Source organism: Bidens hawaiensis, unplaced genomic scaffold (genome assembly GCF_021521415.1).
Source record: "Bidens hawaiensis isolate Kalapana, Puna unplaced genomic scaffold, B.hawaiensis_p1.1 tig00028610_1, whole genome shotgun sequence".
In the NCBI taxonomy this organism is placed as follows: domain Eukaryota; kingdom Viridiplantae; phylum Streptophyta; class Magnoliopsida; order Asterales; family Asteraceae; genus Bidens; species Bidens hawaiensis.
Window position 1 is genome coordinate 57,149 of NW_027494690.1, and position 71,838 is coordinate 128,986.

The 71,838-nt window shown below is 33.8% G+C and overlaps 6 protein-coding genes and 4 pseudogenes across 9 annotated transcripts; 9 read left to right on the forward strand and 1 right to left on the reverse strand.

The window, feature by feature from the left end:
• The first annotated feature begins 3,908 nt into the window (after positions 1-3,908).
• LOC143577457 (ubiquitin-conjugating enzyme E2 20-like) lies at positions 3,909-6,019 on the forward strand. Its single transcript, XM_077061285.1, has 6 exons — positions 3,909-4,078; positions 5,209-5,236; positions 5,328-5,555; positions 5,644-5,707; positions 5,796-5,855; positions 5,962-6,019. The coding sequence occupies exons 1-6, from the start codon at positions 3,966-3,968 to the stop codon at positions 6,003-6,005; spliced, it is 537 nt and encodes a 178-aa protein (XP_076917400.1). The 5' UTR covers positions 3,909-3,965; the 3' UTR covers positions 6,006-6,019.
• A 13,365-nt stretch (positions 6,020-19,384) lies between these two features.
• LOC143577458 (lipid phosphate phosphatase 2-like) lies at positions 19,385-22,414 on the forward strand. 2 transcript variants are annotated; one of them, XM_077061286.1, is made up of 8 exons: positions 19,385-19,490; positions 20,887-21,117; positions 21,200-21,287; positions 21,358-21,467; positions 21,568-21,658; positions 21,745-21,933; positions 22,017-22,076; positions 22,153-22,414. In XM_077061286.1, exons 1-8 carry the CDS (start codon positions 19,458-19,460, stop codon positions 22,350-22,352), a joined length of 1,002 nt encoding a protein of 333 aa, XP_076917401.1. In that variant the 5' UTR covers positions 19,385-19,457; the 3' UTR covers positions 22,353-22,414. The 2 variants fall into 2 exon arrangements, with proteins under 2 accessions (XP_076917401.1, XP_076917403.1); XM_077061288.1 differs by having other exon boundaries at positions 21,757-21,933.
• A 2,719-nt stretch (positions 22,415-25,133) lies between these two features.
• Positions 25,134-26,048, forward strand: LOC143577450 (2-oxoglutarate and iron-dependent oxygenase domain-containing protein CP2-like). Its single transcript, XM_077061282.1, has 4 exons — positions 25,134-25,323; positions 25,395-25,519; positions 25,611-25,729; positions 25,817-26,048. The coding sequence occupies exons 1-4, from the start codon at positions 25,134-25,136 to the stop codon at positions 25,941-25,943; spliced, it is 561 nt and encodes a 186-aa protein (XP_076917397.1). The 3' UTR covers positions 25,944-26,048.
• A 4,369-nt stretch (positions 26,049-30,417) lies between these two features.
• LOC143577459 (protein kri1-like) lies at positions 30,418-33,083 on the forward strand (annotated as a pseudogene). Its single transcript, XR_013143112.1, has 2 exons — positions 30,418-32,320; positions 32,968-33,083. The product of XR_013143112.1 is annotated as a protein kri1-like (transcript).
• A 2,560-nt stretch (positions 33,084-35,643) lies between these two features.
• On the forward strand, positions 35,644-45,697 carry LOC143577451 (valine--tRNA ligase, chloroplastic/mitochondrial 2-like; the record flags this gene model as incomplete). Its single annotated transcript, XM_077061283.1, has 27 exons — positions 35,644-35,743; positions 35,838-35,922; positions 36,807-36,939; positions 37,515-37,598; positions 37,667-37,761; positions 37,853-37,944; positions 38,101-38,154; positions 38,236-38,288; positions 38,374-38,441; positions 38,534-38,609; positions 38,692-38,775; positions 38,864-39,012; positions 39,098-39,215; positions 39,865-39,981; positions 40,076-40,296; positions 40,386-40,475; positions 40,830-40,941; positions 41,048-41,158; positions 41,941-42,078; positions 42,161-42,211; positions 42,305-42,417; positions 42,528-42,675; positions 43,236-43,340; positions 43,434-43,535; positions 44,116-44,188; positions 44,287-44,453; positions 45,327-45,697. Coding segments are annotated over 27 exons (2,874 nt in total), but the record flags the coding sequence as incomplete, so codon positions are not given.
• Positions 45,698-47,441: 1,744 nt separating this feature from the next.
• Positions 47,442-50,245, forward strand: LOC143577452 (fructose-bisphosphate aldolase 3, chloroplastic pseudogene; annotated as a pseudogene).
• LOC143577443 (fructose-bisphosphate aldolase 3, chloroplastic-like) lies at positions 50,214-53,796 on the forward strand. The gene is made up of 5 exons (XM_077061276.1): positions 50,214-50,405; positions 50,508-50,598; positions 50,662-50,931; positions 52,063-52,344; positions 53,661-53,796. The coding sequence occupies exons 1-4, from the start codon at positions 50,278-50,280 to the stop codon at positions 52,339-52,341; spliced, it is 768 nt and encodes a 255-aa protein (XP_076917391.1). The 5' UTR covers positions 50,214-50,277; the 3' UTR covers positions 52,342-52,344; positions 53,661-53,796.
• Positions 53,495-54,082, forward strand: LOC143577445 (uncharacterized). Its single transcript, XM_077061277.1, has one exon. The coding sequence runs from the start codon at positions 53,621-53,623 to the stop codon at positions 54,080-54,082; it is 462 nt and encodes a 153-aa protein (XP_076917392.1). The 5' UTR covers positions 53,495-53,620.
• A 145-nt stretch (positions 54,083-54,227) lies between these two features.
• Positions 54,228-59,627, reverse strand: LOC143577453 (protein DETOXIFICATION 12-like; annotated as a pseudogene). The gene is made up of 7 exons (XR_013143110.1): positions 59,331-59,627; positions 56,784-57,325; positions 55,995-56,073; positions 55,852-55,908; positions 55,531-55,769; positions 54,360-54,565; positions 54,228-54,290 (listed from the first exon to the last, which is right to left on the reverse strand). The product of XR_013143110.1 is annotated as a protein DETOXIFICATION 12-like (transcript).
• Positions 59,628-68,251: 8,624 nt separating this feature from the next.
• On the forward strand, positions 68,252-68,881 carry LOC143577460 (21 kDa protein pseudogene; annotated as a pseudogene).
• The last annotated feature ends 2,957 nt before the right edge of the window (positions 68,882-71,838 follow it).

The window sequence follows — 71,838 nt, forward strand, 5'->3', positions numbered from 1 at the left end:
CCATGTATCCAATCTCAAGAAGTGTTTAGCTGACGAGAACCTTCACATTCCACTTGATGAAGTTCAAGTTGATGAAACTATGCATTTCGTTGAGAAGCCTGTTGAGATTATGGATCGCGAGGTAAAGCAAACCAAGCGCAGTCGTATCCCTATCGTGAAAGTTCGTTGGGAGTCCAAGCGCGGAGCCGAGTTTACATGGGAAAGGGAAGATCAAATGAAGATCAAGTACCCGCACCTGTTCTCTGCGCAACCTACTTCGAAATAAATTTCGGGACGAAATTTCTTAAAGTAGGGGAGACTGTGACATCTGCCCCGATCCGACCCGACCCAGGTACCCGTTTCCCTTACCCGATCTCTTTCTTTTATGATTTGATATTTATTTATACTTATATTTTACTTTTAATAATAATAATATATATTTTCCTTCCCGCCTCTTTCTCTCTCTTTCTTTCCGCCGTCCCGTCCCTCTTCTTCTCTCTTTCCGCCTTCTTTTCCCTCTTGTCGCCGTCCCGCCCTTAAGCCTTGTTTCCCTCTTTCTCTTCTAACTCTTTGCTTGTCCTTTGGTTCTTCCCGCCTAAGGTTGTCTGCGCAGCTCCACGCGCCAGACCCCTTACAAGGAATCCTGCGTGAAGACCACCTGTTTCAGCGATACGCGAGACGAACTCTTCTCGCAGCGCGCTAAGGATTTGTAGTTCTTCTCGCAGCGCGCTAAGTATCGTAGTTCATCCCTCGACGCGCGAAGAATTATAGTTCTTCCCGCGGCGCGCTAGGAATTTTAGTTCCTCCCGCGGCGCGCTAAGAAATGTGATTCTTCCCGCGGCGCGCTTAGAAATGAAGTTCTTTCCGCGACGCGTTAAGGTTGGTTCTGTCTGCCTTCGCGCCTTAGCTTTCTCGCGCTGAACCCTTTGAGTTTTCTTCTGTTTAATCTAGCCGTTGCTTTTGTGTTGTCTTATCTTTTGTGCTGTTGACCTAATCTGCTTTATGTCTGAAAAGTTACTTTCGGCGCAGCATGCGCACCAACCCCATTGGTTGGCGGATAAAGTGACTGACATTATCTTTGGAGATCTGCTTTTTCCATGCTTGACCAGTACCTTTATCTGATCCGCCCATGCTTTTTCCTGTTAACCTGTCAGCTTTTCCTTATTTCCTGCAGCTGCCATATCTTTTGCTTTTGGAATCTTTTACTTTTTGGAGATCTTTTCCCCTTTTCTAGGGATTGTGTTCCCTAGGGTTTCCCTATAAATAATAATGTTATTTTCTTAACACTACACACACAAATACTTATTATCTTTCTCTTCCTTTGCTCTCTGCCGTTGTCCTCTGCCGTCTCTTCTCTTTGCCTCCGTCTTCCTCCCTGTTCTGCCCTGCTTTTCCGGTAATATATATATATATATATAATAATTTACTTATTAGTTATGCTAACTTATAATCAAGACTTAAACCAATTCATTAAAACAATAATCTTATTTATAGGTTAACTTGTGCTTGTTTAAAGTTGGTTCTTGCTTTATCTTACACCGCATCGTTTATCAAGTGAGTAATCTCGTACCTAATCCCTTTTTATTTTTAATGTTTTGGGATGTTCATGTGTTCATACAAACTTAGAGTCTTAAACTTGTTTATGAATTTTAGTCGCGCAGTATCCCATGTGTTGAGGACGTAGACTTGGCTGTTTATTTGTATGTGTGGATCATTAACCGTCTTGTCGGTCTATTCCGCAGTTTTCATGGTACCATTAGATGAACACGGGAGAACTATCGTTTATGATTTTCTCTTTTGTTTACACATGCACAGTTTGTCTTGTTTGTGAGCTCAATTGTGAGCACTGGCAGTCTTATGAATCTTAGAGTTGGTCCCGATCAGATTACACCCTTGTTGAAAACCAGACATACACATGTTGCGCGCAGATTTATTGTTATCTATGTATTGTATCAAACTTGATTTCTCACCAACACGCAAGTGTTTGACGTTTATTTTAACACATGTTCAGGTTTGCAGTAGCTGTTTTGGAGCTTGTGGACACGTAGGAAGTTTTCTTTATTTTGGACCTAGATTAAAATGTATCAAGACAAGTTATTGCTGTTCGAATATTATGATTTATAATATATTGATTTATGATGATTTATGTTATCTTATGTTTACTTTGCGCGTGCGCGAATGAATGTATTTATTAAATATTGACACCCAATAGTGTCACGAGTAATGAAACAATATGTGGCGCCCCGATGTATAATCCGCCTTTGGTCGGGGTGTTACAGTGTCTTTATGTAACTTCTCTAATCATAAACCTAAAAACTTAGAAAATAAAAATGAAGGAATGTTATATTCAAACACCGCCCCCTTTGGTGTACGAACAACTCTATAGCCCACATTTATTGACATTTACAGAGGGGATATGATGACAGTTTTTTTCAGTCTATATGAGCCGTATAGATCCTATACGAGCCGTATATGTTTATTGGCTCGTATAGCAGCTCACTTACCACATTTGACCTATACGTGTCATATAGGGGCTATACGACTCGTATAGACAACATGCCAGCCGCACTTTGACCGGAAATTTATAATTTTTTTCGTCACGTATCTATAAGGCATTGAACGACTATAATTTCAAAACTACTATATTTCAAAAGCTGAGTTAACACGAGTTAAAACATCTACATCAACAAACGAAATTATTTTTATAACAACTATATTTCAAAAGCTTAGATAACCCATATAGGTGCCTCCCAAAACTGATCACATGGCATCCAAAAAGTCGTTTCCCCGAAACACTCATATCGTTCGCAGGTTCTTTGATTAGTATGGAGCAAAATATCTACTTTTAAATTACGTGTTTCTATTTTATAACCAACCCGACTGTTATTTTTAATATTTTGTAATTTTAAAGTAAATCAAAAAAAATCTATACGAGTCAAATAGACTCTATACGAGCCATATAGCCCTATACGACTCATATAGGGGCTATACGGTACAAGGGAACAAGATCTAACACTCGCTGACAAAAAAGGACATAACTTTGTACCTATACGACTCCTATAGCCCATATACGAGTCGTATAGGCTCTCCTGGTGTTTGAATTACCTACCTTAGAGGTGCACAAACCGGTTTAAAACTCAAAATCGGTTTGAATTGAAACCGGTTCGGTTTCGTCAACAAAAGTTAAAATCGGTTGATAATCGGTTTCGGTTCGGGTTAAAACCAGTTTCTTACAATGTTACGATATGTTCCAGTTTTGACTGGTATTTGCCCGGTTTTGGCGGTTTCGGTTCGGTTAACCGGTTTGAAACCTATTTTGGTGGAGAAAATTACAAACCGGTTCTGAACCTACGGTTTTAATCGGTTTCAAACTAGTTCGGTTTCGGTTCGATTTTCAGGTCGGCTCGGTTTTTAGATCGATTCGATTAACCGGCTTATTTGCCCACCTCTAACCTACCTGGTGTGTGTTTAGAGCATTCTCATCCCGTTCCCTATCCCTAATCCATATATATCATATAATTACACTAAAAAATACTACATTTCTCTCTCCTGTTCAATTAAATAATATTTTTTATACATTTTTTATTACAGTTTTCTCTCTCCACCTTATAATTTACAAAAAAAATCACTACATTTTCCCCAAATTTACAAAAAATCACTAACTTTTCTCTCTACACCCTATAATTTACACTCACAACCACTCATAAACTCTACCCTATAATTTACAAATCCTCCTCACATAATTTTAAGGGATGACGGGGAATGCTCTAACCCAAGTCAAAATGTAAGTTAAAGAAAAGTAGCCGTTAGAGGCGACTTCAAATCTCAACGTCCAAATCCTCAACAATTTACTATTTAAACTCAAACTCAAAACCCTAACAACAACTCAATATTATTATTAGAAGAAGAAGATACAATAATCAAATCAATCAAATAGTCTTCTTCTTCTGATTTTAATTCTAATTCAATCGATTACGGTTTTCGATATGGCCACGATGAACAATCACAGTACCAACACCCGACAAACCGCACCCGCTAACGCATCAAAACAATCCGTTCCAATTGCTATACCCGTCGATACTCAATCGGTCCTTAAAAGGTTTGTTTTTTCTTCCTACTTTCTGTTTTAATTCGATCTTAGTTTAGGGGTTTCTGTTCAATTGCTTCAAATTGTATAAACTTTTGATTGTTTTGTTGAATTGGGTGTCCGAATTTGGGGTTTTTCTTTCTAAATTCTGTTTTAATTAGATATGAATTGACTGATTTTGGGATCTCAATTAGGTTTCTAAAATTTAGGGTTTCTTGATTTTAGGGGTTTCTGTTCAATTGCTTCAAATTGTATAAACTTTTGATTGTTTTGTTGAATTGGGTGTCCGAATTTGGGGTTTTTCTTTCTAAATTCTGTTTTAATTAGATATGAATTGACTGATTTTGGGATCTCAATTAGGTTTCTAAAATTTAGGGTTTCTTGATTTTAGGGGTTTCTGTTCAATTGCTTCAAATTGTATACTTTTGATTGTTTTTGTGAATTGGGTGTCTGAATTTGTGGTTTTTCTTGCTAATTTATGATTTAATTCGATCAATTTCATTGATTGGGGGGGGGGGGAGATATAAATTTAGGGTTTTGTGTTTAATCGCTTCAAATTGTTATACTTTTGATTGTTTTTGTTGAATTGGATGTCTGAATTTGTGGGTTTTTTTTTCTTTCTAAGTTCTGTTTTAATTCAATTAATTTGATTCGCCGAAAGATGATTGATTTTGGGGGTTTTGAATTTAGGGTTTTCTGTTTAATTGCTTCAAGTTGTGCACGAAACCGAACCAAAATCAAATAAACCAAACCGAATTAGAAAATGACGTTCGGTTTTGAACTTTTGTAAAAACCGAAATATTGGTTTTGGTTTGGTTTTGTGTTTTTTGAAAAAAACAAAAAATCGAACCGAAATAAAAAAAAACGTAATTACTGAACCGAATTAAACCTTAACCATTAAAACCGAACCTGCTGATGACTAAATGTTATTGAGTTTATGATTTTTTATCTTTAATGCAAAACCAAATCAAACCCGAAGACTGAAACCGATTGGTTTTTTGAAAGATCAAAAAACAAAAAAAATTGGTTTTTGGTTCGGTTTTAGCCAAAACCGCACCACACACACCCTTAGTAAGTTAAGGGTTTCAAATTGGTTCTTGATATTAATATTAATTATTTGTTGTTATGTTTCATTCCAACAGATTGCAGTCTGAACTGATGGATCTAATGGTAAGTTAGTCGAAACACATATCTTCAAATTCACATTATTCAATCATCTGTGTTTATATATATCATGATATTATCATTATTATTATTACAGATGAGTGGTGAATCTGGGATATCTGCGTTTCCGGTAGACGACAACATCTTTTCATGGAGAGGAACGATTTGCGGGAGCAAAGACACGGTCTTCGAAGGAACCGAATACAAACTCTCACTCATATTCCCAAACGAATACCCGATCAAGCCTCCAAAGATCAAGTTTGAGACGGGTTGCTTCCATCCTAATGTCGATGTTTTCGGAAACATATGTTTGGATATTCTGCAGGTGCGCATCGGTTTTAACATGCTTGTGGTAGTTTGTGTTTTTTTTTTTTTTTTGAGATATATATAAAACCGATGAAGATGAATTTCAGGACAAATGGTCATCTGCTTATGATGTGAGAAGTGTTTTGATTTCCATTCAAAGTCTTCTTGGAGGTATGATTAATTTATTAATTTATTTATTTTTGAAAGTTAAAATTAAGTATTTGATTTGTTATTTATTAATTAATTTTTGTAATTGCAGAACCGAACACAAGTTCGCCACTGAACACGCAAGCAGCAGCGCTTTGGAGTAATCAAGAAGGTCGGTGTATTAATCTTATATAACATCATTGATTGAAAGTTTTATTATTATCACCATGTGTTATTATTGAATACAGAAATTATTATTATTATTATGATGTTTGCAGAGTATAGGAAGATGGTGGTGAAGCTGTATAAACCAGTTGAATAAAACATGAATGTGTGTGGCATTGACAAATTCTATTGCTTTTTTTGTTATTCTTTTGTGTAAAAGTCTGCATAATCCTTTATGTTTTCTGTATTGGATTTGGGAGAGGGGTGATGTGGATGGTTTTACTGTTAAATGATTAAAGTAATTTGTTAATCATTGTTTCTCAATATCTGGTTTAAAGCTGTTTAGAGATTCTTGATGTTGAAAGGTCTTGATTATAATAATAATGGTGAATCCAACTTTATATCATGTAAAAGTTCATTAAAATGGTGAATCCAACTTTATATTATTAATGTGTTGTATTGTTCGGTTTTTGGTGTATCAAAACTAGTTTGGAAGAAAAGCTGGTCTGTGCTCGAATAAAGTCAGTGAGTTTTCGATCCAAGGATTTCAATATTCAAGGTAATATAATTGTAAATACAGTTGAAAACACACAAATTTGGTGTTTTTTAATTTTTGTAATTTTTTTTAGATTTCAATCTTCTTGTTTTTGTTTAACGAGTTTTTTTTGTCAATAACAGAGTAGAATTTGCTTCACAGTCTTCCGTTACAAAACAAAAAACTGTTTGCTCTATGCGCATTTTTTAGCTAGTCGCTTTTGCCGTACAATGGTTGGTTGGTTTCTTGATTTGTTTAGCGTACATTGCAGTAAGTTTTTTAATTCTTACTGCAGCAATTTATGAGGAACTGGAAATTTTGTTGGTTAAATTAAATCTCATTTCGGTCCATGATGTTTTTTTTAAGGAAAAGTTCTATAAAAGGTGCATAACATGTGAAATGGGATATTACAACGAGTGAATCGATAAAATTTAAAAGCATAGGCTAAATTTAATCCACAGGCTAAGCCAGAGTGAATCGATAAAATTTAAAAGCATAGGCTAAATTTAATCCACAGGCTAAGCCAGTGACACGTGTCGCTCTCTGCCTTAGCCCTTAGCTTGACGTAGCGTGCACTAGTTGGGCTAAAAAGTGAATGTTTAGAAAGATGTGGATTAAATTTGAATGTATGTTTTTATAAAAAGGTTGTTCAAGTTTTATTTTGATATGTTTCCCATAAACAAATTCACTTTGACCAGTACTTTCAACTCATTAGGCTGAGGGGTGTGGAGCGCGAGAGGGGGCGCGTGAGCCCATCCGCTCGCGCCCCGGGGCGCGAGCACCACACCACCGAGGCGCGAGAGGGGCGCGAGAGGGGCGCGAGCACGCAGACCAAGGCAGGCGCAAGGCCAGTCACGGCTGAAAATGGGCGTAAAGTGGCTTGGGAATGCGTGCAGAGCCGTTGGGGCTTTAATAAATAGAGCCGTTGGCTCTTTAAGTTTATTAAAAAAAAAAAATTTTTCTCTATATAAACCAATATCAACCCAATATCACATACCACACCCAAAATCACATAAAATACTTACCACAACCTCAAAAAAACCCAAAATCACCCCATCTTCCAAACCTTTTTTTAAAAACATGGCTGGAAATTGGTACCCAAACCTAGATTCAGATTACAGTTACGACGATTTATGGTTGGCACCGGACCAACCGATGTTTTATTCGGGGTCGCAACAATCATCCGGCTTTCAACCATCCAACATACAACCGTCTCCTAACTTTGTTGTTCCGGAGACACAAGAACCAGAAGGTGAAGCTGCGGGACAAGGAAGACGCGTCCACCGGAAAAAACAAGTTGCAACGGACGGGTCGGGTTCGGCTTCGACTGGAAGGACGAAACGGAAAACCACTCCGTGGTCATCGGATGAGAAGGAAGCCCTGTGTCGGGCTTGGATAGTCATTTTTGAGGATCGGCGTTGCGGTAATTGTTTTAACGTTTTTAAAAATGATTTTTAATAAAAAAGTTAAATAAAAAAGTTAAATGACTTACAAATTTATTTATGCATTTTGCAGCGGACTACCAAAAGAGCAAGGTCTTTTGGACAAAGGTTAGGGAGACGTTCTATTCGCTCGTTGGGAGTACAGAGCGGAACGCCGATATGATTTCGGGTCGGTGGACCGAAATCAGAAAATTTGTCGGCTTGTTTACTAATCTGTTCAACAGGAACGCCGGTCGTATGAGACCAAGTGGCAGTGACGATTTGGCGGTTTATAATTTCACTCTCGAAGAGTGGAAGCAGGAGTGCCTGCGGAGGTATGGGACGGTGAAGACGTGGGACGATGTAAAGGTGTGGGAGAGGTTGAGAAGGTGTTCTAAGTGGGTTGAGCTGGTGGCGCCGGACCTTGATGCGGAAGTAGGGCCGAAACGGACTAAAACTAGTTCGTCTGGAGCGTACAGCACTTCCGCCGGGTCGGATTGCGGGTTGGATTCGACCTAAACGTTGCGGGGGAGGAAACGTCTTCACCGCCGAGGAGGCGGCCATTGGGAAGGGACGCCAGGGGGAAAAAACCGGCTGAGGGGGAAGCCGTAAATATCACCGATCTTGTTGAATCCCTCAATAAATTCAACAAAACCATGGAGGTGGTCTCTAATGACAAAAAGGAAAAAAAAAGAATGAGAGATTTGGACTTCCTTACAAGAGACTTCAGTAACCTAAATCCGGTCGACCAAATGCTGATGGAAAAACAAAAGGAACGTATCCGGAAGAGGTTGATCGAAGAAGACCAAGCCGAAGAATAAGAATAATGTTTTTTTTAGTACTTTAATTTTTTTTTAGATATTAATGTGTTTTTTTAATTAATGTGTGTTTTTTTAAATAATTTATAAGGTTTTTTTAATAATACGTTTTTTTAATACATTTATAAAAAAATAAAAAAAAACCCGCTCGCGCCCCCTCTCGCGCCCCTCCACACCAGGGCCCGGGGCGCGAGCACCACAACCAACACCCATCTTATCAAGTTTCTCTCTCTGCCACACGTCACAATATTATTGGCTGGAGCCCCCACTCGCGCCCCCTCTCGCGCCCCCCACACCCCTCAGCCTTACTGATTATGTGAGTAGGAGTTAGTAAACGAAACAATCATTCAGTGAACATGAATAAAAAATTTGTGTTCGTTTAATTAAATGAACATTTGTTTATGACTTTATATTCATTTATTTATGTTTGTTTGTGTTCATTTACATTTGTTCATATATGTTCATTTATGTTCGTGAATTGTTTGTTTATATTTTAAACAAACGAGCATAAATGAACACGAACATGTTTATTTTTTAAATAATGTTCATTTTTTAAGTAAACGAACATGAACACAAATATTTGTTCGATTAAGCTTTCATATTCGTTTAAAGTTAAATGAACGAACATAAAACCCTTGTTCGTGTTCGTTGAGTTTGTTTATTGGCCTAGGAGTTAGTGCGGTTGATGACTTGATGACAACATATGAATCAATCAACAATGCAATCATTCAACAATTTTCCATTAGTATGGGTCAAGGGCCCATTATAGATTTGATGGGATGGGTTTTATTCTTACGTTAATGGATCAAGTTTAAGTGGGGTCTTTCCCCAATTCCCCTAGGGTCGGGTCGGGTCGGGTCCCCTCTCTATCTCTCTCTCTCTCCCTGTATATTATGATAAGGCCTTTGTTTTGACTTGGATTTAAACTAAAAACCTCTTAAATAAAACATAGCTTTTATCTTTAATGTCATAACAACAAATCAAAAAGTTTCTATTATTCCACATGATAATAACTTTGTGTTTTTTTTATAAGTCCAAAGCGTGCGTTAGAAATCATGCCTAAAAATTATGAATGAAAATAATAAATTGAGTCTATACTTAATCTGGATTTTCGTTTAATTTTTTTTGACGAACGATTATTTGTTGAAACCACATCATTTTGTGGATATGATAAATAAGAATGGATAGCTAGTTATAATATCTTGTAAACTAGTCAACTCCACCATTAAATATACAGATGTAACCTGGCTAGGTACTTGAAAATTGTATAAAAAACCTAAGAAAACAATGGAGTAAAAAGCAGGCATTTTTTTTCATGCTTGGGACCCACTAAAAATGTCGGTAAGCAGGTAAATGGAACTAACAAAATATAACATTTTAATGGCAGTGAATTGCCCCTTCTTGTTTTGTTAGGTTTATACCAAATTACAGACGGTGTTTTCAGCTAAGTAAATTACTGGCGGTGTCCTTTATGCTACTATTTTCTGACACATTACATCTGTTAGTGATAACCCAGTCAATTTAACGTGAAGTCTGACCATGTGTGTGTCTCTCATGTGAGGATAACATGAAGCATACATCTTTTATTTAAAGGAGACAACATGCGATTAGAAACATACATCTTTTATTGCATTCCATCTATAAATGGAAACTTCATTACATAAAACACAGTCATGACTTTCAATAACCATCCTACCTAAACCTACTTATAAACTTATAATACGTAAAGGTGCTAAATGGATCGTGTTCTTAGGTTAGCGTGTTAAACTTAAAAGAGGCCATGAAATTTGATCAGATACTACACAAAACTGAACATGACATAAATTTTCACATATTAACACAAACATGAATAATTTAATCCAAAATTTTGATTCTTATGTATCAACGCTTTGAATTTACAACAAAAACCATATATGTATTTTGAAATATATATTTAAACCGTAAATCTTGATACTTATTTCTCTTTCCTAATTTTATTTTAAGTTATCACGTGTTTCTTTAAAAAAACTAATAATATATTTCTTAAACTAATGTTTCAAATTTTTGTGTCTTTTTAATTTAAACTTTTTCTTTATATAAATTTTTACTTTAAACAAACTTCTACCTTGTATACTCATGGTATCTTTATATGTGTAATTAGTTTAATAATTTTTAACATGACAAAACTATCACAACTATTAATACTATTTAAAGTATTTATATAAAAAAATTAAACTAATTATTGTTCTATGTTGGATATTAACTTGATGAATGCTATTTGGCTTGCTTTGACTTTTATATTAGTTACTAGGTTAGAACCCGTGTGATACACGGGTTGGGAAAAAAAGATAAATATACAAAACAACCATTTCTTATAACTTTAACAAAATTAAAAAAAATAAATTTTTATAAATAAAAGTAAATCTACCAATTATCTATTACCCGAATCTACCTTTTCAGGTTGGACCCATGAATAAAAACCGTTAAACACCCATAATTTAGTCACCATGGATTTGAAGCCATAATATTTAGGTGTTGAACTTCTATTCTACATAACTTGTGGATGTCTATGCATAGTAAAAACACATGTCATAAGATTGTTACAAACAAATGAAAAAATTATAGCTTTATGCTGCATTAAATATCCATCAAACATTGCTGCTAAATATATTCATTCAAATGTGTTTACACTGGCTTTAAGAACCTATTTCATCATAGTTTTATAAATACACCGGCTTTAAGAACTTGTTTCATCACAGCGTGAATAGAGTTGAAGCCTATGTTAGTGAACTTAAATGAATATGTGTATCATGAAATCCTTAAAATATATTGTATCAAGAAATCCTTAAAATATTCATTAACTGCAAATATTTTAGGTAAGTTTAAATCAATAAATACTTAAAATTATGCGTTTTATTTAATGGTAAATTAAAATTTTGAATAGAAATCGAAATCAAAACTTGAAGTTAAAGGTCAAACATCAAAGTCAATAATAATTGTAATTATCATATTTATACTTTTGTAAGTTAACAGTTTATTTTTTAAAAAAACTTAGCCAATAAACTATAAAATTATAAACAAAATACCTAAATAACAAAATAAGACGTTAAAATTGATTAAAAATCATCTCTCGAGCTATACGTACTCTAATGAATAATAAATGGTCATATTTTTAGCAAAAATCTGATTTATGTATTATCAAACTGGATTAAATTAGATCATCTAGACAAAAAAAAATTAAGTAACAAAATTTATATTTTTTAACACTAAAATGTAAAGGAAAAAATCACCTTGCAAACGCCTCTATTGTTAAGTTTCACACATAGCTTTTGAACTCCAACTACAAATGAAAAACAACATTTAAATAAATATATAATACTTAATTACTAAGGTTACATGCATATGCAAAGCCTATAAATGTGTACCTTGATTCTTTCATTTTACTCTATCGTGTCAAACCTGTCGTTCATTTATTTTTTGCTACAACAAATAAACATATGGTTGGTTCTGTATGAACACACTACTATTAACCGGTCAATTTGAAAAAAGATTGTTATTAATCGATGCAAATCAATAAATAATACATTAAAGTAATTGGTAAAAATTATTTTAAATATTACATTTGAAGTTGCTACTATATTCAAATGAGATCATAAACTTGCTACTATAAAAAGTTGTTTTTTAGTAAAAACATAATGTTTTCATAACATTAGAGCATTTCACATATATTTAAAATATATAAGCTGGTTCATAAATCAAAATAAGTAACTGTTACTTGAAGGGTTGTAGAGTTGACTCCTTACATGGTGTAATACTTCAAAAAGAACTTGCTAATCCACTCTAAAGCATGTAAAATTTATAACTAAAATACTTGTTTAACATTATAAGAAAAAAATTTATTGAAGAACGAAGGTTTTAGGGTTTGTTTAGGTTTTGAATGGAACTATTGTGATTGAAGAACAAAAGTCTTTTTCAAATGATCGCAATTTTTGTGTTAATAAATAAATAATGAAATCAAAAGTTTTGGTGAAAAGTAATTAGAAAGATTGAATTTTGAATTTAAATTAATTAAAAAATGATAGAACTTGCCATGTGGCACTTTGAAGAGATTTTGTTAACTATAAAAAAGAAAGGTTTCTTCAAAAACCCACTCTTTTGTTATATAGGTAAATAGTAATTTATTTGTGACCAACTAATAAAAAATATTAATTGTATGTTACATCATCATGATTAGATTTGTGTTATAGTTGACTTTTATGCCTCATAAGCTCTTAGTCTCAGCTATAAATTACTTGGGGAACATCCCTAAAATAGCACATCTACAAAATGAGATTTCAACTTTGTTTCCTAAACTTAATATTTTCAAAAATAGTCCTCTATAAGACTATAACTCGTCTTTGACCATGTATTAGGAAATCTAGCGCGTCTTTGACGACACGACATGTTAGCATTGCACGTCGTCAAAGACGCGTTGGATTTCCTAACACATTGTTAAAAACGCCAACATGTCGTCAAAGACGAGTTAGATTTCCTAACACATGGTTAAAGATGAGTTAGGCCTCCAAACACGTAGTCAAAGATATGTTAGCATCAAACGCGTAGTCGAAGATATGTTAGTTTTTTTGTTTGTTTTTTTAATATTATATTTTTATAACTAGTTTAACTTATATTTATTTTCTTTATAACTTTTAATATATAAAAGTTTTATATTATTTCGAATATACCGACGAGACATGCTTACTTTTACCTACTGACCGACATAAAATAACTCAAACTCGAGCCTTGCCAAATCAATATCGAAATATTCAATAAAATTTGACCCCGCTCGGTTTTAAATAAAATTTATGTCGGTCCGTAGATAAAAGTAAGCATTTCTCGTCGTAATATTTGAAATAATATAAAATTTTATATATTAAAAGTTATAAAAGAAAAACAAATATAAGTAAAACTAATTATAAAAATATAATATTAAAAAAACAAACAAAAAAGCTAACATATCTTCAACTACGCGTTTGATGCTAACATATCTTTGACTACGTGTTTGGAGGCCTAACTCATCTTTAACCATATGTTAGGAAATCTAACGCGTTTTTGACGACGTGTTGGCGTCTTTAACAATGTGTTAGGAAATCCAATGCGTCTTTGACAACGTGTTATGCTAACATGTCGTCAAAGACACGTTAGATTTCCTAATATATGGTCAAAGATAAGTTATAGATGGGCATTTTTGAAAATATTAAGTTTAGGGGACAAAGTTGGAATCTCATTTTGTAGATGAGCTATTTTGATGATTTTCCCAATTACTTGTCATTACAATTTTATTGATTTAATAATACTTGAGAAATATAAAATACTATCAAGGAATGAAGGAATAAAGTCAATAAACAATTAGAATTAAACTTGCGCGCGTTGTTGTGCAAAAATCGTGAAAAGAAAAAGTGATCATTGAAATTTTATAAAATAACATCAAAACCTTTACGTGAACCGCATTAGCGTTGCACCGAGGACTTTGAACCGTGGAAAAAAATGGCATAGAATATGCGTACAACTTTTATGACATGCACGTAAGTGCTTAGATGACTTGTAAGTTATCACACACAACTTCGTTTTAAATAAAATTGGTATCAAACATATAAAAAATAAGCACGTCATGATGATATATTCAAGATTTAATAAAGCATTATATTTTAAATAGTTATAAAAAAACAGAGAAACTTATGAGTAGAACACTTATCAAATTGTAATTGACCAAAAACATTTGATAAAACTCATAGATTAAATGGAAATTTTAAATAAAATAAAGGTGAACTAATGGTGGTTTGTCTCACTATTTAGAAAAAAAATATATTAAAAAACCTCTAAAAAATAACAAACTAGTTTGCAACCCATATTGGTGTCACATGTCACCATATGAATGGTTTTTAAGTTCTTTTTCTTTATTCTTTCACAATAATTAGTTTTATGTAGAATCTTGAGTTTTGCTAATAACTTTTAATAATTAAGTTTTTATAAAAATCTAAAAACACAACCTTGTTCGGCTTTTTTTTAGCGTACATGTATAAATTTTATTAAAAATGAGTTAATTAAAAAAAATAACTTTTTAATATAAAGTTAATATTACTTATTTAAATATGTCTGATGAATATAGGTTTTTTTAAATAATTTTAAATTCTCTTGTTTATTTTTTAAATAAAACTATTATTTTTATTTTCTAGCCACTAAAAAATAATAAATTACATTTATTGAGAAAAATATAATTAAGGTTGGGTTGCTTTTCATTACACTTATTTAATAAATCTAACGATAAATTGAACGTGGCTAAATGGTTGAGCACTCACTTTACTAGTGAGAGGTAGGAGTTCAAATCTCACTATCACCAATTTATATGGGAGATATGAGGGATGACCCTTGCTTGCCAGGGTTCGAGTCATGATCTCACTCGGTTTTACCAGCTCCTTGCTGTTGTGCCATTTGGCGAGCGTGGGGGTCGAGTTTTATCTGGGGAATCCCTCAATAGGTGGATCGCTAGAGGCTCCGTCCGTTCGGACTCGTGGCCGCTCGGGCTACCTTTAGCCAGTGGGGACCGCGTACAGAGACTCGACATTACTTAGTTGGTCGTTCCAAAATTTTTTTTAATAAATCTAACTAATCTATTAAAGCAATACATGTTTCACATGGCATTCAAATATGTCATCCACATGGAATGCCAACTAATCAATTTCCATTTATACATATTCCACCTAATTAACTAATTTTTTAATTACCGTTCATTCAATTTAATAATTTTTTTATTTTAATTAATATAATATAACAATTAATGCATTTATTACTATATAATATTTATTAATTACCTCAATTAAACCAATTATGACTTTCTTAAAATTACATTATTAACAGTTTCTAATTAACTTAATTAAGTTATTACCTTAGAAAGAACGGCTGATTTCATTATTCAACAGCTTGATTAATTAGTTTAATTTTTTTTACAATGTACAAGTTGGCAACATTTGGGCATAAAAATTGGAGTGTGGTTGAAAAGAAGTTATAGCAGTTTGATATATTTCTGGTTTAAGGATACAGTTTGTTATCAAACAGTTTATAATATTTCACAAATAATCTGCCCTTATACTATTTTTATGGTTATCTCAAAGTTTTTTTTTTCTTTTTGACAATTTTTGTTACAATTATGATTAACCCGTAATGGACAAAACCAATCTGCTCATAGTCGGTAAACGACATAACCAATGGTATTGTGACTAAGTAAGGTCGTTTCTTTATATGTAAGTGAGCAAAGTTGACTAATTTCAACTAAAAGATGGTCATGGTTATTTTATATGTATGTGTGTAAGATTCAACATCTTGTTTTACATGACTCTTAAAAATAAATGCAAAGGCTTCAATGTTACATAAAAGTTTATATATAGAAACAAAGAAAAATTTATTGTTCATGTCATCTTAGTTTTTATGTTAAGTTAAAAAGACGGATCAAGCTTATATTTAGTTAAAGTCAATTGTTTTTTTAGTAAAATTAATTCGGCTCGAAACAGGTTACGAACGGAAAGTGTTCGGTTCGAAACAGGTTATTTTAAAAGAATGTCAAGTTGTTTAGGTCAAAACATGCATGTCAAAAAGGGCTATGATTCGAATAAATTCAGGTCGAATCGTGTTGTTTTAATCATAGTAATTTTCCAACTTAAAAATAAAATTCATTATTCATGTATTCTTAGTTTTATATTAATTTAAACAGGCGGGTCGGATTCGCGTTTGGTTCAAAACAAGTTTAGATCAATGTGTTTTTGAGTAAAATAAGTTTGGGTCAAAACAAGTTTTTTTAAAAGAGTATCAAATTAGTTCGGGTCAAAATGGGCGAGAAAAAGGAGTTATGATCAAAATGAGTTTGAGTCGAAACGAATTATTTTAAATGATAGTATTTTCTAACTTAAAAAAGTCAAATTAATTGTTCATGCATTTTTAGTCTTATGTTAATTTGAACGAGCGGTTCGGGTTCATATTTGGTTCAAAATAAGTTTGTTGAAACAACTTGTATTTTCAAACCCGATGAAAACTTTTTCCATTGAATTATTTCCTTTATGAATAATTTATGTTCTAATCCTTCGTCACTATTATATTTAGTGTAATATATAATTTAATTTATGAGAAATTGTTATACCTTATTAAATTATCTGGCATTATGGTTTTTTTTAAATAATTATAATTGTTTTATATGATTGGTTTTACTTATAACTTATATCAAATATATAAACATTTTTTTATTGACATTATATTATTTTTCAGCCCGTGTAATACACGAGTTATTAACTTAGTATTTAAATAAAACAAACCGTTTTATTATTAAATACATACTAATTTTTTCATTAAGCTGAAAGTTCTTCTATGAATCATAAATGTAAATTTTATTTAAAAAATAGTATAGTTATATTAAATAGAGTAGAAACAAAATAATTAAAGCTGTCTTAAAAAGCACCCTTGACCTTAGCAAATTGGAGGTCATCCTCAAACTCTAATGCGAGTGTCAGATTTAGTACCCAAACAACCAAATCATCAAATGTACATCTCACTTCTACTCGTTACACTTTTTTTTTATCATATAAATTTTATGCTACCAATATCACTATACATGTGTACCACATTATTTCAATGGGCAGTGCCCATGTGATTTCACACAAAAGCTTAAGACTATAAACATACTATTAAGTTATGGTTAAAGCTTGTGACTTTAAGGTGCAACTGTGCAAGTCAAACATACTCTTAAGTTCTAGCATGTGACATTTATGGGCAACTCTTTAGTGATACATAATGTGCATGGTATGTAAAAGTCCACTAAAAAAATGTTTATTTAGCAGACTAAATTGATAACTCTGATCAATACAATAGTTATTTATAAATGTCATAAAACCTATTAACTTTAACGACTCCCCGGTCCATTTCAAATTTTCAGCATGCCAAAAGCTATTTAGTATGTTACGGTATTACATCTAGGGTTGCAAACAAGTCGAGTTGTTGTTCGAAACTAGCCGACGAGCTTGTGCTAAGTCATGAGCCTCAAATAAAGCTAGTTTAGTCATCGAGAATGAGCTCGAGCCTTATGCAATATTTTAAATTTTTACCTCTTTAGATATGTATTAATTTCACACTACGCAATTGAGCTCGACCCGAGCTAGGCTCGTTTGAGGTACTACATGAGCTCGAGTAGAGCTTAGTTTCGTTTAAGGGTTTTTTTTTCAAATGTTTATATAAATTAATTAATAAATAATAAAGAGTTGAGCCTGAGCTCGAGCTTGAAAACACAATTCACCAGTCGAGCACGAGCTTTAGAAAAGAGCTTGAAACGAACTGATCCTAGGGACTAGGGTCGTTTAAGGTTTCTCTCAAAACTATTAAAAGTGTATATAAACTAATCAATAAATAATTAACGAGCCAAGCCCGAGCTTGAAAACACGATTCAGGAGCTGAGATCGAGATACATAAAAGGGGTCAAAACAAGTCAAGCTCAACCACTCGCAAGTCAAAACGAGCAAAGCTCGAATAGATTGTAAAACTCTAGGTTATCTAAAAACAGCATTCCTGACAGCTTCTCTATCTCTGTAATTTTACTAAAAAACACTACATTTTCTCTCTCGTATGCAATTAAATAATATTTTTTTACATCTTTATCATTATCTTTTTTCTCTATCCTCCACACACAAACACTCTCAAATATATTAAAAAAATAAACAGAGAATGAACAGTGTTTCTTCAAATTTACTTATATCTTTAATTTTTTTTCTCTGCCCTTCACTCACAACCACATACAACCCTCTAAAAAATTTAAAGATTACCTTCACAATATTTTAGAGGAGCTAAAAAATTTAGAGATTACCTTCACAATATTTTAGAGGAGCTAGCTCCTCTAAAATATTGTGAAGGTAGCTCCTCTAAAATATTGTGAAGGTAATCTCTAAATTTTTTAGAGGGTTGTATGTGGTTGTGAGTGAAGGGCAGAGAATATTTTAGAGGAGCTAGCTCCTCTAAAATATTGTGAAGGTAGCTCCTCTAAAATATTGTGAAGGTAATCTCTAAATTTTTTAGAGGGTTGTATGTGGTTGTGAGTGAAGGGCAGAGAAAAAAAATTAAAGATATAAGTAAATTTGAAGAAACACTGTTCATAGTGGTTATGAGTAGAGCAGAGATGAAATTTCAAAGAGAGAGAGCAAATTTGAAGAAACACTGTTCACTCTTTATTTATTATTTAATATATTTGAAAGTGGTTGTGAGTAAAGAAAAGAAAAAATGCAATGATGAAGATATAAAAGAGTATTATTTAATTATATATGATAGAAAAAACGTAGTATTTCTTAGTGTAATTACAAAAACAGAAAAAAGAAGTTGTTAAGAACACTGTAATGACTAAAATACACATTGTGAACCAGTGACTACTTAAGATACTACATGAACCATTCATGTAAACTCTCAAAATAATAATAATAATAATAATAAACTCACTCATGAACGTTATTGCCTCCCACTCGGACCACTCACCACCTCCGTAAACCGCAATCTCCGGCGAGCAAACAAACCCTCTTTCTCTCTCTAAAACCTCACCCACCATCGTTACACTCATCAATCACCACTTGACGGAGTAATTTTGAGTGACAGTGGGTCCCACCGGTTATCGGTAAATTGAATTTCACCTTTACTTTTATTTTTTGTCGGAAAATATCTTCTCAATCTCAACCACCACAAATTATTATTAATTTTATACTTTAAGATTCAATTATTCTTTCTAGGGTTTTTTAATTCAAAAATTAGGTTATGTAATTTGGCTTAATTTGTGGTTTTGGTTTTGCAGCTGAGGAATGAGTTTTCAGGTCATGAGGAATATGTTTCAGGTCAGTAATAATTGTTAGATTTGATATGGTTGTCATATTATTATTATTTTAATATAAATGAATTTGTGCATTATTGTTAAATTGTTACATAAGAGATAAACTTTATCTCCTAGTCACAATCTTATTGATTTGTGAACGTTAGTGATTTTGTTATTTTGATTGTTTATGAAGCATGAATTAGCTTTCAATTTCTTCAATTTGGATTAAACTGACAATGGTTTGATTTGATGTGAAGAAAGAGGGATATTGGCTAATTACTAGGGGTGCAAACGAGCTCGAGCTGATCCTGAGCCTCAAATAAAGCTCGTTTAGTTATCGAGCTCAAGCCTTGTATAGGAAGCTCGTTTAGCCTTAACATGCCTTGTGTATTTTTAAGGCTTACCTCTTTTGGACATATATGTTTTAATTTCACACTGCCGAACTCGAATAGAGCTCAACTCAAGCTCTTGTAAATGTAGGCCTATAAAGGATATAACTTATAATGTTTGTCACGTAATATAAAGAATAATTTATTGCTTTTTTTTTGAAGTTTTTGTAGGCCTATAAACGAACTGAGCGAACACAAACAGTGGCATGTTCGTGTTTGTTCATTTAACTTTAACCGAGCACGAACACAAAAGCGGACATATAAGCAAACAATTCTTTTTCTTCATGCTCGTTTATTAAGAAAATGGCTGTGTTCGTGTTTGTTTAGTTATCGAGCTCAAGCCTTGTATTGGAAGCTCGTTTAGCCTTAGCCTTGTGTATTTTTAAAGCTTACCTCTTTTGGACATATATGTTTTAATTTCACACTGCCGAACTTGAATAGAGCTGAACTCAAGCTCTTGTAAACCAAAGTGAGCCCAGCTTTAGCCTAGTGAGCTTGGGCTCGGCTTGTTTGCACCCCTACTTAAATGTAGGCCTGTAAATTGTAAACGAACTGAGCGAACACAAACAGTGGCATGCTCGTGTTCATTCATTTAACTTTAACCGAACACGAACACAAAAGCGAACATATAAGCAAACAATTCTTTTTGTTCATGTTTGTACATTAAGAAAATGGCCTTGTTTGTGTTCGTTTAATTAAATGAACTAACAGTTTTGTTCATGTCCGTTTAATTTAATGAACGAGCAATTTTGTTCATGTTTGTTTGTTTATTAACGAACTTCCTGCCGAACAGTTCATGAACGTTCGGTTCTTTTACACTTAAAAGCAAGTACCAACTTCCCAAAGATTCAAGGGTTAGTTGGTTGTATTTAGTTTTCCATTACATATTGAAGTGAAATATAATTCAATCGTGTACACCTTTCAACTAACAGAATACCATGAAAGCATATAATCTTTTTTATGTGTTTAGTATTCCTTTTAATCCAATTAGCAAAAATTGCTCATATGCTTGAATCTGTATCTTAACAGGGCCCGCAGGCCAGACCCGGGGAAGCCGAGTTTGAAGTTTTTTACATGAGATCTCATGGAAGACAACTGGCTAGAACTCACATGCATGATTGGCTTATATTGTTGTTACTTGTCATCATTGAAATTGGCTTAAACATCATACACCCGTTCTACCGCTTCGTTGGCAAGGATATGATGACGGATCTTAAATATCCATTGAAAGACAACACCGTTCCCTTATGGGCTGTACCCGTAAGTTTCTAATTGTATTTTTGTTTTAATTCAGCATGAAATACTACTGTTGAGGACTCTACAATATTATTTTGGTTTACAGGTGTACGCGGTGTTGTTACCTATTTTAATCTTTCTGTTCATCTATTTCAAGAGGAGAGACATATATGATCTGCATCATGCAATTTTAGGTTACCTTACATGACTTTATTGTTTATTTAATTTTTAGAATACATATTTTAATGTTTTTGCACTTTGCAGGTCTGCTATTTTCTATACTTATAACGGGCGTTTTGACCGATGCTATAAAAGATGCCACTGGACGACCTAGACCTGATTTCTTTTGGCGTTGCTTTCCTGATGGAATTGATGTATATAAAACCTAAATTTTATTTATTTTTTTAAATTCTAAGGTAGATTATTAAACCTTCTGTTATTGACACTTATGCAACTGTTTTTGATATGTTGCAGAGTTATGATAAATGGGGAAACGTTATATGTCACGGTAACAATAGTGATATAAGAGAAGGTCATAAAAGCTTCCCGAGTGGTCACTCTTCATGTAAGATTTTTACCTTTTTTTATTTTTGTTTAACAATATTATTTTCTTTAAGCTTATTGAAGTTTATGATATTTTGTACTTTGTAGGGTCATTCGCAGGGCTAGGGTTTTTAGCATTGTACTTCGCAGGAAAAATAAAAGTGTTTGACCGGCGTGGACACGTGGCAAAATTATGCATTGTTTTCCTTCCACTTTTAATGGCGTCTCTTGTGGCTGTTTCTCGAGTAGATGACTATTGGCATCATTGGCAAGACGTATTTGCTGGTGGTCTTTTAGGTTCGTTTTTGACCTGTTTACTTTAGTAACGGGTTGATCCGTATTGTGATTTGTGAATACGCTTATAAATCGTCGGTTTACAGGTCTCATAGTTGCCACGTTTTGCTATCTGCAGTTCTTTCCTGCCCCGTATCACACTGAAGGTAGTTAGTTTGTTGTGTATTCGTAAATATGTGGGACCCGCATGTGTGTTTTAGTAATATTACTTGTCGGTTTCAGGGTGGGGTCCGTATGCTTATTTTCGGGCTTGTGAAGAGACACGTTCTAGAAGGGTAGATCCTTCTGCGCATGCAGTCGGTTTGGGGATTCAAGATACAAACCATCAACCCAGGCAAGACCGACCCGGGCCCGGTATGGATTCTTCTCCAGATTACCACTCTTATACATTGGGAAGTGATGTGGAATCCGGAAAGGTGTGATCTTTGGCCGGAAATGTGAAGGGTTTTAGAGAAAGATGTGAAGGAGCGGTAAATATTGTTGTTGATCTGGATGTGTGTTTATACTCTTTGTTTTTGTTTTGTTTGTTTTCAAGTTTTCGTTAAATACGCTGAGTCACTTTAGACTGAGAAACGCATGCACGCAAATTAATGATCTTCTGTAAACAAACGACCCTCCTCGATTGACGTGGCCTAGTTAAGGCAGCACGACTCCTAAAGGATCTAGCGTAAGCACCATACGCTGGTCTTCAGACTTTCTGTGGTTCTTTCATTTGTAGTTATTTTCACATGTGAAACTCGAAATTTTACATGTGAAACTTGAAACTTAAATTAATTCTAAAACTGAATTTCACAAAATTTTAATTAATCCATATTATGTAAATATAAAAATCAAGGTGTTACAAACAATGAAGTTGTGAATCTAAAGTTGAATACTACATTAGTAACATGCTTATAAACTACCGAATATTGCATTGAGGAATGTAGCTTAGATTCGACGTTACGAATCAAAATCATGAAAAGTCTTTCTACACAATATAATTAAACAAGGTCGGGTTGTACATTATCAACAACTTTACGGTTATATGTATACGAGTTTATCCTTAAACTTGTATCATGATAGGATCTTAGCATTGTCTAGCGGTCATATAATGTACACTGGCCTACTTGTGTGTCGTGATCATCATACTTGCATACACACCCATTATTCTTCTAAAGGGTTTAGGCTCGTCTCATATACAACAAACATAAACTCCATTAATTGTAAACGATAACTTTCTATACTAAAATGGTATATAACCATCAATACATGCTTCAAAAGTGTAGCTTAAACTTGTAAAATATATGACGTCATGCTCTAGTAATCCAGTGATCATGTTTATATCTAGCCGTATCATATCACATGTTACATATTACATATAACATTATAATCGTATTTGATCCGTAAAACGCGCTGTTCTGTTACACTTTAATTAAACAAATCAAACCCGGATTCAATCAAAACGGATCGGGTAAAAAACTCTTTATAAATCAAATACCCTACAAGTTGCTAAATCACCAAATCCTAAATTGTTATTTGCTCAATTTCAAACTCTCTCGTTTATCATATAAAACTAACAATGTCAACCAATGCATGGTTACCCTCCAGCTCAAGAGCACATGTAGACGTTGATAACGATAATGCTCCCGGAGCAATGCCGTTGAACGACCGTATCCAATTAAGGCCTATTCAAGACCATATGGTTGAAAACTACGACGATTGTGATTCAGAGTTCTCTCCTGCCATTTTCAGCTCTCTTGAGATGCATTTGCCACGAAATCTATTAAATGCTCCTAGAGATGTAAAGCTGAAGTTCATGCGGGATCTTCTCCATTGTTATTCAACCGCAGAAGAACGTAGTAGAGTAAGATTCTCCATCGTTGTTAGGTTGTAATTGTAGTTTGAACTAATAGCGCCATAGTAGGGTAGTGATCATTATTGTAAATGTAGCAACAACATAGTTTACATTAGACACAATACTGGTCCCTCAACTATGTTGTTACCATAGTTACAATACTGGTCCCTCAACTATCCTACCATGTCATTATTAGTTCAAACTACAATTACAACATGACAATAGTTTATAATCCTTTGTTGTTGCATTGATTTGCTTGATTCGATTTTTGGATTCCGATCGAACGTTGAGTTCGATTGAATTGTTTCATTGTAACGATGCCTCAGTTATGTAAATCGTGCTTAAATTATTGAAGAAACCGAAACCAATTAGATTGTGTAGAAGTGATAATAAGTGATTCTAAAATGGTAAAATACATCTAGATTGATAATTAACTTCTAATTTTGCAGTAAAAATGACTTCTGATTGATCAATTTCAGTCTGGCCTCTGTATGGTAAATTAATAATAGTTGCTAATGTGCTTATTATTATAATTATCATTATTATTTTATCGTTTTAAGCTCGTTTGCATCTTGAACCTATTAAATACAAAAGGGAGTGACGGTGCAACTTGTTGTCCGCTTATATGTCTCTCTATTGTAATTTGATCATTTTATTGCTTTTATAGCATTTTATTCTTCTTATGTTAAAAAAAATAAAAATAAAAATAAAAAAACTAATTAAAATAATATCTTTTGTAATAAAAATTAATGCCTATAATAAATGATTAACATGTACCAATAAAGTTAATAAATGTGTATTATTGCTTATATTAATGTATTTAATTAAATTTTTATCATATTTGTTAACCTTTTCTTTGTGTCAATTTCAACAGGTCCAGAAGCACAATGAATACAAACAAAATATTCATTACATGGTAAAGTTTGTTCAGCAATGGACATAAATCATAATTGCATTATAAACAATTTGCTTTGATTTTTTTTCTTTATTATTACTATTATTATTTTTTATTTCAGCCTGTGCACAAAAACCTACACTTAATGAATCCTTCAATGGTCTTTCTACCATCATTTTTAAATGCAATCAAAGAAATGAACACTAGCAAAAACGATAGCATTCGAAGCATAACGAACAAAGATGCGCCAGGAGTGTATTCGTTTAAAATGCTGCAGCCGAGTTTCTGTCGCATTTTATTACACGAGGTAATTAAATTATAACAATCATAAGTTCATAACCACCTTTGATATTGTCATTATGTACTTTATTATTATTATTATTATTATTATTATTATTATTATTATTATTATTATTATTTGCTTAGGTGAATCATATCATAAATTGGATCCATGCAACAAGATCCAACATTATGATGCCAAACACAGTCAATAAATTTGGACTATGTCTCGATGACTTTGGCATGAAAGACATGCTTGATATGTTGTTCGAACGTTTCGTTAAACATATTGGTGCGGTTTTGTTACCGGATGTTGGAGGTAATCTTGATTCCCATCATGGGTATATAGTTCAGTATGGAATGGGTCAGCAGGATGTTACAGAGGGTAAGTTATAATTTTAATTTTAACTTTATTAACCACTTATATATAGTTATGAATACATATATCATTTTCAGATATTCATGTGGATGATTCTGAAGTAACATTAAACATATGTTTGGGCTATGAGTTTATTGGTGGCCAGTTGTTTTTTGAAAGTCCAATGTGTGAAAAACATGTGCATACCAACATACATCCTGAGGTATACATACACATACACACACATATATATATATTATTAATTTTTTATAACTGTTAAATAATTTTTTTAACCCTTTTTATACACATGACAGAAAATCATTGAAGTTAATAATTCAGTTGGATGTGCACGTTTATACCGTGGTTGTCATCGACATGGTGCCCGAGCCACCACATCCGGGCGAAGAGTTAATTTAGTGATGTGGTGCAGAAGGTATGTGACTATGTGATTATTATTCACTTTTGCAAATTGTCATTTTTTTTTTTGCATTTTTTCAATTATTGTTATTATTATTTGCAGTTCAATATTCAGGGAGGCGAAAAAATATGACAAAGAATTTAAAGACTATTGTGATGAATGTCAAGCGGAGAAGACTGCAAAGCGTCATGAGATGATGGTTGCGATGACAAAGGTATTACTTGTGTAACATGTTTGCGTGTCGCGTTCTAGATGTTTATCGAAACTAAATGTTTTTGTTTCATGTTATCAGGTGTTTGGTGGAGATACTGCTTCTTGATTCTTCATCAAAAGATTATGAATATTGTTTTGTTTTTACTTTCACCATGTAGTTTTTAATGTTTTGGAATTCTATGTTGTTATGATGTTATATGTTGTATGTTTATTTTTTTTAATTGTTATAAAAATACACCCTTAAATAGTTGTTGTGCTAACACAACCTCTGGTTTATTTAATATTTATATATTTGTTTCAAATTTTATTAAAATATTTATTTCTTAGGCTTTAATTTTTCAACCTGAAACAAAGTATTTGACTTCACTACCATTAAGTAAAAAAGGTATTTGAATTGTCTATAAAGAAAAATCAGTTAATATGTTTAAAGTAAAAATTTGTTCAATGAACTAAAGCAAAATAATAATTGTTTGACATGTAAATAATAATAATAATAATAATAATAATAATAATAATAATAATAATAATAATAATAATAATTAGTATTAGGTGAAATCTTATGAAGATTCAATTGTGTAGGGGGGTAAAACGTCAAACACTAACTTCATTATGTTCTGATAACTTTTTTTTTGAACTGTAATGTTATGATAATTTATAAAAATAACTTTGTTTACACTTGCTTTATTATGTTATATGATGTGATGTCATGTCATGTTATAACATGTATATTATGATATGTTATGGATATCATATTATATCGTATCATATTATATCATATCGTATCTATATTATGTCATGTCATATCATATCATGTTATAGCATGCATGTTATGTTATGATATGATATACATAACATAACATAAAATAACATATCATATCGTATTATATCATATCGTATCGTATCATATCATATCATGTCACATCATATCATATCATATTATGTATTGTATTATATTATATTTAGCGACAGAGCCATCAATTTTTTTCAATGAGTTCACTAATATTTAGTACTCGAATATGGCACTCGGGTTGAATTTTTTATCCGAGTCGGGTCAGGTCACATGTTGTAGAAAGATTTGAAGTTATGACCTTAGAACTTAAGAAAAATGCAATTTAGCACTCCACCTTTAAATGTTTTTGTTTCATATTCTCTATCATATTTTAGTATTTTAATGAAAAATCTATGGGTTCATTTTGGTAATATACGTAACGTACAGAATGAAAAAGTGAACGAGTTCATTTGAACCCAAACTTGTTATGTAGTGTAAGTCCAAATTCGACGAAATGAATCACTAGTGTGGATTACTTAAGATCATCTAGTTATTTAAAAAACCTCATTTTTGTTTTTATAAATTTTTAAAATTTAGATCAATCAGTGTTGTAAAACTCGCTAGGCGGTTCCTAGGCGGCAGAGCCCCTTGTGGGGAGTACTCGGAGTTCTCGACGAGTACTCGACTTGTACTCGGGCATGACAAATATAACATGAAATAATTATTGGATATTATATATGTGTTAAAGCAAGCATAATTCACATCAAAATAAGCATAATTTATATGAAAAAAATATATAATTCAAAAATTCATGATTTGTTGTTATTTTTAATTTTTTTACTAAAAAAATAAAAAAAAATAAAAATTGGTGGCCGAGTTGACCTTGGAGGCCGAGTAATCCCGAGTACTCTGACTTTTGACCGAGTTGGACCTTGGCGAATAATGTTGGCCAAGTTGGAAAAAGGCGGCAAGGTTGATGTCCGAGGATCTTGGAATCGCCGATTCCAAGGCCTTGGAATCCGACTTTTACAACACTGAAATCAATAACCAACAAAGCATAATTCATATGTTAATCAAGAACAAAACACGCATGGGCCGAGTTAAATTTTTTCTTTCTAACGAGTGGTTATACGACAAAGTTTACCATTATCGTAATTTGACCATCACTACCACCTTCAGATATTATTTTTCTAGTCCAAATCAAAGAAATTAATGTACTTAAAAAAGCCAGAAACCTAACACCAAAACCATTTGAACAAAGACATGTACAAATTGGGTTTTATCCCAAACAAGGTTGGTCAGCCCATGTCAAAACCGGTTCGGTTTACAAGCCGGCTTTTAAAGACGAAACTTTAACCAGTCAAACAGATTCGGGGCGGGTTACAAAACGGTTTTGGACAAAAAAAACCGGTTTTTTACTACCCGTTCGGGTTATAAATCGGTCTCACATAACAAGAATATGAACTGGTGCCAAACCTACGAGTTGAGTTGGGTTACAAACCTGCTTGGCCCAAACAGGTTTTAAACCAGTTTCGAGCCGGGTTGGGTATCGGTCTACTAGGCCGAAACCCTTTTTTTACACCTCTACCTAACTGTGCTCAAATCAGCTATTTTCAGTAACCGGGTTTTTCTAATTTTTATTGGGTTTTGGTCCGATAAACCGTTTTTTGTACACCTCTACCCAGCGGTGCGCAAATCAGTTACTTTTAGGAACCATGTTTTTCGAGCTTTTACGGGTTTCGGCCGAGTATGGTTGGTTTTGACCGAGCAGAGATGGAACCAGTTCCAGGCCAGGTATGGAACCGGGGTTTTCACCCACCTCTACATCTAACAACAATTGAAAGTTGAAACAATAAAAGGCCCGGCCCAAGTATAAATCAGCCCAACCCAACCAATTTCTTTGGGCCCACATCTTCTTAACACCCCCAATTTACATTCATTTTATAAACATTACATATTTTTAATTTTAGGGTTCCATTATCATCAACTACTGCTGTCAAGTGTCAACAATCAAGCTTTAAAGGACTCAAGGTACGTATCGATTTGTTAGATTAATTTAGTTATTAATGTTTAACCGTAACTGTAAACCCTAATTGCCCAAATTTTAATTTACAGCTACAAATTGAACTTATTTGAATGATATGTTTGAAATTGATTAGTCATATAATCCGATTTTTGCCCTAGTGTTTACTCTGCAATTGTTTACAGTTTAAATGAGCCGAGCGGCTCGTGAGCTACTCGAGATCGGCTCGTTAAAAACTCGAATTGAGCTGTATTGAGCTCGAGCAGGGGTGCGGGTTTAAATTACTTTGTATATATATAGTTTTTATATAATATGTTTGAAATTGATTAGTGTTATAATCCGACTTTTGCCTTAATGTTTACTCTGCACTTGTTTACAGTTTAAATGAGCCGAGCGGCTCGTGAGCTCCTCGAGATCGGCTTGTTAAAAACTCGAATTGAGCTGTATCGAGCTCGAGCAGGGGTGCGGGTTTAAATTACTTTGTATATATGGTTTTTATATAAAATGTTTTTTATAAATGTAAATGGAAATAGTTATAAAAACATATAAATAAAATGATTAAGTAATAAATGAGGGGAGGCCAAGCGAGCTTGAGCAATTTAGGGGTGCCGAGCCCGAGCTCGACTAGGCTCGAGCTCGGCTTGTTTAACTTAAACAGAGTTCGAGCTCGGCTCGTGAGTAGATTTTAAAGTTTGAGCTTGGCTTGGGCTCGGCTCGTTTCCTATTTATCAAGTATTTTTTATATAAATATAATTATTTTTATATATTATTTCTATGATAATTTTATGTATAAAATAATATATACTATTTAATTATTTTTATTTATTTTTTTCATAACATTATATATATTAATTAGTAATTATTAAATACATATTTTTTGAAATTATATAAATGACAGGCTCGTTTAGGCTCGCGAGCGTGCTCGAGCTCCAAGTGAAGCTCGGGCTTGTTTATTAAATGAGCTTATTTTCAGGCTTGGGCTCGATTAAGCTCGGCTCGTTTGAGCTTTTTAACGAGCCGATCTCGAGTTGAGCTTGACAAACTACCGATGAGCTGCGCTCGAGCTTTAAAAAATACAACTCTAAAAGAGCCGAGATTGAGCCCTATTAAACTAAAACATGTTGAGCTCGAGCTCTAAAAATACAACTCTGAAAATTCAAATCAAGTCGACCTTAAACGAGCTCCACTCATGCTTTTATAAAGGCTCATTTAATAAACGAGCTTGAGCTGAAGCTTCACGAATCGAGCTCGAGCTGAAGCTTCATTAATCGAGCTCGAGCAGGCTCGTAAGCCTAAATGAGTTTTTTATGTTTTTATTTTTTATAATAATTTTTTTATATACAAACATATGATAACAATTATTAAATAATATTATATTATGTTATATATAAAAATTATATAATGAATATATATGCAAATAATAATATTTAGCGGAGCCTGGGCCGAGCTCGAGCTTGGAAAACTATAACGGGCTGAGCTCGAGCTTAGCTTTAAACGAGCCAGGCTCGAGATCAAGTTCTCTTTAACTGAAACGAGCCAAGCTCGAATTCTCTTAGATTAAAACGAATCAAGCTCGAGCCCTCGTTGACTAAAACAACTCAAGCTCGAGCCCTCTTAATTTAAAACGAGCCAGGCTTGAGCCTGAACGAGATCGGGCTTGGCTCGGCTTGCTTACGCCCTTAAACCTAACCTAAATTATTTGGTTTACAGAGTTAAAAGAACGGGGATGAAGCTATTTGAGGACGACGGTGGCTCCGATGCTGGTGATATATCGAAAATTGAAATTAACAAAGAGTACGCTCGCCGATTTGAGCATAACAAAAAACGTGAAGATTTGCAGCGGTTTGAGGAGCTCAAGAAGCAAGGTCTAATCGATGACAGTGACGAAGAAGATGTTGTTGAGTCAACTGACGATGAGGAGGATATTGTTAACTATTCAACCAAGCAGGACGTGAAGTTCTTTGATGCGTTAATAAAGGTTAGAAATAAGGATCCGTTGCTTAAAAGCGAGGACGCTAAGTTATTCGATTCGGATGACGGAGAAGATGATGATGGAACCGAGGCTGAGGATGTTAAAAAGGAGAAGAAGAAAAAGAAGTTGTATTTGAAAGATGTGAATGCAAAGAATTTACTTGAATATGGGCCTGAGTTTGATGATGAAGATGAAGAACGAGACACTAGAAGCAAGAAAAAGAGTTATGTTGAAGAGATGGAGGTTGCGAGAAAGGAGTTTCTAGATGCAGTTGCTGCGGAAGATGGCGATGACGATGATGGTGAACTGTTGACGGTGAAAAAAAATAACAATGAAGATGAAGATAATCATGAGTATGAAAAGAAGCTGGATGAGTATTTTAAGGAAGATGATAAGTTAGACGAAAACGAGAAGTTTTTGAAGGATTATTTTAAGAACAGATGTGGTTAGAAAAAGATAACGGTGACGGAGGTGTGCTTGATGAAATAGATGTTTTAGAAGATGAAGAAGAGTTAGAGAAGCAAGAAGATTATGAAAGAATGTTTAATTTCAGGTATGAAGAAAACGCAGGCGATCTAGTATTCGGTCATTCAAGACAAGTTGAGGGTTCGGTAAGAAAGAAGGATAACGCAAGAAAAGTGCAAAGAATGAGTAAAAACGAAAGAATGGAACAAGCCGAGTTCGAGAGAAACGAAGAATTAAAACGTTTGAAAAACTTAAAAAAGAAAGAAATGAATGAGAGGCTTAGAAAGATTAGAGAAATCGCAGGAATCGGTGAAAATGGTGAGTGTTTGTTAGATGAACATGATCTTGAAGAGGAGTTTGATCCTGAAGAGTACGATAAGAAGATGAAAAAAGCGTTTGATGATAACTTTTATGAAGCGGATGACGTGGACCCCGGTTTTGGTAGTGAAGAAGAAGATGGTGAGTTGGAAAAACCTAACTTTGATGAAGAAGACGAGTTACTCGGGCTTCCAAAAGGATGGGATGATGAAAACGGGTCGGCAGACGGGTTCTTGGCAATTCGAGAAAAGACCCTGAAAAAGAAGGCTAAAAACGAGGGTAACGAAGGGAAATTAGAAAATAAAGTTGAGAAAAGTAAAAGATCTGAGTTAGAAGAAGAGTTCATTAAAAAGGAGTTGGAAGAGTATTTAAAATTAGAGTGCGAGGATACGATTGGCGATTTGAGGACACGTTTTAAATACAAACCGGTTAATAAAAACACATGTGGATTAAAAGCGGAGGAGATTTTAATAGTGGATGAAAAGGAGTTAAATCAGTTAGTTCCGTTAAAGAAGTTGGCTACTTACAGAGACGACGAGTTTGTTGTGCCACATCATAAGAGAAAAGAGCACAGGAAGAGGATTAAAGCTCTTATTCGAGGCGAGTCGTCTGATGGTCAAACCCAGGGCAGCAAGAAGCGTAAACACGGAGCTGGTCAAACCGAAACTGAAATGCATGAAAAGTCAGAACCGGATGTGGAAAATGATGATCAGAAGGAGTTGTCAAGGAAACAAAGAAGAAAGTTGCGGTTGAATGAGCTGAAGATAGATGCTCAACGGCGTATGGCGTATGAAGGAACTATAAATAAAAGCAATAAAAAGAAGAAACAGAAATTTTAAAGATGCTGTTTAAAAGGTAATATATATTATTTCATCACCTAGGGGTGTGCAAGAAACCGAAAAAACCGAAAAATCCAAACTGAAACAAAAACCGACGGTTTGGTTTTATGTTTTTGTAGAAACCGAACTTACGGTTCGGTTTTGGTTTTGCATGAAATAAAAACCGAAAAAACCGAACCGCACCGAATATCTAAATTTTTATTTTTTATTTTAAATAATCAATAAGAATTTAATAAATATGTAACTCCAATATTTTGACCAAATGTATAACTATCAACTAGTTAACAATTAACAAAATTATTTATACATGTATTAATTATTTCTTCGCAACTTTTTTTTGGCCTAAAATTTGAAGCTCAAATGGAAAAAACCAAAACCGAACCGAAATAACAGAAACTGAATGGTTTCAAAAATCCAAAAACCGAAGTTTTGGTTTTTGGTTTAGTTTTAGCCTAAAACCGAACCGAAAACCGAAAAAACAGAAACCGAATGGTTTCAAAAATCCAAAAACCGAAGTTTTGGTTTTTGGTTTAGTTTTAGTCTAAAACCGCACCATGCATACTCCTAAAATTGACATCACCTATTTACTGTCATTTATATACTTATTATACAAGTTTCTTGATTTTTTATGTTAACTTTATGAATATTCTGCAGCTTTAAATTTTGGTCGAATTCTATCGAAAAAGATGTGATTTTAGAGGTATTTCATTGCAATGGGTGTGCATCTTTAATCAAATCCAACTAATTTGTGGATCATTTTTGGGATATTTTGTTTTTCTAGATGTGATTTTATTGTTACTGTTGTTTAATAATACTTTGCAAGTTAAAACCAGTTATGCGTTGTATTGAATTGTTTATGGAATGGATGGTTTTATGGAGTATTTTTGGACATTTTGTGTTTTCATTTTTTGTTTTTGTTACTTGGATGTGGAATGGTCTTTTAACACTATAGAGTAAACTATTCAACCCGAAGCAAGTTGGTCGGTTTGAGATTTATACTGTTTGGTTTGGCTTTGTCACTGTTAAATAACCGGTTAAGAAAAATATTTACTTTTGTTCTTTTTGAAATAGTAATAAATGTAAAATTTAAACTCACACATAGACCGTCTAGCGTACCTTGTTAAAATTCGGCGTCAAACCGAAAACCCGATTGTTAACTTGGAGGACGTTCAATGGTTTGGTTTTCGGATTGCTTGGTTTTGTAACGGGCTAAATATTTGAATCCGGTTTCCTTGCTTTACCGAAATGTTTTTATTAACCAAAAATCAGTTACCTTCTGTATTTAGTTTATAAAAAATGAACAAGTAATTCAGTTGGATTTCAAGCTGGTTTTAAATAACTCGAAATATATCATTTTGACATTACATCTACCACATTAATTAGTAGTTTCGCACACCACCTATGTCTTAGGCAACATTTGGTTTGCGGAATTCATAGAAATTTGAAGGAATTAGAATTTAAATCCCATGACATGGCGTGTTCGTTTAGATAAGAAAGGAGTTAGAATTTGAAAGTATGTGTTTTTGGAAATTTATGAATCCCTTTAATTACAAAAGAAAAGTTAAAAAAGCGTTGGAATGTTCAATTTGGTACGACCAAATTGAATCAAGTCATTCATATTTTTATATACTTTTATGCTTCCATTTCATATGTTTCTTTTTCTTCTTAACTATAAACTTTTATAACTAGAAAATCGCCAGCCCCCTCTACAAGCCGGAGAATAACCACACCAAAAAACGAGCTTATCTTAAGTTAAATTTACACCAATTTGACCAATCTATCATCTTAAACTTAAACCTATTTTTATAACAACCAGAAAACCGCTACCCCCCCCTCTAATTATGTCTTATGTCCTAACCTTTTTTTTTTTTTATTTTTATCTTCAACCAGTTTCTAGTCCCGGGCTTTCCATACTCTCCAACATGCTATATTCACCACATGGAACACTATATGCTCTCGAGCACCCATTTCGTTTTTCCAAGTAAAAGTTTTAGCCCAAGTTTGATGATTATTTGACCGAAGTTAACTGAACTAAACCGAATACTAAAAAAAACTAGCCGACTACAGCAAACCGATTAACCGAAAACCGAGTACTTAGGCAGTTGAGACTTATAACCAAACATAACCCAACCTATATATCAAGGGCCAATAAGTGAAATACTTACCACCTAGTAGGTGTGAGCAATAACTGAATTGAAAACTGACAAAACTGAACTGAAATTAACCGAAAAACGGTTATAAGTTATGTTTTGTACCCTCGGTTAACCGAAATTAATTGAACCGAATCAAACCATACATATTTTCATATATTTCTAGCTTTTATACCTCAATTTTGTGTATTTCATGCTTACTACCATCATTTATATATTTATACATTCATTTCATATATATCTATAAATAAAAGTTTTAGCCCAAGTTGGATTTTGATTATTTAACCGAAATTAATCAAACCGTAAAAATCTCCGCTCGTGGCATAGTGGTAGGAGGTTTGGGTTCTCTAATGGAGACCCAAGTTCGATCCACACTAGTGAAATGTGGATTATGACAATGAATGATTTGATCTAGGCCTTGCGAGGTTGTCAATTCGAATCCTTAGCCCACCCTGGTTTTCGTCTCACCGTGTTACACCAGAGAGTTATGCTCTTATGGTGACACAACGACTGTCAATTGCCAGCCGACTAGAGGTGGGCAAATAAACCGGTTAACCGAACTGACCCGAAAACTGAACCGAAACCAAACCGGCTTGAAACCAATTATGTAGAAACCGGTTTGGAACCGATTGAAACCGTAGGTATGGAACCGGTTTGTAGTTTTCTTCACCAAAACCAGTTTCAAACTGGTTGACCGAATCGAAACTGGCCAAAACCGGGCAAAAACCGGTCAAAACCCGAACTAAAACCGATTAAAACCCGAACCGAAACTGATCAGAAACCGGTTTGACTTTCGTTGACCAAACCGAACCGGTTTTAACCCAAACCGGTTTTAAGTTTTAAACCGAGTTGTGCAACTCTACAGCCGACGATATGGTTTCATGGAAGTCCGAGCAACGCCCAAGTCACACCCTGAAGCTACGGCTAAACAATACAGTCTAACCAGAGTGAAGCAACTATGCCATACACATAATAAAGTTCATTCGTTCGTTCCAAAAATAAAAACAAAAATAAACCAAACCGAAAAACTAACCGAATAAACCGAACCGGATCAAACCTTCCACATCTTTATCTTCCCCACGCCTTTTATTTCCCACGAAAAAACCCCCAAACTGCTCTGCACGGGGTTTTGCTGCTTCAATGGCGTTGTTCTCCAACACCACCCCCAACCTCTTATTATTATCTCCATCCTCTTTATACAAACTCAATCCCGTTCTCTTCTCAACTCACCGTCGCACTGCCGCTTTATCCAGATTTCATTTTCGAATATCTAAACCGAGGTTGTTCGTAGCATCAGCAGGTAATTAATTTAGGGTTTTCGTTAGGTTTTGAGAAATCTGTATCTAATTGTAGTTGTTTGCTTGTTAATTACAGTTGCTGCATCGGAAAATGGAGTGTTTACGTCTCCGGAGATTGCGAAATCGTTCGATTTTACTTCCGAGGAGCGGATATACAATTGGTAGTTCATTCGGTTCAAGTTTTTATTGTAATTGACTAATTGTATGTAATGTTTATGTTCGGAACGGACGTTAAAGCAATTTATTTGTTCGGTAAGGTTAAGGTTAATGAACGAATACGAACAGAGGTCGTGTTTGTTCAATTGTGTCTGTGAACGTTTGGTGATTTATTTGTTTATGTTCGTTTGGTAGGTAAGCTTAACGAACGAATTACAGCATCTGCTGTGTTCGTTTAATTGTGTTTGTGAACGTTTGGCGATGTATTTGTTTATCTTTGTTCGTTTGATAAATGTACGGGACATGAACAAAGAGTTTCGTTCGGTAAGGTTAAGGTTAATGAATAAATGCGAAGAGAGATCGCGCTTGTTCAATTGTGTTCGTGAACGTTTGGAAATGTATTTGTTTAGGTTTGTTTGTTTATGTGTGTTAGGATACGTTCGTTTACACATGTATGTTTGCTTAATTTTAATATTAATTAATTAATTAATTTATTTATTTCTATTGCTCTGTTGATATAGTTATGTTTATGATTACTATGTAAAGCTTTTTAGTTTTTTGGATATCGTGTGGTGTGCTTCTGTAAATTTGGGTTATTTTGTGTTCATTTAGTGATTTTAAATTCTTAAATTAATGCATGTTCCTTTCTGTCTGTTTATGTTCATTCGTGTCTGGTCACATTCGTTTGTGTTCGTTTGCGTCCATTTACAAAGTTAATGAACAAACACGAACAAGCTCAGTTCCTCAACGAACAACGAAATTTTGTCCGTTAAAAGTGTTCATGAGCCGTCCATTTGTCCGACAACAGCTTAATGGACGAACACGAACAAGGTCTCATTCGGTTTGGCTTGGTTTGTTTACAGCCTTAATGATTGATAATTGGTTCTAGGTGGGATTCTCAAGGCTATTTCAAGCCGAGAATAGATGGAGGAGGAAGTGAACCGCCGTTTGTTGTTTCGATGCCGCCTCCGAATGTGACTGGGTCTTTGCATATGGGGCATGCTATGTTTGTTACTCTTGAGGTTGGATTATTATTGGTTATTAAAAACATAGATTGATAGATGCATGGTCATCTCACATAACATAACCGTTTTGTGCTATATGTTTGTTAGCTATATTGCTAAACATTAGTTCACTGTCACATAGGGGTGTGCACAGTTCGGTTTGGTTAGGTTATTAGACTCAACCAAATTAACCAATCGATTTTCGGTTAATCGGTTCGGTTTTAGTAGGTTTTCATTTCGGTTCGGTTAATAACCAACACTAATTTGGGATAAACTTTTTACTTAGAAATACATATAATGGATGCATAAACACATGAAATGAAGGTATAAATACATAATATGGAGATATAAATACATGAAATGGAGGTAGAAAGAAATGGTGGTATAAAACAAGAAATACATGAAATGGAGTTATAAAACCTAGATTTATATGAAAATATGAATGGTCCGGTTCTGTTAATTTCGGTTAACCGAGAGTACAGAAAATACCCGATAACCGATTTTTGGTTTATTCGGTTATCGATGAATTTCTGTTCAGTTTCGTTGGTTTTCGGTTAGGTTTTTGCTTACCCTAGTGGCACATGTTCCTCCAGGATATTATGATCAGATACAACAGGATGAAGGGCAGACCTACACTCTGGCTACCTGGAACTGATCATGCTGGGATTGCGACTCAGGTTTGTGTTTAAAAACTACTATATCTGTTTGTTGTATTCCATTTTTACTTATTAAACATTAAATGCAGTTGGTTGTTGAAAAAATGTTGTCATCTGAAGGCATAAAGAGGGTTGATATGGGTCGAGAGGAGTTTGCAAAGCGAGTTTGGGAGTGGAAGGAAAAGTATGCTTATTTTATTTTTGGTTCCTTCGTGTTATTAGCATTCAAATTAGGAGCGTGTGCTTAACATGATCTAGTTTGGATATATCTGAAGGTATGGTGGAACCATTACAAATCAGATAAGGCGGCTTGGTGCTTCTTGTGATTGGACCCGAGAACGTTTCACACTTGATGAGCAGCTAAGTCGTAAGATAGTTTTCTTAATCAAATAATTTGATAACTATCTTTAAATGTGTGATGACTAGCTAAATGTTAAACGTGCTTATTTAACTCTACATGTTTGCAGCGCAGCATAACTTCAATCAACAACATTTCATGACTTATATTTATTAATTGTTGCAGAAGCTGTTATTGAGGCCTTTAATAAACTTCATGAGAAAGGGCTTATTTATCAAGGTATAAATAATTTCCACTTCTTTTTTTAAGAAAGTTACTTAAAAAAGAGAACAAGTGTCACTATGTATCGATTTTTTGCAGGCTCCTACATGGTTAACTGGTCCCCAAATTTACAGACTGCAGTTTCTGACTTGGTACATTTGTATCTCTAATAACTACTTCTCAATCGATTTTGCTTAATTTTCAAACTCCAAAATTAACATGTTCATTATGTTTTAGGAAGTTGAATACTCTGAAGAACCCGGTTTTCTATATCATATCAAATATCATGTTGCTGGAGGTTCTAAGTAAGCGGCCCTCAATTTTCTTATTTTCACATTCCACGCATGTTGACTTGTTTGAAAAGGCATGACCTTTATGTTTCTTGAATTCAATGTAGGAGTGACTTTTTAACAATAGCTACCACACGACCTGAAACCTTATTTGGTGATACAGCTGTCGCTGTGAATCCCGAGGTATAATTGCTTATATCATAAATCTTCATACTGCATTGTTAAATTATTAATATTAATATTGAATTTACTATTATCTTTACAGGATGAAAGATATGCTAAATTTATTGGAAAGGCGGCCATCGTTCCAATGACATTTGGCCGTCATGTCCCGATTATTGCTGACAAGGTACCTATGTTCACATGCTGACCTATATTATTTCATTTATTTTTCCAAAAAGTATCACTGATAAAATGGTTTTCGTTTTATATGACAGTATGTAGATAAAGATTTTGGAACAGGGGTTTTAAAGATAAGCCCGGGGCATGATCATAATGATTACCTTCTTGCTAGAAAACTTGGTCTTCCTATACTTAATGTTATGAACAAAGACGGCACACTTAACGAGGTGGCTGGATTATATAGGTTGGTTACAAAAATTTAAAAGTTTTGAACTTGTAAGATTCTTAATTAAAGAAGAATAATTTTTATTGCTGGTGTGTTAAATCAGCGGTCTTGATCGTTTTGAGGCAAGAAAGAAATTGTGGTCAGAACTTGAAGAAACAGGCTTAGCAGTCAAGAAAGAATCTCACACGTCACGAGTTCCTCGATCTCAACGGGGTGGAGAAGTAAGTTACATTTTTTGTGAAAATAAAAATTACTGTTTGTAAAATAGAAGTCTCAAATTAGGTTAAAACAATGGGTAAATAGGTAAATTTGCCACTTAGATTTATTGGAGGTGGTATGAATAGGCTTGTAAACGAACAGAATGAACATGAGCGGAGCACGTGCTGTCCGTTCTTTTATCTTTAACCGAATAAACGACTGAGAACATGAACTATAACAACTAAACGAACAAACTTTTCTTGTTCGTTTCGCTCGTTAAGAAATGTACATGTTCATGTTCGATCGTTAATAGTATAAAACAGTTCACAAACGTAAATGAATGAACATAACTGTGCTAAAATCAGTTAAAGTAAATTTGGTCATGTGAACAACAATGTGTTGAGTCTAAAGGTTATTAAAATTAAACTAATTTGTTATGGACCTTAAAAATTTAAATGAATATATTAATGAACATAAACGAATGTAAACGAACATTCCCAAACATAAATGAAAAAACAAGACATATGCTCATGTTTGTTCATTTATTAAATAATTGTTCATAAATGAACTTCCCCCTTAAAAGATTCACTGAACGTTCGGCTCATTTACTGGCTCAAATTAGGATAAAATAGAGGGAAAACAAGTAATTTTGGTAATGTTTTTTTCAATCAGATTATAGAGCCTCTAGTGAGCAAACAATGGTTTGTGACAATGGAGCCTTTGGCTGAGAAGGCACTCGAGGCTGTGAGAAAAGGTGAATTAACAATTATGCCTGAAAGATTTGAAAAGGTATGTATAATATTATATTGAGCCTTTATTATTTCATAAAAGAAGTTATATTTGTTTCTTAATAGGTTAATTGATGCTTTTTTGGGTGATTCAGATATATAACCACTGGCTATCAAACATTAAGGATTGGTGTATTAGCAGACAATTATGGTGGGGCCACAGGATTCCCGTTTGGTATATTGCAGGTAAAGACTGTGAAGAACATTATATAGTTGCTAGAAGTAATGATGATGCTCGTAAACAAGCTCAACAGAGGTATGGAAAAGATGTCGAGATATATCAAGATCCAGATGTTCTTGACACTTGGTTTTCAAGGTTTGTTTAGATGATTTACCTTAAGATTTGAATTCACTGTTGCAGTTTCATGTTTGAAATGTTTATAAGAATTGTTTATTTGCTTGTAGTTCTTTATGGCCTTTTAGTACTTTGGGATGGCCTGACGTGTCCGCTGAGGATTTTAAGCGGTTTTATCCAACATCCGTACTTGAAACAGGGTATGTATTTCTTCTTGTTCTTTTTATTTATGTCAATTCAAAGTTAACTTTTTGCCTATAATAATATTTTAGAAAATTTAACTGATAGTTAACCATGCTTGTTAATATGTAAATGTTGCATTAGTGCATTATAGATGGAGTATAATTTAAATGATAAGAGATATTTGTTAACTTCAACATTTCAGAGGTCATGTCTCTGAATCCAAATGTAGCATTGTCATTATATATTCTGAAGTTTAAATAAACTTAATCAAAAGTTTCAGCATTTTATAAACTAAAAGATTGACTCTTTATCTATTGATGTGTTTAAGCAAAAAATAGTTTGAAATATTATTTGCACTCGTATGCAAACAGGCATGACATACTATTCTTCTGGGTGGCACGTATGGTGATGATGGGCATTGAGTTTACCGGAACCGTCCCGTTTACACACGTCTATCTTCATGGACTTATTCGGGACTCTCAAGTGAGTATGATACCATGATAAAATAGTTATTAGCTTATAAAAATGATACATATTCATGTAAATGCATTTCTAACCGTATATTAAATAATGAATGTAACTGTTTCAGGGACGAAAAATGTCCAAATCGTTAGGAAACGTTATAGATCCTTTAGATACGATCAAAGAATTTGGCACTGATGCATTGCGTTTTACACTTGCTTTAGGAACTGTGGGCCAGGTTTGCCACATGTGCTTTTTCTGGTGTTTACTTTAATGTGGCAATTTCATATATACCCCTAAGAACTTGCATGATATCATATTTACTACCCAAACAAAGAAATAATCTGAGATATACCCATTTCATTAATACAATTTATAAATGATCATTATACCCTTCTTGCTCCTTACACTCTAAATTCTCATATCCTAATTCATATTTTAAGGGAAGGTTATTAATGTCATAGATTTAAAAATGCTAAATGCGTATATTTGATATTAGAGGTAATTACACAGATGGTCCATGTGATTTGGGAAAAGTAACAGGTTTTGAAAGAAACCACAGGTTTCTGTTAGTTTTTTCTGTTGAGTTAAAAGGACTAAAATACCCATTCACGTAACCACAGGGACTTTTTTTTGTAATATTTTGATATTTTATGTAAAGTACAGAAATAGTCCCTCAAGTATAAAACAATCTTAGTCAGTTACGTAATTAGTCCCCCACCTGTGAAATGACTAAAATGCCCTTCAACTAGACAGAAAATTTTACGTCTGTTAGTGTTAATACCCGTCTCGTTACATAACTGAAAGTACCGACTTGTTAGTTGTTACTTTTTTTGCTTAGTACCTAAACTTATTACTTTGTGCAAATCACAGGGACCATCTATGTAATTAACTTTTGATATTAACATTTTCTTTTAGGTAATTATGATATTATATCAAGTTTTGAGGGGATATATGAATTTATTCCTGTTTATTATTATTATTAATTTAATATTATTAATTCACATTACATGTTTCCAGGATCTAAATTTATCAACCGAGAGACTAACATCTAATAAAGCCTTTACAAACAAATTATGGAATGCTGGCAAGTTTGTTATGCAAAATTTACCTAATCCAAGTGACACGTCAGCTTGGGAAGGTTTACTGGCCCATAAGGTTTACTTAATGTTCTTTTTGCAATTTTTTTTCTGATAATGTTTAATTTATTTATATACTTAAATTTTTATACAATTTTAAGTTTGATAAGGAAGAGCATCTGATTGGGCTGCCTTTACCAGAGTATTGGGTGGTAAGTTGGATCTTTCGATAACTATAAGCAACAGAAACCTATTATTTTATTATTATCTTTTTACCTTTTTTATAATTAACGTCATATATGCAGGTTTCAAAACTGCACATACTCGTTGATGCGGTCACAAGTAGTTATGACAAGTTTTTCTATAATGATATTGCACGGGAACTATATGATTTCTTTTGGGGTGACTTTGCCGATTGGTAATATTCTACATTTCTTCATTTATAGTCTTAAGAAATTAGTTCCAGATTCAAACATTACTGCCATAAAAGCTTATATTTTAGATACTATTTATATGCTTCTGCTGCAGGTATATTGAAGCAAGCAAAGCACATCTTTACCAATCAGAAGATAAACAAATTGCCTCTATTTCCCAAGCAGTTCTTTTATACGTTTATGAAAATATATTAAAAATGCTCCATCCGTTTATGCCCTTTGTTACGGAAGAATTATGGCAGGTAATTAACTAAGTATTAACTTTAATAATGAATAGGTCTTTAAATAAACCAAACGTTCTAAATGAATGAACACGAGCAACAGTTTTTGTTCATTTAGTTAAACAAACGAACATGAACAGATGCCTCGTCTGTTCATTTACGTTCATTAACGTGATTAATGAACGTTCCTTTATGTTTGTTTAAGTTTGTTCATGTATGTATTCATTTATATATTTTATGTCCACTAGTTTTATGAAAATAAAGTATCACTAGTTAACTTAGTCTAGTTTTATTAATTTTTTAGGCTCAACGGATTGATTGACACATTTACTTTTAGTTAGTGTTCTGTTCGCTCAATTATGGTTGTTCATTTACGTTCATGAATCATTCGTGTATACTCTTAGCAAATGAACATAAACGAACACGAACACGCTCGCTGTCTTAACGAATGAACATGAACATGAAAACTCAGTTCGTTTATTTGTTTTGTGTCTGGTCGTTTAATAATGAACTAGAAATTATACTGATTTTCTTTCTATTTAATTATATTGTATAATATTTTTATAAGTTACTGTTTTCAGGCACTTCCTAATAGGAAAGAAGCTCTAATAGTGTCTCCATGGCCTCTTACTTCACTTCCAAGGAATCTTACTGCCATAAAAAGATTTGAAAATTTGCAAGCTTTGGTGAGCTTATAATTTTGGTATTATATACTTTATGTGATAACTTATGTTATATGAAAGTTAGAACATTAATGATTCGTTTTATTTTTTATTTAGACACGTGCAATAAGAAATGTGAGGGCTGAATATTCTGTTGAGCCTGCAAAAAGGATATCTGTATCAGTTGTTGCTAATTCAGAAGTTGTCCAGTATATTTCTGTAAGTACCCGTGAGGCCGTGATACCTGTTTATGCAAATCCCTACCACTTTAACAAAGGTTGAAATAAATGTTACAAAAACCAACCCGAAATAACCGAACCCCAAACAGAAACCAATTTGTTTTATAATTTTGTATAAAGCGAATTTCGGTTTCGGTTTTGTATGCAACTAAAACTGAAAAAACCAAACCGAACTGAATGTATGGTTTTTTTATTTGTTATTTTGAATGTTAAGTAATTTATAAGAATTTAATAAATTGTATAACCCCAATATTTTAGCCCAAATGTATAATAACCAATTAATTTTCAACTAACAAAAACATTTAGGGACACATTATTATTTTGGGCCAATTTTTTTTCCAGCCCAAAAGTTTCAATCCCAAATGCTAAAACCGAAAGAACTCATACCAAACCGAACACAAACCAAAACCGGACAGTTTTTAGAAACTCGAAAACTGAATTTTCGGTTTTTGGTTTGAGCCCAAAACCAACCCATGCTCACATCTAAAGTCAACCCACAAGGCTGATCCAAACCTGTTTCGATTAAACCCATTTCTCGTTAATCATTTTTTTTATGACAGAGAGAAAAGGATGTACTGGCTCTTCTATCCAGACTCGATATGCAAAGTATCCATTTTACAGATTTACCCCCAGGTCTACCCTCACCATTTATTAAATTCTTCCTCACATTGTGTGTTTGTTTTATAAATAAATTGTTATAGAATTTAAATTCCTTTTTTATGTTGATTCAGGGGATGCAAATCAATGTGTTCATCTTGTTGCTGGAGAAGGTCTAGAGGCGTATCTTCCTCTTGCAGATATGGTAGATATTTCTGCAGAAGTTCAACGATTAACCAAACGCCTTTCAAAGATGCAAACCGAATATAACGCTCTTGTGGCTCGTTTAAGTTCTCCCAAGGTAATTATTTCACGGCATACCATCAACTATCTCGTTTGCGACACACACACAGTGTAAAGATCAAATGCAAATCGTTTTTGTCGTGTGAAACGGAGGAAAATACGCGGTGGCATAATCGTAATTACTCCTAATAGGGTAATTACGCTACAACACATAAACAACTAGTGTAATAATTCTTACGCTACTTGTTTTATTATTGGGGTGCAAACGAGACGAGCCGAGCCCAAGCTCGACTAGGCTCGAGCTCGGCTCGTTTAACTTGTACAGAGCTCGAGCTCGGCTCGTTTCGAGCTCTATTTTCAAAGCTCGAACTCGGCTCGAGAGTAGATTTTCAAGCTCGAGCTCGGCTCGGCTCGTTTACTACATATAAACAATTTTTTTATATAATTATAATTATTTTTATATTTTTTCTATTATAATTTTATGTATAAAATAATATATATTATTTAATTATTTTAATTATTTTTTCATAACATTATATATATTAATTAATAAGTATTAAATATATATTTTAAAAACTTATATAAATGACAGGCTCGTTTAGGCTCACGAGCCGGTTCGAGCTCGATAAGTGAAGCTCGGGCTCGGGCTCGTTTGTTAAACGAGCTTACTTTTAGGCTCGAGCTCAGGCTCGATTAAGCTGGGCTCGATCGAGCTTTTTAACGAGCCGATCTCGAGTAGCTCGCGAGCAGCTTGGCTCGTTTGCACCCCTACTTGTTTATGTGTTGTAGCGTAATTACATTGTTACGAAAATGCCACCGCGCTTTTTCCCTTGGCTTCGCACTTTTAGGATGTTAGTGTGTCTGTATATACGTATATGTATGTTTTTTTGAACTTATATATATTCTCTTGACTCTTGTTTTCCATCTACAGTTTGTTGAGAAAGCTCCCGAGGACGTTGTTCGTGGGGTCCGCGAGAAGGCCGCAGAAGCAGAAGAAAAGTTGAATCTTACAAAAACCCGTTTGTCGTTCCTTCAATTGACAATTTTGGTCTCGGAGCAGATGTAATACTTCTGGTATCGTGCCTGTTGATAAACGTTTATGGTTTTTCGGCAACGTTGGATTACCGGTTTTGATCTGTCCTGGTAATGTTGTTAAGGCAACCAGCTAATGCATTGGCCAATTTTGGACTACTTGTAAGTTGTAACCATTCTTACTAGCATTACTTAAAAAGGCTCAGCTTATAAAATTATTTATGTGGATGTAAAATTCTTTTTTGAACTTGGTTTTACTTTGTTTAATTTAATATAGAAAAATCTTTCAAGATTTAGTTTTAGTTATTTAAACATGTGTATCATGTTTTAGATGATTTTGCTTGCTTTGAACTTGTTAATGGCCAGCTAACTGCTTAATAACCAGTTAGGCGCCATGAGCCTTTGTTGAATGCTTTGTGTATGAATGTTTTATTATGATTGTGTGATCTCTGATGTTCGTTATCTGTGAACTTGTGATGCGTTTACATTTGATGTATGAAGTTATGCAAGTTTGTTTATATTCAGTTAATCCCTAGGTTATATATCGATCGTTAAGTTGGGGCCGCAATCCCTAGTGGGTATAAGAGACAATTTGGTTGGTTGGTTAAATATGCGAACTGCCTACTGGCTACTGCAATGGTCTTTATAAAGGGGTCTAGAAACTAGTTAGGATTTGGAACTGATTTGTATGGGTTATAAACCACAAGACGATTACAAAATATGGGTGATAAAAGTCAAGTATGGGTGATAAAAGTTCGCTACTTGAATTTCGTTTGATGTGTGCGCGCGTCTATAGCATAGATTTTCGGATTCTTTAGATTAACCTTGATGACTCTCTAATCTTTTAGCGCTTTAGATGGAGGGCATTCAATAGTTTGGTTTTCAGATTCCTTGGTTATTACTGGCTAAATATCTTAATCCGGTTTCCTTGGTTTAACCAAAATAAATTTATTAACCAAAAATTGATTACCTATTTCGGTTTCATGAAAAACCAAATAAGCAATTTAGTTTGATTTCAAGCCGTTTTATCTCCGTCTGATTTTTTGTTTAAAATAATTTTAACGCCTCTAAAACAATACAACACGTTCTTTAGACCAAGTATAGTGGGCATCATGGAGGGTGCAAAGCGCCAAAAACATGCGCTATGTGGCTATGGGCTTCAATCACTCTCAGCGCTTTTGTACAAAATGTCCCAAAACTTTTGAAGGTGGAATCCTTTACAAATGAACCAATAGCGAAAAATGAGGGAGCCCTACGCCCTCCCTCCACTACTATGCATGGTCTTATCATGTGATAGATGGAACGCTTTTAATATCTAAATGTTATGTATAGCTTGGGTTTTGATGGTTTTGTTTTTGGGTGGCATGGCCACTGTTTGTAATAGGTTGGTGGCGAATTTTCTTTTGGTGTAACTAGTTCCTTGCTAGCCGTTGTTGTATGTTGTTTTCTTGTGTTATATATATATATTCTTTATGGGTCCTACTAGGGACATCCATACACCCATCAATACGCCTCGCATAGCCCTATACGAAATGTATTGGTGGGTGTTTTGGAAAAAATAGGGGTGTCTCTAGAATTCCCCTTTCTTTATTGGCCGTTAAAAAAAAAAAAAAAAACTACTACGTACGGTCTTAATATTTAACTCAAGCACCATTTCAACATGTGAAAAGTTTCTTGTTATGACTTTACGATACCATTGAAAGGGTAAAATCGTCCCATTAATATGACATTACACCTACCATCATCACAAAAAAAAAAAAAAAAAAAAAAAAAAACGTACGGTCTTAATATTTAACTCAAGCACCATTTCAACATGTGAAAAGTTTCTTGTTATGACTTCACGATACCATTGAAAGGGTAAAATCGTCCCATTAATATGACATTACACGTACCATCATCACGTTAACAATAATAATCGGTAATTCCGCACACCACCTTCGTCTTATTATATATACGCGGACTCTCCCACACACCAACCCCTATATTATATACACACACACTCAGATCGTCATCAATGGCGTCTGCATTAAGTTTCGTAAAACTAAACACACCTTCTTCAATCAGTCAACCATCCTTCAATCAACCGCAACGCCCTCCGTCACGTGTCATCCGTGTAGCCGGATCTTACACCGAAGAACTCGTTCAAACCGCCGTGAGTTTGTTACACTTTCTGTTATTCACGCACTGTGTTGTCAATTGCTTTAACTCTTAATTAATTCATTCATTTTTTGTATTTAGTTTTTGTTAATTTAGTTTTTAGAGTTTTAAATAGTTGATCTTAGGGCTTACTGTAATTGCAATTGGACGTTAGTTTATAATTCTGTAGCATGACTAAACTTATAGAGACAAATTTAGAGGTGTAAACGAGCTACTTGAGTTGAGATTGGCTTGAGAAAAGCTCGAATTAAGTCGATTTAAACGAGATAGAGCCTAAAAATAAGCTTGTTTAATAAACAAGCCTAAGCTCGAGCTTCACTGATTGAGCTCGGTGGGCTAGCGAACCTAAACGTGACTATTATTTATTTAATTTTAATTTAATAATTGTTATTATTACTACTATATATAATTAACAAGCTTGGTGCCGCAAGTAGCCTATGGGCCATTTGGCGGCACCGTAGGTCTGTATTGGTTGGTGATTTTTTTTTTTAATTTAGTTACCAAAATAAATGTAACGGAAACTGACCAAACGCCGTTTTTTTAGTTCCGGGACCATAACTAATCTAAAAGGAACCGGCCGAGTTCGTGTAGACTCACGGCCTTATTTATAGCCCATGACCGACAACGCTACCGACCGACCCCCCCCCCCCCCCCCAATTGGTCGTTGATCCACCTCAAGTTTTATATTTTTTCGTTTTTTTTAGTTATGGTACCGTAAGGTATGTAATCAAAATGACCGAATTCGTGTTAAGTTACCGTCTCAATGCTCGGGACCGACAACGCTTGGGTTTTACCACCGCCCAGGTTTGCCAACCAAATAAAAATCGTCTTAAATATTTTGTTTTCTTATATGTTAATGTTATTATAAATTTGACGAATTAATTTTTTGGGTTTTAACCCTCTAATTTTACCAACGGTGGTGTCTATATTGTTACGAACGCAGCCGGTACTGACCGAATTCGTGTCAACTCATCGTCGTAACGCTCGCGTTGAAACGCTAAACTAGTTATATATAAAATTATGATAAAAACAACTAAATATTATATATACATATATATAAATAATTTAAAAAATATATATAATAAATAATAAGTAGGAGCCGAGCTAGAGCTCTTTGTAAGTTAAACGAGCCAATCTCAAGCCTAGTCAAGCTCGGCTCAGCTCGTTTACTCCCCTAGAGATAATCAGAGAAAACGAGAATGGGTAAAATGAATAAACGTATAGTCCTATTTATCTTACTTTCGGCAGAATATTACATCACGTCAAATAATTTTCAGTAGAATATTGCATTGCATCAGATGTATTGGTAATATTACATCGCGTCAAATAATTTTCAGTTGAACATTACATCGCGTCAGCAAATTTTTGGTAGAATCTTATATCCTGTCACATATACTTTCACGTGATTTCACCCAAGAATCCCGGATGGTACGCAAGTCTGGACATTAATACAAGTCGCATAGGGCTATATGGCTTGTATAGGTACGAGACGTCAGGCCTATACGAGTCGAATAGACTGGTCAAACTGCAGGTCTGACACTTCCGTACCACTGCGGTGCACACAGCACGTTTATTCAACTCGTTTAGTCGTATAGGCCCTGACTGGCTGGTGACAGTGAGAGGTCTGCTGTCAGAATAACATCTCTCTTTAAGTATTGTTAGTTTGGCAACTGTTGTGGTAGGCTGTGTGGTCATATTAAATATGCCTTTTTTTGCACAATGGACACTATATTTATGCTTGAACATGATCTTGCCTGCTTTCTTTTTCAAAAGTGTTGCTTCTTTGTTGACCTTTTTAATGCACTGAACATGGTTCTATTTTATACTGCTCATTTACATAGCTTTTAAATCCCTTTTCTAAAATGGTATTTATGATCATTTGAAATGAAGTATGTAACATTTAGAAGCAATTACCTTTGATCTTTGGTAAATTACTAACTTTTTGGATTAAAAACAATTGCATCACCGGGTCATGGTACGAGATGTCAGGCCTATACGAGTCGAATAGATTGATCAAACTGCAGGTCTGACACTTCTGTACCATTGTTGAGCATGCAAAGTCTATTCGACATGCCATATCCACACATGCCTTTTTTTGCACAATGGACAGTATATTTATTTTTTAATGTGATCTTGACTGCTTTATTCTTCAAAAGCGATGCTTCTTTGCTGACTTTTGTTATGCACTGAACATGATTCTATTTTATACTGCTCATGTACCTAGCTTTTTGATTCCTTTTCTAAATGAAAATGTTGTTAAAATGAAGTGAAGTTTATATTTTATATCATTTAGAAGCAATTACATATTTACATTTGATCTTTGGCAAATTAGTAAATGTTATTTACATTTTGGATTAGAAAACGATTGCATCACCGGGACGTGGTATCTTAGCAATTGATGAATCAAATGCAACTTGTGGAAAGAGATTAGCATCAATTGGTTTAGAAAACACTGAAACCAACAGACAAGCCTACAGACAACTTCTGTTGACCACACCGGGCCTAGGTCAATACATATCAGGTTCCATCCTATTTGAAGAAACACTATATCAGTCAACTACAGATGGGAAGAAAATGGTTGACTGCTTGCGTGAACAGAACATTGTATCCGGAATCAAAGTCGATAAGGCAAGACGCATAATCTTTCAAGATTCTTGTTAACAGTTCATTAACCGTATAATTTATATCATTATATGTTACATGTTTTTCAGGGTTTGGTTCCATTACCAGGATCCAACAATGAATCTTGGTGTCAAGGGTTAGATGGGTTGGCTTCTAGATCAGCCGAGTATTACAATCAAGGAGCTCGTTTTGCTAAGTGGTGCGTTATATATATCTATATATCATATCAGTATGCAGATAATATTAGTAGTAGATAGTATTAAATATTATTGATTAATTATCATCTTATGTTCTTTTCTAGGAGAACTGTTGTCAGCATCCCGTGCGGTCCGTCTGCTTTGGCTGTGAAAGAAGCTGCGTGGGGACTCGCACGTTACGCTGCTATTTCTCAGGTTTTTTTGCCTTTAATCAATTTAGTTGACTTATTAAACGTTGACTAAAGCCGTGATATGTAGGACAATGGGTTGGTGCCAATAGTGGAGCCCGAGATCCTGCTCGACGGGGACCACTCGATTGCCACGACACTTGAAGTAGCTGAAAGAGTTTGGGCCGAGGTTTTCTATTACTTAGCAGAAAACAATGTTTTGTTCGAAGGAATTTTGCTTAAGCCCAGTATGGTTACACCAGGGGCAGATCATAAAGAAAAGGCTGACCCTGAAACTATTGCTAAATATACACTCACCATGCTCAAGAGGCGCGTCCCACCTGCGGTTCCCGGAATCATGGTATGTATTTTGACCACTTTAAGTGGTAATTTTGACCCGTTTACTTGTTAACAACTCAATTTGGATGTGGTCAAATGGGTTCAAGTAAAAGTTTTGGAACGGGTCAAAACTGCCCTGTTTTTAATGCAGTGAACCTCCTGAATCTTTATGTTGAAAGATTTGGATTATTATTGTATTAAAATTAGGTAGGCTTGTAAGCTGTAAATGAACCGAAAGAACATGAACGTAAGCATGGTCATGTTCGTTCATTTAACTTTAGTCGAGCATGAACATAATCGGACAATTTTTTTTAGCATGAACATAATCTCTATTATCTCTATTACGACCACTTTAACTTTTTTACTATTGCCTATTTATTGATCTACTATAGGTTTATGTTTCTCCTGTATGGCCTAAAGGTCTAGTGTTGAACTTGGTGTTCCTTTTACTTGGTCTTATGCATTTGGTTTCGAGCCGGGGGTCTCTTTGGAAGCAACCTCTCTATTCTTTGGGATGGAGGTACGGTTTGCCTACATCCCACCCTCCCCAGACCCTGCTTACAGATTTGCTGTTGGCGGGTTGTTGTTGTTGTTGAACATAATCGGACAATTTTTTTTCTATTTTGTTCGTTCGTTTTCATTTGCTAAGAGTCTAAACGAACAGTTTACAAATGTAAACAGACACAAACGAACGTAATTGAACAAACATAAACGAGTATAAATGAACACAGACGAACAAACGTTAACGAACATACATGAATGAACGAAGGAAACATGTGTTCATCTTCTTGTTCGTTTTATCAAATAAACAAAAGTGTTTTTTTTTCATGTTCGTTCGTTTATTAGATAAACAAACTTCCCGACGAGCGGTTCACTGAACGTTTTGTTCATTTGCATGCCTAAAATTAGGGGTCATTGCATCAAAAAATGCAACTTGCTTTCACCTTTTTGTCATTGTGTGTAACATTTTCAAATTTTCACTTTTTTGTCACCAATGGCAAGTAAAATGATGACATGTCACACTGCCACGTCATTTTTAAATTGAGGGTATTTCTATTAATGACAAAAATATAAAAGTAAGTTACATGGTGTAAGTTAAATTTTAACCTTTTAAATTAAGTAGTTTCTAAATAAAGATATTTTGGTTATGTAGTTTTTGTCAGGAGGACAATCAGAAATGGAAGCCACACTAAACCTGCATGCAATGAACCAAAGTCCAAACCCATGGCACGTGTCGTTCTCGTACGCACGCGCCCTTCAAAACTCCGTGCTCAAGGCATGGCAAGGACGGCCCGAGAACGTAGAAGCGGGCCAGAGAGCGCTTTTGGCCCGTGCAAAAGCAAACTCGTTGGCCCAGCTTGGAAAGTATTCTGCCGAAGGTGAAAGTGAGGATGCTAAGACCGGAATGTTTGTCAAGGGCTACACCTACTAATCGGTTGGTTTTTATTTTTACAGTTGTTTAGTCGCCTAAATCGGTTTTGATGTCTGCTTGTAATTTTTGATTTGGTTGAATAATGTGGTCTGTCAAGATTATGAGAATACTAAACTCTATTTATACAAATTGGTTACCTGTAGTGATTAACTGATATCCTTTTTGTATTGTATTGTTTTATATATTTATTAATAATAAGGATGGCTGTTTAAAGTTTTTATAAAGTATCTATAGTAAAGATGCTTTTTATATACTATTAGTGGCCGGGTGAAGTATGTTTAGCCAAACCCTTATTTTTAACGTTCGGTCCTAGTTACTTGCTAACAGTATCTCTGATTGACGGCTCGTTGAGATAGATTGTTCTACTTTTATAATGCAAGATATATTGCAATACAACTTGTTTCGAATTTCAGTATTCGGATATGATACGTAGAGGTGCACAAACCGGGTATTTTGTAGGAACTGGAACCGGGTAGGAACCGGTTCTGGGTATGGTCAACAAAAGTCAAAACCGGGTCGGGTAGGAACCGGTTTCGGGTATAGTCGGGCATTTTACCGGGTTTACCGGGTATTTTGTAGGAACTGGAACTGGGTAGGGACCGGTTCTGGGTATGGTCAACAAAAGTCAAAACCGGGTCAGGTAGGAACCGGTTCCGGGTATAGTCGAGCATTTGACCGGGTTTACAGGGTTTTTTTCGGGTTTTGCCGTTTCGGGTAGGGTTGGGTCGGGTTTTGCCCAAGTAAAGGTGGAACCGGTTCTAGCGGGTCCAGGTCCGGGAGAAACCCAATACCAGGTTGTACCAGGTACGGGTAGGAACCGGTTCCAGGTTGGGTCCAGAACCGGGTATTTTGTGCAGTTGTGCACCTCTAGATTCGAGTACAAGATTAAGTAATAGTGTAATACCCTACCCGATTACCAAAAACGTAATACACGTATACCTAAATTACGCTCGTAACTATTTCCTGTTTTTCATTTTACCCTTTTCTTTTGGTAATAGAGTGATATATTACTCCAGTAACTTTTAGTTTTTATATTTTTAATTTCTTTAGGTGATAAAACTGTACAAAAGTTTAAATTAGTAAAATGTATTTGAAATTCCCGACCGCAATTTTAGCAAACTAACAGGTATACCTGACATTATCGAAGTTATCGATATCTATCACAACTACATCAAATTCCCATGCATTTGTACCTCACATTCTCAACATTTTATCAAAACATCCATCATATTCATCCTCATATCAACCAAAAGCCAAAAACAAAACAAAACGAAACAAAATGGCGCCAGAAAATAACAAACAATCGATATTCCCAACAGACAAAGAAGAAGTAACGAAAATATTCAACCGATTCGACCTCAATGGCGACGGTAAAATCTCTGAGGACGAGCTAATCGGCATCCTGAAATCCCTCGGGTCCGACACGTCTCAAGACGAGGTGAAGCGAGTAATGGCTGATATCGATACTGATTCCGACGGGTTCATTAGCCTCGATGAGTTTATCGCATTCTGCAAAGGAGTTGCAGAATGCGACGAGATCAGTGATCTCAAGGAAGCCTTCAAACTCTATGATCTAAACAACAATGGTGTGATCTCCGCCAACGAGTTGCAACAAATATTGAGCCGGTTGGGGGAGAATTACACCGTCGAAAACTGTGCGAATATGATTAAGTCTGTCGATTCTGACGGCGATGGATTCGTTAATTTTGAAGAATTTAAGAAGATGATGTCCAAGAAATGAAGAATTCAAGTATGCAATATGCATTGTATATAAATCATTGGAATATATATTGTATTTTTTTTAAAGTTATTTACACCCAAATTATTAATGAAACATATATCATATTAAACATATGAGACTAATATTTCTAGCATGGGCATATTAACTAAACTCTCGGGCTCGCTAACGCGGATTCTTCCTCGAATAACCTCGCCTTCACCATCGCCACCTACACGATAAAAACGTCGCATATATCAGAAAACACGGCTAATTATATGTTTTTCTAATTACTATATACCTGTTTTTCATAATTTGTGCGGATCGATACAATGCCGAGAAGCGTAACTTGTATAAACGCGCCCACTAGTATCCCGATCCATAGGCCTATTCCTCGTAGCGAGGTGCAAAATCCCAATATAGCAGCAACCGGGATCCCGGCTAGATAAAATGCTGCTAGATTAATGTAAGCCCTTAAATGTTGCCATCCGACGCCTCTCGCAACACCTATAACCAACAAAGGACGGGATCATGAGAGAACTCGTTATTCGTGAACTAGAGAACTCCATACTACATACATGCTATATATATACTACAAAATATACTGCTATATATATCTTTAGGGATAGAGGTAAGGTGTGCCTACATCCCACCCTCCTCCCCAGACCCTATTTATGATAGCCTAGGCTATTTGTGGTAGGAAATATTGGGTATGATTGATGATTGAGAGTATATAATACATATACTTCATCTATGCAGTATAATGAAATATATATACTACATACTAGATTTTATCCCCGCGTATTACGGGGTTGTTTTGCATTATTCGTTTCTAATACTTCTATATTTTTTTGGATTATAATTTTATTTATTTTAAGGAAGTTAATAATATACTTACGGTTTGATGATGAAAGAGTTTTACAAATAAACGAAATATTATAACCCGGTTTAAAAGCTATCTGGGTTTGGTAATACCCATGACTCGCTTATTTTATTTTACTATAAAATTGGTTTATTAATTATGAATAATATTTTTTTTAAATCGGATATTATTTTTTAGTATACCCCTATTTTATAGGATTTTCATATCAAATATTTGGTGAGATTAATTTTTAATTTAATGAGATGTTATAACCCGTTTAAGGGCTATCTGGGTTTGGTGAGATCCATACCCGTGAATTCGGGTCAAATGCATGAGAAGCCTCCATTTACAAATAAAACAATCTAGTTATATGCAATATATACATATACCGCATATATTTAGTAGTATATATATCACATATATGTAGTATACATTAGTACATTACATATACTGTATATATGTGGTATATGCATATATTACATATATGCAGTATATATATTTCATTAGACTGCATGTATGTAATATAGAGTTCTCTCATAATCACACCCCTAACCATCAAACTGTCATATTTTTTTTTAAAATTTTAAAAAATTTTAAATATATATATAACCTGAAAGGGTTCATTGTAGACAATCCATCATAATGTTTAGACTAAGAAGAGGTGCCATTTTTGTGACATAATCGATAACTTCCTTCTCGTTTGTGAAAACGTATCCAAAAACACGTCGACTAATAAACATGCTTATGCTAACTATACTCGTCTCGGCAATGGCAATAATAAGGACAGTGTTGACTGCCACACGAGCGCCTTGTGGGTTTTCGGCCCCTAGCTCATTCGAGACTCTAGTGCTGCCAGTGCCATTTGGACCACTTTTAAGTTTTTAAACCGCGTTTAACTCGTTAGTTGTTCGAAAAGTATGAGTTTACGAACCTGATGCCAGCCCCGAACCCGTATGATATGGCATAGAATGTAGCAGTAGTACTGAGACTGTTGAACAAGAAATTAATATCATAACTATTTTGGCATATAGAAATTTGTTAATGTTTAAAAAGAATAAATAGTTTGTGATGTACCATATTGAAAGAACTGAAGTTTCAAGCTCCGGATTTGGTAGAAGACCAGACAACAATATTATATGACCACCCTTCAAGGCTGCAAGTCATGTTTAGCAATTATATCTAATGTGACATGAGTTTAGGGTTGTTAAGCAGGTCGTGTTTACGGGTTGACGGGCCCAATCAGACACGAACTTGAAATTTTTACATGAACCAAACATGACCTGAACCCAAAAATTGTCTCGAACACGTTAACCCAAACAAGACAGGCATATTTTCGGGTTGACCCGAACATGGCCCGTTTAACTTGAAAGGTTTTTTTATTTGTTTTTTATTTTTTTTATAAATATTATTAATTTAAATTTTCATGTTTCTAACAAAAAATAATAATGTTTAAGCGGGTTGACCCAAAAGTTTTTTATTTTTTTATCTTTTTCTCACATATTAAAATTTTTAATTTACATTTTTCCAACAAAAAAAAATGTACATATAAAAATTACATTTTAATTATAAAAACTCTATGCCAATTTCCTGTTTAGTTTAAAATTTACCATAAAGTTACCCAACCAATTTAATTTGTTACATAAAATACCTTTTAAAAAATTTTAAAAAAATGTTTTAAAAGGGTCAACCCACGAACCTGACAGGTTCGACCCAAACACGACCCATTTAACTAAAAGGGTTCACGGGTTTCAACCCGAAACTGACCCAAACCAAATTTCGCGTTATCTTCGGGTCGTGACAGAAATTTACAGCCCGAGACATATCATGCCGTCGTATGGTCTAAAACAAGAGATAAAACTTTACCAAACCATGACGGTGGATGGGATAGCATAGCTAAAGAAGTCTTTGATCCCATACAACACCTCAAGCGATACAGAACCACGGGTTGCTTCACACGCCGAAGAATATTTCATGTAAACCGACAAAAAAACTGCATCTAGCCACATTGTAATATCAAGTGATATAGCTGCTCCAATGCTCTTCAACCCGGTTTTATGTACCAAAAACCAACAAACAGGAATATGCAAGCATAAAACCGCGGTTGAGCTAACGAGCATAGGCAACAACATGCTTTGCATTTGGAAATATTTAAGTGGTTGAAGTATTGCATATGCAAAAAGTGAAGGAATAAGCCAAGTTATGAATATTCCAGCTTCGTGCGATATTGAAAGGTTTTGGCCCGTTAACACGAGTATGTTTTCCATGTAGTTCCATAATATAGATAGAGGAATGCAGACCAGTAGAAGTGAGAAAATAGCTGTGTAAACTTGAGTTCCGAATTTGTTGTATTGTTGAGCTCCATATGCTTGTCCACATAGTGTTTCTAGTGCACTTCCCATTCCCATCTGCAGGTTCAAAATGTTTAAAATATAGTTGATGAGTTAGGATTTAATTTAAATTTATAATAAAAGAGTGCAAATGAGTCGAGCTGCTCGCGATCTACTTGAGATCAGATCGATGAAAAGCTAGATATGAGCCGAGACATATCAAGCTCGAGCCTCAAATGAAGCTCATTTAGTTATCAAGCCTGAGCCCGAGTTCGAGCCTTGTATGCAATGGTGAAGGTTGCTTAGCCCCCCCCCCCCCCGTTTTTTTACGCAATAGCGAAAATTTATCCTTTTTCATCCGAAAATTTTTTTACCTAGTGTAAATTTAGCCGTTTTCGGCCGAAATTTTTTATACGTAGTGCAAAATTTAGCCTTTTCGGCTGAAATTTTTTTACGTAGTGTAAAGTTTAGCCTTTTTCAGCCGAAATTTTTTATACGTAGTGTAAATTTAGTCATTTTTCGGCCGAAAATTTGAGCACGCCCCCTTCGTTTGTGAAATTTTGTATACATTTTGAGTCCCCCCCCCTCCCCCCCCCCCCAGGTTTCTTGTTACAAGCTTCGCCACTGCTTGTATGCAGGGCCGTCTCTCAGATTTCAGGTGCCCCAGATGAGTACTAAAAAAAGCCCATATAAGATTTTTTGACCAAAGATCGACGATTTTTGTGAGAACAATAAAAAGAAAACAAAAGTTATTGTAGCGATAAACAAATATAAAACAAAATTAAATGGATCGAGAGGCATTTTTTTTAAACGGTGACTTTCTTTGTGTGTTAGACCACCGCACTCTCCAAATTTGGAGAGCACGCAGACTATGTTGTCTTATCCGGGTCCATGCTGGTTATCTGATGTGGGCTTCTTAAGTGTTTAACCAGACTGAATTACTCTTTATAACTATTAACTAGGCCTATTATGAGCTCAAGTGCTTTAAAACCGCATATTATGTGGCTGACTCACCCATCTCTTAATGTAGATATATATATATATATATGGTAAGGATCCTAAGAGAACCATTGGCAAATTGAGAACTTTGAGAACCATTTTGGACCACTAAAAAACTCCTCTAAAAAAATTATAAAACAAACAAAACCGAAAATTTTAAAAAAGTAAAAAAACCAAAATTCTTATATTTTATTCCGGTTTCATTAAAAAAAAACCGAATATTTTTTTTTCTTTTTAATTCGTATTATACCTATACACATATGTATACTTTCATTTAATCTCTAGTTACGTAATATACACATATGTTACCTTAAATTATACATATGTGTATAGGAAAAAACATGTGTGTACATATATAATAAAAAAACCGATTTTTTTTTCTTTTTAATTCGTATTATACCTATACACATATGTATACTTTTATTTAATCTCTAGTTATGTAATGTACACATATGTACATTATCATTTACCTTAAATTATACATATGTGTATAGGAAAAAAACATGTGTGTACATATATGTATATGTATAATTTAGCTAAACCGAGAAAATTTTTTTTACGTTTTTTTTTTAGAAACCGGGATGATAAATAAGAACTTTGGTTTTTTTACTTTTTTTATTTTTGTGTTTTTTTTTGTTTTATGATTTTTATTATTTTTGGGTTTTTTTGTGGTCCAAAATGGTTCTCATAATTCTCAATTCCCAAAAAGTTCTCACATGATCCTGATCCTATATATATATATATATATATATATCGGTATAAACTTTATTTTTATATATGTATAAAAAATTTAAAAAATTTCTGGCCCCTCTCGATATCGGGCCCTTGTTTGAACAGGTGGATCGTTTAGCCTCGTCAAGCTTTAATGAGCCCAGTATACTTTTAAGTTTCTACTCAGTCAGCTCATTAAAGTTTTCTCAAAATATATAAAAATAATTAAAAATGTATATAAATAAATTAATACATAACAACCCACGAGCCGAGCTCAAGCCTAGTCAAGCTCGAGCACGTCTTGTTTACTCATCTCCATCAGTTTTCTAACTAGAAAACTAAACTGGCATTGACAAATAAATCAAGAACTAACAAGTAAACTGAAACCAGTGACACTAGTAATGGAAATGGCAATGGAAGTGCTCGAAAGCGCAAGTTCGCCAATGCGACCGACGATCATGATGGTGATAATTTGCACCAAAAACTGTGACAGTGTCACAGCCACCATTGGCCCTGCAATTTACCCAAACTTCCTTGCTTCTTCACTGAACACATTCCATGTTAATATTAATCTACGGTTTCCGTCTTTTCTTTCTAATAATAATTCTTCTTCCACCGCGGCTGTACCGGAATCACAGACCGGAATATTTGTTTGTTGTGATGTTGCCATCAGTTAATGTTGGTACACAGATTGTTAAAAGAGAGAGTTACAAGTTACAACCCAAGTTGTGTTTGTTGTAATTTTCTTGATTTTATAGTGTTGTTTTGTGAGTAACAATTAGTATATTTTATAGGGTTGAAAGTGAAAAATGAGCTTGAGTTGATTCGAGATTAAATGAGCTCGAGTCTTAAAATGTTAAAACATGGTAGTATAATATTGAACTCGGGTTGGTTCGTGAGTACAAACGAGCTTGTTATTTATAAAAATTTTAATTTAATGTTATAAGTATATATATATATATATATATATTTAATATTTATTGTATATAAAATTACAATAAAAATAGTTAAATAATATATATTATGTTATATAAAAAGCGAGCGTGTTATTTATAAAATTTTTAATTTAATGTTATAATATATTATATATTTATATAATAATATTTATTATATATAAAGTTACAATAAAATAGTTAAATAATTATTATGCTACAAAAAATTAATCAAACAATTTTGGTAAAAAATGAGTTACAGAACTCAAAATGAATCACTTAAAACAACATCAATTTGTTACGTACAAAACGAGTCTTGAATAAAAATGATTCGCTTTCAAATTAATGCGTTGTTTTGAAAAAAAAACCGTATTAAAAAGGGTTCACCTGTAATTTTTTATTTTATGGCCACTAATTGCAACAAATGGTGGAGATAGCGGTCATGTTGGCGGAGATGTTGGAAATGGCGACGGTGATGGTGGCGACAGAACGGTATAATATCCACCCTTTGAACTCATTTAAAGTCACAAATTATGTAACTCAAAACATATCCATTTTATTATTTGAATATGCTCAAATTGAACTAGTATGTAATTTTAATAGACTCAAATGGTTTTATAATCACACTTTTTTTAAACAAACTTATATTTTGATGAATTAATTATAATTGTCAAGGTTTTTTTTACTTCATTTTTATGTATACTAGTGTTTTATAATATCATCTAGGACAAATGTTGTGAAGATGAACATGATTGCATCATTGCATGGACTCCACTTCTCAACTTTATTATTTATATATCATTGTCGTTTAGTTATTTAAAGTTATGATTATTATGTTATAATATAAGTAAAGCTTTTCAGAATACCATGCATAACTTTTTTAAATAAAAGTATGTAAAAAAGTGCTTAAATCCACAAACCAATAACACTCCAAATTTTTTTCAACAGCCAACGAAAAAATTATTAATAACTAGCAAGACACCAGAACCGTCAAATACAATACACCCGTGCCACCACGTAAGTGACAAAACTCAAACATGTACACCCAAGAAACAAAAACAAACAAACGACAAAAACACATAGATTACAACTGAAACCTTCTCCAATCATCCCACGTTAACCCTTTTATTTTGGACCCATTCTAATTCAAAGGAAACCCACTGACTTTATCTCTTCAATCAAGCTCGGAATCAGACTCTAAATTACCTTAATATATGAAGGACTTAGCATGTGAAGGAGTTCGAATACAACTCTACTTTTAATAAAATCTATATTTTGAAATTTTGAGAAGAAAAAGTAATAACAGCCACCTATTTAGTTTTTTTTTTTCTTTTTTAATTAACAAAAATAAGTTGTTAAAGAATAAAGCTATTAAAAATTTAAATAGGTTAAGACGTATAACTCAATATTATTATTGTTTACTTTTTTTATTTTTACAACAATGGTACGTACATGTAGTGAGAAATATTTGTTTATATTTTTTTTTCTCTTATATTTTCTTATATTATATGGAAGTACAATATAATTAAATAATAAGAAGACAAAGCATTCACGGAATCATATAGATACATGACAAACTAAGAAACGAGATATGCCTAATAAGTAATCATTAACACCGTCTTGAATATTTGTTTTTCGGATTTATACCAAAATTCAGATTTTTTTTTCACTAAACGTAACATACATTTGCCCAATAAATACATATTTTAGTTCTTCATCTTTGGATCATTTCCATCTACTTTGTACGAAATAAAGTATAACTATCAAGAAGATGGAGTTACGTAATACCTACAATTAACTTATTTTCTTCATATTTATAAGTTTTTTTTCTAAATTTCTATAGCATTTTATTCAAATAAATTTAAATTGCTAATAAACACAACGTAAACCTCAACTAAGCACTTTTTTCTCAACCGATATTGATACCGCCCGAGTACCCATTGATACGAGTACTGGTATTCATTATTCATGTTTTTCATTTCAGGGCAGTCGGTTTTGGCATTTTTCAGATGTTTCAGTGATATCGATTATTAGTACCGAGCTGGCAATTCGGTATGGTATCTTATTTATACTTTCAGCCGCTTTCAGTATTTTTCGATATGGTATCGGTTTGGAACCACTACTATACCGAAATTATCCTTACATGGCTACCAAAGGACCAAAAATATATCACTGTTGGTTTAACGAGTTATAGCATACGGGTAAGTTGTGTAATAAACATACAATAAATACACCAATATTCGATTCCATGTATATTACATATTCCAGAAAAGTTGCGACAGTGTTAATGAATTAGACTGAAATGACAAAATGTGGAAACCGTATTGTCTCTCAGGTGAAGATAATAAACCTTTGAACTAAAGTGACAATTTTAACCAAGCTACGTTAAATTCAATTGTGATAAATATTTAAGATGAGAGATGTAAATGACTTATTTCTTTTGGGGATCGACTCAAATATCGCTGTCTTGATTGGTAAAAAAACCTTGATTACATCAAGTTTTAGAACAATAAAAGAATATCTACGATATCATATGAACCTCTAAGAGCATCTTCAACGGTGCCCACATGGCATCGTTTAGACTTACAAGCAAATGTTACAAACCACAAGAACAACAACAAACACTTGATTGTGGGCTCATTCATATTAATTTTATATTAAACAAAGTAAACAGTAGGTGATGAGGTGATGGTTTAAAGCAAGAACGTGTAATAACCATTGGAGGAGAAATAAAGCTTTTGTAGGTTGGCTTAAAATATGATGTGACATGCTGGGTTGGCTGTTTGAAACAAAAATGGGTGTTTTGCAATGCAAATGCTCTAAGGAGTAAGGACTAGAGGTGTACAAAACCGGTTTTTTCCCAAACCGAACCGGTTTGGTCAAAACCGGTTTGGTTTAGAAACTGGTTTAGGAGCAAGAGATGTCGACCTGGTCCAGGACGGTTCGGTTCGGTTCGGTTCGGTTTAGAACTAGTTTAAGACTGGTTTTCCTCAAACCGGTCCCGTTTTAAAACCAGTTTGGTTGTTCAAAAGAAACCGGCGGTTCGGGTCGGTTCATAAACCGGTTTGCTTGTCAAACCGGTTCGAGTCGGTTTGCTGTTCTTTTTACACCTCTATGGGACCATGTATAAATGAATAAATAGAGGTGCACAAATCGGGTTTTTCAAATATCCGGGTTCAGGTATGGAACCGGGTTCGTGCATGACCTGGTATTGGAAAATCGGGTATTGGTGATACCCGGGTCGGGTCCGGGTATTGTCTCTAAAAACCATAGCCTATGCATCGGGTTCGGGTCAGGTATGGAACCGGGTATTCTAAAACCAGGTATTTGAATACCCTATTTTCGGGTATTGAAAAAACCCTTTTTTGGGGGTTTTTTCGGATATAGATTGGATTTTTTTAAGGGGTTACAATTTTTATGGGTATTTTCGGGTATTTTTCAGGTATTTTTCGGGTATAGATCGGGTATTTGAAAACCCCAGTTTCGGGTATTGGAAAAACCGGTTTCCGGGTATGTAACCGGTTCTGGGTTTTGTGTATTACCGAGTATAAATCGGGTCCGATTCCGGGTACGGGCTTTGGTACTAAAATGCATACCCTATCTGTACCATACGGGTAGGGTCGGGTACGGGTTCGGTATTAAAAACTCGGGTATAAAAAAAACCGGTTCCGGATATTTTTTTCGGCTCCGGTTCCGGGTTCGGGTTTTTTGTGCACCTCTATGAATAAATGTATAGCTATAAGTTGAGTTGGGCTGTAATGTTATTGGGCTTCAATTTATAGTTACAACTTACAAAGTAATGAAGCATAATAAACCCCAATGACTTTTGTCTTTTGATTATTAGTTAACTACAAAGTAGTGAAGTACTAACATAGTATGAAGTGATCTGATGTTTAATCACAACCAAAACATAGTAGAATTCACAAATCACTCACTATGTTCGTTCGATAATCAAAGTAATGATGGGATTACAACCGAAGAAATCATAAACACTAAAGGAGATGGGAAGATCAGATATTAGAGTCGGGATGAGAGAAGAAGATCAAACACACATTTATCATATTCGTTATCCTCCTTTTTCAGTACCTCATTTATGTCTATTCACAATCTATGTCAAGCTTGATAATATACAAGTTAGCTCGGTTTGACTCAAAATATTTTACCGAGCTGAAAACTTGAGTTCAAACTCGACTCATTTACAACCCCGTCATTGCTTAAATATCAGCTACTTTATTGTTTAAAATCGACTTTATAATTTTTTTAAGTTAGAATATTTATGTTTTGAATTAGTTTTACTTTTATCCTGGAATGAGAGATGGCAGATAGGCCACTGAATCCGGCGCAGGGTTGCATAATAGATGAGGCAATCACGGTAGGGTTGCAACTTTTTTTTTATTATAATTAATTTTTTATCATGATTAAATTGCCCTATTTTTGCTTTTGAAAGCTAGAGATTTACTTTTTATTTGCACTTTGTAGAAGAAAATCATAAGATGCAAAATTAATTCGTACTTGTATGATTGTAAAGAAAATATATGTAATAAATGTTGTACATAAATATTAAGCAAAATATAATGCATTTTTGTATATTATTATTATTATTATTATTATTATTATTATTATTATTATTATTATTATTATTATAAACTGAATGGATTATTATGCATGGACTTCAATTTATATAACTTGAGCCTAGAAGTTTTAGTTTACATGTCTATGAAAAATTAACGCAAGCTCAATACATATTTTGGCATTTTGTTATCAATCAAATACTTTTATTTTTTACATAGTCTAACTTTAGTTGGATCCGGGGGGTGGGGGGTGATGACGTCAAATTTTCAGTCGAAAACGGGTAAATTTAAACTATGTATACAAATTTTCGGACAAAAAAAGATAAATTTACACTTGCGCGCAAAAAAACAGGGGAGGCCCATGCCACCCGGGGCCTTCACTAAGCTTCGCCATTGCTCCCAACATAATGAACCCCACTCAATCACTCATCAAGTTTAAACAGAAGACCTGTCATCAAGGTAAATAAATCTTCATGCACGCTGATCACCTCTCTATTACTTTATCTCTTTCAGCTATCTTTACTTCATACCGCAAGTTGCTCACAGGAAGAACTCTCTTCCTATGATAAAACTAACGAAACGATGCTCGGTTTTGCAGATCTCGAACCTTCATCTGGATTATAATACAACTTTTACTTTTTAGTTTGGTGTTTCTTCATTATAATACAACCTTTACTTTTTATGTAGTATTATACCTTTATTAAAAAAAAAAGAAATACCATAATAAATATATCAAAAGAGTATTGGATGGATGCTATTTTGCACAAGAACAAGCAATTGATTATGAGTCATTATTGAATGTGGGCCCATAATCTATATGGTCCGTGGACTAATGAAAAACAGTATGATAGAAATGGGTCATAGATTCACTTTATCCGACTGGTCGGGTAAGATGCTAGTTAAAACCGTTAAACCTTTTAGGTACTTTAAATAAAACTGTTAAACAATTAACATTGTATGCGTTAAAAATTATTTATTTTTATCGTAACACAACTACTGGACTCCTTTAACTTGCCTTGCGCAATACGGTGGAAATTTTATACATCCATATCTACTATCGGATTTATCAAGCATGTGTAAAAGTCGTTTACGATACTAAAAGCACTTTATTTGAATATAGTTTTGTTTTCAACAAAATTTATGCCGGAATGCTGAAACAAAAAGTTAAACATTGTGAAAGTTGGTCCACGCAATGCATTGGAAATTTTAAGAAAAACAAGAAACTGGATTAGGAACCGAAACATGTTTTTAATTACCTGAATGGGAAGCGATTATAAAACAGGTTTGGACCATATCCAAACCAAATCATAGATTTGAAGTATGTTTCATCAATTCCTCAGTTGTAAACGGTTAAACCCGGAGCGAACCAATATGCTAGAAGGTAGTAGATGTCATACACAACATTTAACTAGTTGTTTTGATTTTTTTATATCACCTTTTTTATTATCAATGTAAAATGTAATTTTCTATTACTACTAGAAAATTATTATTTTTCTACAAACATTTTCTACAATTTTTCCACAACACAAATTTTCCACAGCTTTTCGCCAATAATCAAAAACTAAAAAAGTCTTAAAATTTTACACAAGTTTCCTATAACATAGCGGCATAAAACAGTGTTGTCGCAATTTCGTCGAAAACATAAATCCATTTCCGACAAACTACTGACAATTTCTTTAATCATTTATTATATATTAACCTTCATAATGAATAAAATTTTATATATTTATTTTAAAATTTTATTCACCAAATGTTAATTTATAGAATTTATTATTATTAGAATAAAATTGTTTACAAATTTTTGTTATGAAATTAGCCAAAATTAAAATCTCCAAAATACCAGTAGCATTTAGCTTCGAATCAGCATCAGGTATGTGTTAGATAAGACGTGAGACGTGGCATGACATATTACATAAATCCAAAATAATAAAAATTAAATAAATCCAAAATATATACAAAGAGAATTTTGTTGGTAAGTTGAGACTTTTAAGAATTATTTGGACGCGCATACAAAAAGAGTTCACATGCATACAGTTAAATGATTTATTCATGAAAGTTCGACACCAATGAAAATAATAGGTAACCAATCGTAATTTTATATATTAAATAAAAATATTATCTATGTTATATTAGTTTATCTGAATTTTGTATATTATATGTTCAAGGTTGATGAATTGGTCACGAGTGGATAAAACAGTTGTTGTCTACCAAATATTCTAAATAAATCATGGCTCACATCTCACTTATAACTCATTTGATGTAATTTAACTTCAACTGGTGTCAATGGACATTTGGATTAATGATATCAGGTGTGTAATAGGTGCTTTAATCATGGGCGGTTCAGGGTCCAATATTTGCGATGGGCAAGTTGAGTCGATTTTGGAGTGGTAACTGAATATTAGTAGTTTATTACTTTGTTGTTTGGGAGTTAGAACATCATAGCGTCTTCCCCCCAAACCACTGTGGCACCGTCTTTCTACTTATCCGGCAGAGCGGATTTTTCACCCTCTCTTTCGTCCATCTTCCATCTGTGCTCCATGGTGACCATGGACAAGCAAAACATCCATCGTTGTAGGCACTCTTATAAAATTGAATATTATTAAGTTGTTATTTAAGATTGTTTATACAAAATAAATATCCAAAAAAAATAACATACGATGAAATACGAGTCAACAAGTGATAGATCTAGGATTTTTCGTCAGTGGGGTCGTACGGGACAGGTCGGATGAAAAACTTTGCATTAATGTTAAACAAACATCCTTGATTTCTTAAATCAGTTATATATCGTTCTACAACACCAACACATTTTAAATAGATCTTGACTACACTTTACATACCGTTCAATGAGCCATATGTCAATACGAGCACAACTTCTAATTTGGATCGAAGATTACAAATTGAACCGTCTCAATTTGAATTTTTATGTGTTTCAAACCAGAATTAACACCACAAATCACAAGTTAAACAATCTAATTAAAACAAAGTGATAGTGAAAATCGTATCAATATATGTAAGAAACTAGTAGAATATAATATGCATGTTCACTTAACCTAAAAGAAAACACTTTTACTGTGATTTGGTTGAAATGCTAAGTTTTCAGGACAATGCTTAAAGGATTTTTTTTTTTTTTTAATATATTTTTCAATAATAAAATAGTGTGATAACGAATTGAGGGTATAAATTGGAACCATGCTTATGCAATACCACTTTTAATATCTAATCAAACTCTCAAATTTGTGTATAGAACTTAGGATTGTGTAGACACGTCGTATTTATACGTGTAAGGACAAATATGTAACAACATAAATTACATACAAATGTAATAACGACAAATATGTAAACAAAATAACAAAATGATTGTGAATTAAACACGTTCCAAGTTATAAAAGAAAAATATATATATACAGGGCTATCTATACGCATATTGTCTAACATCTAATCCTATACCATTTCAAACGAATGTCCGAATATAAGTTGTATTGTAGTTTTGATCAAAAAGTTTCAAAGTTTGACCGCTTACCATCAGAACGGTCTTCCTAATATTGGCCATACAGCCTTCATAACAAAAAAAATTCATTTTTGACTCCCTATGGTTATAACGGCCATCTAAATATTGTCAAGCGGCTTTGTCATTGATAATTTTCAAAGTTTGACTATTTTGATTAAAACAAACGTCTGATTATTTTCTAAACGACCCTCTGACAATGTCAAATCAAAGACAACATACACTCAAACCAAAACCTCCCAAGAGACTATTTAAACCACTCCCCTCTATAAACACTTCTAAATTCACTTTCAAACCAAACCAACAAATTAAAATGAAAATCCAAACTCCCTCCATCTTTCTCTTCTTATTATCAATCACCATACTAACACTAACCACCACTAGCAACCCTCTACCACCATCCAACAACACCGATTTCATCCGTCTGAGTTGCCGAACCACCCTCTACCCTAAAACCTGCTTCACCTCCCTCTCCGGCTACTCCTCCTCCATCCAACAAGACCCCGCCCGCCTTGCCCGTGTGGCAATAGGCGTCACATTATCCAAACTCAATGTCATCACCAAATACATTTCCAACATTTCCACAACTGCTGATTACTCCAGCAGTCCCAGAGTCTCTGGCGCCGTGCATGATTGCTGCACGGTGTTTGGAGACTCAGTGGACGAGGTCCGCAGGTCCCTCCAGCAAATGAGGAAACTCAGTGGGACTGGACAGGACCTGCGGTTCCAGCTAAGTAATGTGCAAACGTGGATGAGTGCTGCTTTGACGAATGAGGACACATGTATTGACGGGTTTGAGGATTTACCCGATTGTGAAGTGAAGAAGGATGTTTGTGGTCGAGTTGTGAAGGTTAAAGAGGTGACGAGTAATGCCTTAGCGTTAGTTAATGGTTTTGCTAATACAATACAATATTGATGAACATTAATTGTTGAACACTTAACGGGTTAATTGTTAGGTTTTGCCGTTAAAAGTTTATTGTGTGAAGTGAAAGTGTGAAACATAGCGTTTGTATATTTAGCTTGAAAGGTGAGAATGTAATTAATTAAATTAGTAAATTACGATATTTTGTTTTATATGTTTTTAGTGATTGAGTAGGAAATTATTTATTTAAATGCAATTATTACATTTTAATAAATATTTAAAATGTTATATACCAAATATCAGTTGGTCCAGCGGTTGTCTCGTGACTTTCATTATCGGAGGTCTTGAGTTTGACTCTCATCTGAAGCATTTTGTTTCGTGTTGAGTGAAAGGATTTTCCCGGTTGTGACACGTTTTGTTTTCGGAAGGATGGGTGATCCCTTTGTCAATGTGGCCCGGGGTTTCCGGGCGTTTTTGTTAAAAAGTTGGAATGTTATATACAATCAAAAATTTTGATTATTGATGACAATTTCACATCATTGTTTGTCGTCAACGAGTTGTTATAAACTTATAATGCTAACTTGGAAAACAGAAATTGCAATATATATATATATGCTAGATTTTATCTCCCGTATTACGGGAGTTATTTTACATTATTCGTTTTTAATATTTATATATGTATATTTGGATTTTAATTTTATTTATTGTAAAAAGTTAATTAATATACTTGAGGTTTGATAATGAAATGGTTTCACAAATAAATGATCTATCTATAATATATATAAACGAAAACCCAAATATCCTATGTGTCGCGATGTGGTCGCTCCCCACTTTTATGGAAAGGTCTCTCATTGATTTAGCCCAAATTCATGGGTATGGGTCTTACCAAAACCAGACAGCTCTTAAACGGGTTATAACATCTCATTAAATTAAAAATTAATCTTACCAATTATTTGATATGAAAATCTTACAAAATAGAAATATACTAAAATTTAATATCCAATTTAAAAAGAAAAATATATTATATATAATTAATAAACAATTTTATAGTAAAAAACATAAGCGAGTCATGGGTCACCAAATCCAGATAGCTTTTAAACGAGTTATAACATATCATTTATTTATAAAACCCTTTCATCATCAAACCTAAGTATATTATTAACTTTCTTACAATAAAGAAAATTAAAATCCAAAAGGTAAATATTAAAAAACGAAAAATATAAAACAACCATTCTCTCAAGCCATCAGATTACTTTATTTGTAAATGAAGGCTTATCACGCATTTGACCCGAATTTACGGGTAAAGGTCTCACCAAACCCAAATAGCTCTTAAACGGGTTATAACATCTCATTATATTAAAAATAATCCCATCAAATATTTGATATGAAAATCCTATAAAATAGGAATATACTAAAAATTAATATCCTATTTTATTTAAAAAAATATATTATTTATAATTAATAAACAATTTTATAGGATTTTCATATCAAATATTTGATGAGATTATTTTTTAATATAATGAGATGTTATAACCCGTTTAAGAGCTATCTGGGTTTGATGAGACCTTTACCCATGAATTCGAGTCAAATGCGTAAGAATCCTTCATTTACAAATAAAGTAATCTGATTGCTTGAGAGAATGGTTGTTTTACATTTTTCATTTTTTAATATTTATTTTTTGGATTTTAATTTTCTTTATTGTAAGAAAGTTAATAATATACTTAAGTTTGATGATGAAAGGGTTTTATAAATAAATGATATGTTATAACCTGGTTAAAAGCTATCTGGATTTGGTGACCCATGACCCGCTTATGTTTTTTACTATAAAATTGTTTATTAATTATAAACAATATCTTTTTCTTTTTAAATTGGATATTAAATTTTAGTATATTCCTATTTTTATAGGATTTTTATATCAAATAATTGGTAAGATTAATTTTTAATTTAATGAGATGTTATAACCCGTTTAAGAGCTATCTGGTTCTGGTAAGACTCATACCCACGAATTTGGGTTAAATCAACGAGAGGCCTCCATTTAAAAATCAAGCAATCTGATGGCATCCATAAAAGAGGGGAGCGACCACATCGCGACACATAGGATTTTTGGGTTTTCGTTTATATATATTGTAGATATATAGGGTAAGGTTAAAATGAAAACTCACTTGAGTTGTGAAAAACCCGCGAAAACCCTATGTAACATCGTTTTTTTTTTGTTACATGTAATATATGTTGTAACATTTAATACAAAACATCAAACAAAAATATGTTTTGCTATTTTTTAACATTTTTTTACTAAATTTTATATATGTTTTCAGGAGAGAGAAAAAGTTATATTAATATTTACATTTTTTATTCACTTTAATTGTTGACCACAAGATTTAAACACTAATTAAAAACATGTGGTTGAGAATGAGTTTCTAGAGTTTTCACAACTCAAGTGGATTTTCATTTTATACTTAGCCTATATATGTGTGTGTGTGTGTGTGTGTGTGTAAAACGTCGTCTTTCGTTTATCTTATTAACACTACTCTTTAAGCTAATTCATACCTGACAAATATTATATGAGAAAAAAATATTGTTACGAATGTAACTATTACTGGCTAAAAACTGTTAAATTTCCTAATAAAGATCAATTTTCGGGTTGGAGCGGTTCTAATTAGTTTGGTTCAAACGAAAACCAAAATTTTAATTTGAATCGTTTTAATCGGTTTCAATTCAATTCAATAGGATTTAAACAAAATATCAACACTCCTAAGTTTTAAGGTTTAGAATCAGTATGTTTAAACAAGTTTGAATACGTATAATAGGTCCAATGTAGGTCACATCTACATCAATGCCTCTTCAACATCAAGCTCTATACTTTGTTTTAAGACTATACATACTGGAGGTTTGGAGACGTTATCTTATGCTGATGTGACTTTCATATCATAGTTGACCTCCATTACACCTAATCTTGAGGCTATACGTACTGGAGCTTTTGAAGCGTTATCTTATGCTGATGTGGCTTCCAT

Bases quoted from the DNA above. Each gene is read 5' to 3' on its own strand.
- LOC143577458 (XM_077061286.1), top strand. From the start codon at position 19,458: ATGAGTTTTCAGGTCATGAGGAATATGTTTCAG. The intron at 21,118-21,199 runs GTAAGTTTCTAA...TTTGGTTTACAG, and splicing joins TTCCCTTATGGGCTGTACCC to GTGTACGCGGTGTTGTTACC. The intron at 21,934-22,016 runs GTTCGTTTTTGA...GTCGGTTTACAG, and splicing joins ATTTGCTGGTGGTCTTTTAG to GTCTCATAGTTGCCACGTTT.
- LOC143577443 (XM_077061276.1), top strand. From the start codon at position 50,278: ATGTTACATGTTTTTCAGGGTTTGGTTCCATTACCAGGATCCAACAAT. The intron at 50,599-50,661 runs GTTTTTTTGCCT...CGTGATATGTAG, and splicing joins GTTACGCTGCTATTTCTCAG to GACAATGGGTTGGTGCCAAT. The intron at 50,932-52,062 runs GTATGTATTTTG...TTGGTTATGTAG, and splicing joins CTGCGGTTCCCGGAATCATG to TTTTTGTCAGGAGGACAATC.
- LOC143577457 (XM_077061285.1), top strand. From the start codon at position 3,966: ATGGCCACGATGAACAATCACAGTACCAACACCCGACAAACCGCACCC. The intron at 5,556-5,643 runs GTGCGCATCGGT...GATGAATTTCAG, and splicing joins TATGTTTGGATATTCTGCAG to GACAAATGGTCATCTGCTTA. The intron at 5,856-5,961 runs GTCGGTGTATTA...TGATGTTTGCAG, and splicing joins GCTTTGGAGTAATCAAGAAG to AGTATAGGAAGATGGTGGTG.
- LOC143577445 (XM_077061277.1), top strand. From the start codon at position 53,621: ATGGCGCCAGAAAATAACAAACAATCGATATTCCCAACAGACAAAGAA.
- LOC143577450 (XM_077061282.1), top strand. From the start codon at position 25,134: ATGCCAAACACAGTCAATAAATTTGGACTATGTCTCGATGACTTTGGC. The intron at 25,324-25,394 runs GTAAGTTATAAT...TATCATTTTCAG, and splicing joins TCAGCAGGATGTTACAGAGG to ATATTCATGTGGATGATTCT. The intron at 25,730-25,816 runs GTATGTGACTAT...TATTATTTGCAG, and splicing joins TTAGTGATGTGGTGCAGAAG to TTCAATATTCAGGGAGGCGA.